Source organism: Hyperoodon ampullatus (assembly GCF_949752795.1).
Source record: "Hyperoodon ampullatus genome assembly, chromosome: 14".
Classification (NCBI taxonomy): domain Eukaryota; kingdom Metazoa; phylum Chordata; class Mammalia; order Artiodactyla; family Ziphiidae; genus Hyperoodon; species Hyperoodon ampullatus.
The window spans coordinates 53,840,002-53,912,090 of NC_136927.1; the positions used below are offsets into that span (position 1 = coordinate 53,840,002).

The 72,089-nt window shown below is 41.0% G+C and overlaps 1 protein-coding gene across 1 annotated transcript; it reads right to left on the bottom strand.

The window, feature by feature from the left end:
• Positions 1 to 1,364: 1,364 nt before the first annotated feature.
• Positions 1,365 to 43,429, bottom strand: LOC307062543 (cytochrome P450 3A29-like; the record flags this gene model as incomplete). Its single annotated transcript, XM_079718284.1, has 13 exons — positions 1,365 to 1,500; positions 4,600 to 4,762; positions 13,115 to 13,341; positions 16,008 to 16,168; positions 18,981 to 19,047; positions 22,939 to 23,066; positions 28,644 to 28,792; positions 30,120 to 30,208; positions 30,470 to 30,583; positions 36,441 to 36,540; positions 38,925 to 38,977; positions 40,837 to 40,930; positions 43,359 to 43,429. The coding sequence occupies 13 exons, from the start codon at positions 43,427 to 43,429 to the stop codon at positions 1,405 to 1,407; spliced, it is 1,512 nt and encodes a 503-aa protein (XP_079574410.1). The 3' UTR covers positions 1,365 to 1,404.
• Between the last annotated feature and the right edge of the window lie 28,660 nt (positions 43,430 to 72,089).

Here is a 72,089-nt window from a genome sequence, read left to right on the forward strand (position 1 = left end):
AAGGAAGAGCCCTGGGCAGCTTCTGATACCAAATGAAACTGACCAGTGCTTGTAGCCTTTCTGCCCAATCAACTGACCAATCAGCCACCTTTATTCCATGTTCATTGCATTAAGACAGTTGGGAGTCGAGGATGGAATTCAAAGAGGTATGAAAACATACATTCTCCGGGACTTCCCTGGTGGCGCAGTGGTTAAGAACCCGCCTGCCAATGCAGGGGACGTGGGTTCGAGCCCTGGGTCCGGGAAGATCCCACATGACACGGAGCAACTAAGCCCGTGTGCCACAACTACTGAGCCCGCATTCTGCAACTACTGAAGCCCGTGCACCTAGAGCCCATGCTCTGCAACAAGAGAAGCCAACGCAATGAGAAGCCTGTGCACTGCAGTGAAGAGTAGCCCCCGCTCGCCACTACTAGAGAAAGCCTGCACGCAGCAAAGATCGAACGCAACCAAAAATAAATAAATAAATAAATAAATAAATTTTTAAAAAGAAAGAAACAAAACATATGTGCTCCAAAAAAGGTAGATTTAAACTATAAAGGTAGATTTATTGTTTTTTTTTTTTTTTTTTTTTGGTGGTACGCGGGCCTCTCACTGTTGTGGCCACTCCCGTTACAGAGCACAGGCTCCGGACGCCCAGGCTCAGCAGCCATGGCTCACGGGCCCAGCCGCTCCGCGGCACGTGGGATCCTCCCAGACCGGGGCACGAACCCGCGTCCCCTGCATCGGCAGGCGGACTCTCAACCACTGCGCCACCAGGGAAGCCCCTAAAGGTAGATTTAAAAGGCAGATTTCTAAGCACTGGGCAAAGTCACAGTCAATGAACTCTTACCTATTTAATATGTCAACCTGTAGTTTTTAAAAGGCCCCACCCACCAGGGATTGTGATGGTCAAAAGCATTTAGTCCCTGAGTCTCTCTGATTCTGCTGTATACATTCCCCCTAATGTGCACAAAGGCATCAGATAATACTTTGTAAAGAGATATTTATTGACTTGCTCAATGTAATATTTAATTTAGAATATTCAAAATAAAATCTGTGACATAAATGTCACTACTTCAGTCACCACAATCATTCTTATTTTCATTAGAGTTTGTCGAGAAATTTTCATTCTGACCAGTGCTCAGGAGGAGTAGATGGTACTAACTGCAGGTGGATGGAGATGGTCCTAGGAGAACCCATGAAGTTGAGTATCCGGCACTTACTTGTCACCTCCTTTATATGACGCAATATATAACACTCCACATAGACAGTGAGAAAGCTAAATGATTGGGCAGAATACCTAGTCATCCATCAAGGGCAGTAGGTGAAGCCTATCTTCATTTAATGGTTTTATCACAAAGTAAATAAAGTCTCAGGTGATACAGCTTCCTTGAAGATCAAAGCCCATGTCCTTCAAGAAAGTCAGGCTCCACTTATGTTTGCATCTCTTGACACAACCTTTAGAACAACAGGTTTTTCCAATTGTGTAAGTCCTTGAGTGAGAAATTTCAGGGGGATCTGCAACATTTAAACAAACACATGAGAACCGATTAATGGAGCCCCATCAACAACAAAAAAAGCAAAGTAGACGAGATACATTATGGACAATAATGCTTTACAAACATGTAAAAGCTACTTTTAGCATCATGTATATTTGATTTTTTTAAACTACCGATTCAATATGTTTGATAGATAGAGGGACAGATATAGGGACAGCCAGGATGTCTATATTCTCTTGATTGAATGTTAATAGTTTGTGTCTTTCAGAGAATTGGTCTATTTAACGTATATTATAAAACATATGGGAAAACAGTTGTTCACGGTATTCCCTTTTCATGTCCTATCAGAATTTAACTTCCGTTTTTATTGCAATATAGTTGACTTACAGCAGTGCATAAATTTAAGGTGTACAGCATGATTTGACTTACATATATCATAAAATTATTACCACAGTTTTGTTAACATTCATCATCCCATATAGATAGGAAAAGAGAAAGAAATATTATTTTCCCTTTGTGAGAACTCTTAGGACCTACTTTCTTATACCATACAGAAATATTAACAATAGTCATCATGTTTTGCATTATAGCCCTAGTACTTATTTATAACTGGAAGTTTGTACCTTTTGCACGCCTCCATTCAATTTTCCCTACCTATCTTTGATTCTTTATATTTATTCTATAAGCTGTGTCAAGAGGGATAGTGAAAGAATTCATCCATCATTCATTCAGCAAAATATCTATTGAGCACCTATTCTGTACCAGGCTTGATACAAAATCAGGTTGGCCTGTGTTCTTTATTGATTTAAATTTTAAGCAAAAATACTGTTTTAAAAACATATCAGAGGGGCTCCCCGGTGGCGCAGTGGTTGAGAGTCCGCCTGCCGATGCAGGGGAAGCGGGTTTGTGCCCCGGTCCGGGAGGATCCCACGTGCCGCGGAGCAGCTGGGCCCGTGAGCCATGGCCGCTGGGCCTGCGCGTCCGGAGCCTGTGCTCCGCGGCGGGAGGGGCTGCGGCAGTGAGAGGCCCGCGTACCGCAAAACAAACAAACAAAAAACATATCAGATTCTTAGGCATTATGGCAAAATTTCTCGGAAAAGGATATAGAGGTAATTTTGTGTATGTTGGAACTTACAAGGTAATCCTGCATAGGTATTACAATTTTAATTGTAAGCACATTCCTCAACTTCTAAAGCGTCCAATCACCTCTCCCAGTAGAATCCACCCAGTTTCATGATGGGAAGAGGTCGTTGTGAAGCATTATGTCTGTTTCTTAACACCTCCTGGCTCCAAGTGTAGCGCAAATGGTGAACTTCTGATGGCCACAGTGTTTGGTCTGAGACTTTTAGCCCCTTTTCACCCAGTTGCTCCTTCAGAGTTGGGGGAACCAACAGTGACCTTCTAATCTCAGTTGACTGAAGGGCAAGCAAATTGTCATGGAGGAGAGAAGCCCCAGCCTGTGGATGCCTGGGTGGAGCTTCAGGGAGCATCTGCCCTTCCCAGGTGTGCCAGAGGCCCCCTTTCTCTCAGGGCTAAGTCCCCTGTCTGTACACACCTACACTATGGACACACAGACGCCCACAAGTAAAATGGAAACCGTCTCTATCCTCTTCTTCCCTGAGAAAGCCTACTCAAGTGGGGTAGCTGCTTACTAAATGTGTGACTCCTAGAAAAAAGCCTTATTACAGGGCCGTGCTTGATATGAACAATGGCAACTGTTCTTTGTGCTCCTCAGAGGAGAGATTCCAGATCTTTCTATATATGTAACACCTTGTATTTTAAAATTTCATATGACATACATATATTTCCCCTGTAGACAAATAGACACACACACACACTAAGCATGAACTTACATGTCATTTTTTTTTTTTTTTTTTTTTTGCGGTACATGGGCCTCTCACCGCTGTGGCCTCTCCCGTCGTGGAGCACAGGCTCCGGACACTCAGGCTCAGCGGCATGGCTCACGGACCCAGCCGCCCCGCGGCACGTGGGAGCCTCCCGGACCGGGGCACGAATTCGCGTCCCCTGCACTGGCAGGCGGACTCCCAACCACTGCGCCACCAGGGAAGCCCTACATGTCATTTTTTTTATATTTTAAAAGTTCAAACTGAACATAATTTGTGTCCCAGAACTCTAAATCAACTGAAAGTCACTCTTCAAGCATTTACCGGATGACTGCAAGGCAGCACTGGGAGTTTATTAAAGGAATAAAATGAGAAGCTAGAGTTAAGGGTATTCTTAGGGACAAAGAAAACGTAAGAACCAAACTGGATGGTTCCATGGCAAAGTGTTAAGTTAGGTGGTAGGATCCATGATGCCAGCCTGTGGTAACTGATAACAGAGCAGAGGGGAGAGTGGGCTGTGGACTGGGTGGGGAAGGCTCCATGGAGGGGCTTGGGGTTGAACTAGAACTTGAAGGGGGAAGAACAGAATGGGGGCGGGGAAGAGCACACATAGAGTTATTATTAGAAGGTAAAGGGAGCCCATCTTGATGGCAGCAGGACCCCTGGAAGGTGAGGGGGCTGTGGGAGTCCTTCACATCTGGCAGAAATGCTTTCCATCAGGGTTCTCACTGTGGCTACACAGGAGAATCAGTGGGGTCGCTTTGAATGCCACACTCCGGGTGAATTATTTTAGAAAGTCTGAGATGACTTAGGCATCAGGGCTTTTTTAAAGCTCCCCATCAAGTTCATTATACAAGCAGAGGCTGAGAACCAGGTCAGGAGGGCTTCTGTAAGTTCTGGTGGAGACGGGCATCACTGAAGAGCCATGACTTTTCAGCGTGTGCTCTCATGACTGTGCACACACTTCCCTTCATTCCAGTGGACTTGAAACCAAATTTAAGATGTTTCTGAAGTTCAACACACTGTGTATAATCATCTCATGCTAACTGCATTGACTCTAGATGATCTTTATAGTTGGGGCTTTATAAAGCCACAGACTTAGCCCTCCATGGATGATTGACAATGAAAGATTTCAGATGGCTCCAAACAGATTCTCTGGCTAATAGAATAAATTATTCTTTGAATTGATAACATGCTTAGATATATACAGACCCATCAGTTAAAAAAAAAAACTCCCAATAAAATGTTATTCATGCAGAAAATTAACTACTGACCTGTGTTTCTTTACAAGGTTTGAAGGAGAAGTTCTGCAGGATTCTGACGAGAGCAAGTTTCATGTTCATGATAACAAATCTCATGCCAATGCAGTTTCGGGGTCCAATTCCAAAAGGCAGGTATGTGTAAGGATTTATGCTGTCCTTGTTCTTCTTACTGAACCTGTAACCATAAAAGTAGATGAAACAAGTTAATGAAACAGAAAAACCACAAGAGCTCCAGATCTGAGGTTTTAACTTGACTCTTGGACCAGTAGCATAAGAGATACCTGTGTGGTCTAGTCATTGAATCCTGCTGTGGTTATTTTGTGTGAGAATGGATCCTTCCCATTCCCCTGACTCTACAGGGGTGAGATAAATGCTGTTTAAAGAAAATTTACCTTTAAACACTAAAATTACATTCAGGGTGGTGAGATGTTCACACTCTGAATGGCAGTTAGGAAATGAGACTGGCTGAAGGAAACATGGGTTCCCATCTCCACGCACACTTATGTAGGTCATGTGCTCATGGGGGAAGGAAGCTGGAGAAACGTCTCTGAGTATTTAAATTGTTATTTTTCAATTGTTTTCCTCTCCTATCCCTTCCAATTCCTTTGTGTCATTCTCTGTCTGTCTCTCTTTCTCTCCCCCACACAGGGGATGCTTAGGTCAGAATATGTACATGGGCATATGACTACTCCAGAATAATCACTGATTTCCTTGTCTATCTGTTCCACTAGCCTATAAATTCCTTGATGTTTAGACCTCTGTTCTATTCAAATTTGACTCCTCGATATTTGAATATGTCAAGGAAAAAATGTATATTTGGGGAAACTGATAATGGCATTGCAGTTGTGTATATTTTAAAGAGGCCCTATTTTTCAAAACATTTTGTAATATTTACAGACAATGTGACTTAAAATAACATGGAGAAGGGCAGCAGTGGCATGTGGATGGGACAGAGACGTGGGCTGATGGTTGTTAAGCAGGGAATGTGCACATACAGGTACACTGAAAGTATTTCAGGTGGCTCCACCCCTGTTTCTCGTGCTTCAGCTAGGCCTGTGCTTTTTGTGCATCACCTCAGGGAGCGCTCGCCTAGTGAAGAAGCTCAGGGTAAAGGCACAGCCGCCAAAGCAGGAGTGAGAGCGAGCTGACGCCGGGAAGGAGACCGCAAAGAGGCCCCAGCTACAGGAGGCCAGAGGCTGGGCCGATGTCGGCCTTCCCCGAGGGCTTCGACGGCGTACCAGCTGAGCGCCGCCCGCCTCACGGACCCCACCCTGCCTCACTGATCCAGTCGCCCTCTTGCCAGAATGAGCTGAAGTCTGAAAATTGCTCAGCAGGACCAGGCACAGCACGGGCCTCTTCTCTTGTGGTTTCACTTGCCAGTGACCACTATCTTGATAATTCCGTGTGGCTGACAGGGTCTTGGTGCTCTGGCCAGGTGTCAGGCCTGTGCCTCTGAGATGGATGGGCCAAGTTCAGGACACTGGTCCACCAGAGACCTCCCGGCTCCACGTAATATCAAACGCTGAAAGCTCTCCCAGAGATCTCCATCTCAACACTAAGACCAAGCTCCACTCAATGACCAGAAAGCTACAGTGCTGGACACCCTATGCCAAACAACTAGCAAAACAGGAACACAACCCCACCCATTAGCAGAGAGGCTGCCTAAAATCATACTAAGGTCACAGACACCCCAAAACACACCACCAGACGCAGTCCTGCTCACCAGAAAGACAAGATCCAGCCTCATCCACCAGAACATAGGCACTAGTCCCCTCCACGAGGAAGCCTACACAACCCACTGAACCAACCAGGTGGGGGCAGACACCAAAAACAATGGGAACTATGAACCTGCAGCCTACAAAAAGGAGACCCCAATTACAGTAAGTTAAGCAAAATGAGAAGACAGAGAAACACACAGCAGATGAAGGAGCAAGGTAAAAACCCACCAGACCAAACAAATGAAGAGGAAATAGGCAGTCTACCTGAAACATAATTCGAGTAATGACAGTAAAGATGATGCAAAATCTTGGAAATAGAATGGAGAAAATACAAGAAATGTTTAACAAGGACCTAGAAGACCTAAAGAGCAAAGAAACAATGATGAACAACACAATAAATGAAATTAAAAATTCTCTAGAAGGAATCAATAGCAGAATAACTGAGGCAGAAGAACAGATAAGTGACCTGGAAGATAAAATAGTGGAAATAACTAATGCAGAGCAGAATAAAGAAAAAAGAATGAAAAGAATTGAGGACAGTCTCAGAGACCTCTGGGACAACATTAAACACACCAACATTCGAATTATAGGGGTCCCAGAAGAAGAAGAGAAAAAGAAAGGGACTGAGAAAATATTTGAAGAGATTATAGTCGAAAACTTCCCTAATATGGGAAAGGAAATACTTAATCAAGTCCAGGAAGCACAGAGAGTCCCATATAGGATAAATCCAAGGAGAAACACGTCAAGACATATATTAATCAAACTATCAAATATTAAATACAAAGAAAAAATATTAAAAGCAGCAAGGGAAACACAACAAATAACATACAAGGGAATCCCCATAAGGTTAACAGTTGATCTTTCAGCAGAAACTCTACAAACCAGAAGGGAGTGGCAGGACATATTTAAAGTGATGAAAGGGAAAAACCTACAACCAAGATTACTCTACCCAGCAAGGATCTCATACAGATTCGATGGAGAAATTAAAACCTTTACAGACAAGCAAAAGCTAAGAGAATTCAGCACCACCAAACCAGCTTTACAACAAATGCTAAAGTAACTTCTCCAGGCAGGAAACACAAGAGAAGGAAAAGACCTACAATAACAAACCCAAAACAATTAAGAAAATGGTAATAGGAACATACATATTGATAATTACCTTAAATGTAAATGGATTAAATGCTCCAACCAAAAGACACAGACTGGTTGAATGGATACAAAAACAAGAACCATATATATGCTGTCTACAAGGGACCCATTTCAGACCTAGGGACACATACAGACTGAAAGTGAGTGAGGGGATGGAAAAAGATATTCCATGGAAATGGAAATCAAAAGAAAGCTGGAGTAGCAATTCTCATATTAGACAAAATAGACTTTAAAATAAAGACTATAATAAGAGACAAAGAAGGACACTACATAATGATCAAGGGATCAATCCAAGAGGAAGATATAACAAATGTAGATATTTATGCACCCAACATAGGAGCATCTCAACACATAAGGCAAATGCTAACAGCCATAAAAGGGGAAATCGACAGTAACACAATCAGAGTAGGGGACTTTAACACCCCACTTTCACCAATGGACAGATCATCCAAAATGAAAATAAATAAGGAAACACAAGCTTTAAATGATACATTAAACAAAATGGACTTAATTGATATTTATAGGACATTCCATCCAAAAACAACAGAATACACTTTCTCCTCAAGTGCTCATGGAACATTCTCCAGGATAGATCATATCTTGGGTCACAAATCAAGCCTTGGTAAATTTGAGAAAATTGAAATTGTATCAAGTATCTTTTCTGACCAAAACACTATGAGACTAGACATCAATTACAGGAAAAAATCTGTAAAAAATACAAACACATGGAGGATAAACAATACACTACTTAATAACCAAGAGATCACAGAACAAATCAAAGAGGAAATCAAAAAATACCTAGAAACAAATGAAAATGAAAACACGATGACCCAAAACCTATGGGATGCAGCAAAAGCAGTTCTAAGAGGGAAGTTTATAGCTATACAAGCCTACCTCAAGAAACAAGAAACATCTCAAATAAACAACCTAACCTTACACCTAAAGCAATTAGAGAAAGAAGAACAAAAAACCCCAAAGTTAGCAGAAGGAAAGAAATCATAAAGATCTGATCAGAAATAAATGAAAAAGAGCTGAAGGAAACAATAGCAAAGACCAATAAAACTAAAGGCTGGTTCTTTGAGAAGATAAACAAAATTGATAAACCATTAGCCAGATTCATCAAGAAAAAAAGGGAGAAGACTCAAATCAATAGAATTAGAAATGAAAAAGGAGAAGTAACAACTGACACTGCAGAAATACAAACGATCATGAGAGATTACTACAAGCAACTATATGCCAATAAAACGGACAACCTGGAATAAATGGACAAATTCTTAGAAAAGCACAACTTTCCGAGACTGAACCAGGAAGAAATAGAAAATATAAACATACCAATCACAAGCACTGAAATTGAGACTGTGATTAAAAATCTTCCAACAAACAAAAGCCCAGGACCAGATGGCTTCACAGGTGAATTCTATCAAACATTTAGAGAAGAGTTAATACCTATCCTTCTCAAACTCTTCCAAAATACAGCAGAGGGAGGTTGACTCCCAGACTCATTCTACAAGGCCACCATCACCCTGATACCGAAACCAGACAAAGATTTCACAAAGAAAGAAAACTATAGGCCAATATCACTGATGAACATAGATGCAAAAATGTTCAACAAAATACTAGCAAACAGAATCCAATAGCACATTAAAAGGATCATACACCGTGATCAAGTGGGGTTTATCTCAGGAATGCCAGGATTCTTCAATATATGCAAATCAATCAATGTGATACACCATATTAACAAATTGATGGATAAAAACCATATGATCATCTCAATAGATGCAGAAAAAGCTTTTGACAAAATTCAACACCCGTTTATGATAAAAACCCTCCAGAAGGTAGGCATAGAGAGAACTTACCTCAACATAATAAAGGCCATATATGACAAAGCCACAGCCAACATCGTTCTCAATGGTGAAAAACTGAAACCATTTCAACTAAGATCAGGAACAAGACAAGGTTGCCCACTCTCACCACTATTATTCAATGTAGTTTTGGAAGTTTTAGCCACAGCAATCAGAGAACAAAAAGAAATAAAAGGAGTCCAAATCGGAAAAGAAGAAGTAAAGCTGTCACTGTTTGCAGATGACATGATACTATACATAGAGAATCCTATAGATGCCACCAGAAAACTACTAGAGCCAATCAATGAATTTGGTAAAGTAGCAGGATACAAAATTAATGAACAGAAATCTCTTGCATTCCTATACACTAATGATGAAAAATCTGAAAGAGAAATTAAGGAAACACTCCCATTTACCATTGCAACAAAAAGAAGAAAATACCTAGGAATAAACCTACCTAAGGAGACAAAAGAAAACTATAAGACACTGATGAAAGAAATTAAAGATGGAGAGATATACCATGTTCTTGGATTGGTAGAATCAACATTGTGAAAATGACTCTACTACCCAAAACAATCTACCGATTCAATGCAATCCCTATCAAACTACCAATGGCATTGTTCACAGAACTAGAACAAAAATTTTCACAATTTGTATGGAAATACAAAAGACCCTAAATAGCCAAAGCAATCTTTTTTTTTTTTTTTTTTTTTTTTGGTGGTATGTGGGCCTCTCACTGTTGTGGCCTCTCCCGTTGCGGAGCACAGGCTCCGGACGCGCAGGCCCAACGGCCATGGCTCACGGGCCCAGCCGCTCCGCGGCACGTGGGATCCTCCCAGACCGGGGCACGAACCCATGTCCCCTGCACCGGCAGGCGGACTCCCAACCACTGCGCCACCAGGGAAGCCCGCCAAAGCAATCTTGAGAAAGAAAAACAGAGCTGGAGGAATCAGGCTCCCTGACTTCTATACTACAAAGCTACGGTAATCAAGGCGGTATGGTACTGGCACAAAAACAGAAATATAGATCAATGGAACAGGATAGAAAGCCCAGAGATAAACCTACGCACCTATGGTCAACTAATCTATGACAAAGGAGGCAAGGATATACAATGGAGAAAAGACAGCTTTTCCAATAAGTGGCGCTGGGAAAACTGGACAGCTACATGTAAAAGAATGAAATTAGAACACTCCCTAACACCATACACAAAAATAAACTCAAAATGGATTAAAGACCTAAATGTAAGGCCAGACACTATCAAACTCTTAGAGGAAAACATAGGCAGAACACTCTATGACATCAATCACAGCAAGACCCTTTTTGACCCACCTCCTAGAGAAATGGAAATAAAAACAAAAATCAAAAATGGGACCTAATGAAACTTCAAAGCTTTTGCACAACAAAGGAAACCATAAACAAGATGAAAAGACAACCCTCAGAAAAGGAGAAAATATTTGCAAATGAAGCAACTGACAAAGGATTAATCTCCAAAATTTACAAGCAGCACATGTAGCTCAATATCAAAAAAACAAACAACCCAATCCAAAAATGGGCAGAAGACCTAAATAGACATTTATCCAAAGAACATATACAGATTACCAACAAACACATGAAAGAATGCTCAACATCACTAATCATTAGAGAAATGCAAATCAAAACTACAATGAGGTGTCACCTCACACCAGTCAGAATGGCCATCATCAAAAAATCTACAGACAATAAATGCTGGAGAGGGTGTGGAGAAAAGGGAACACTCTTGTGCTACTGGTGGGAATGTAAATTGATACAGTCACTATGGAGAACAGTATGGACGTTCCTTAAAAAACTACAAATAGAACTCCCATACGACCCAGCAATCCCACTAATGGGCATATACCCTGAGAAAACCATAATTCAAAAAGAGTCATGTACCACAATGTTCATTGCATCTCTATTTACAATATCCAGGACATGGAAGCAACCTAAGCATGCATCAATAGATGAATGGATAAAAAAGATGTGGCACATATATACAATGGAATACTACTCAGCCATAAAAAGAAACGAAATTGAGTTATTTGTAGTGAGGTGGATGGACCTAGAGTCTGTCATACAGAGTGAAGTAAGACAGAAAGAGAAAAACAAATACCGTATGCTAACGCATATATATGGAATCTTACAAAAAATGGTTATGAAGAACCTAGGGGCAGGACAGGAATAAAGACGCAGATGTAGAGAATAGACCTGAGGACACGGGGAGGGGGAAGGGTAAGCTTGGACGAAGTAAGAGAGTGGCATGGACTTATACACACTACCAAATGTAAAATAGATAGCTAGTGGGAAGCAGCCGCATAGCACAGGGAGATCAGCTCGGTGCTTTGTGACCACCTAGAGGGGTGGGATAGGGAGGATGGGAGGGAGACGCAAGAGGGAGGAGATATGGGGATATGTGTATATGTAGAGCTGATTCACTTTGTTATAAAACAGAAACTAACATACCATTGTAAAGCAATTATACTCCAATAAAGATGTTGAAAATTTTTCTTAAATAAAGTATTTCATAGGCTTGTGCCTATAAAGTATTCCAGTGTATGTGTCAAATCACACATACTTGTGAATATTTTAAAAATTCTCCATAATGGGCTTTTTTCCTAACCTTTGGATTTCTCACTGCCTGGCCCAGTCCCTGACCCACAGGTGAGCATTTATTCTCTGCTTGACGACTGAATGAATCAAAGGGAAGTACAGTGAGTGGTCTCTGGTTCCAGGCTCGTGAAGCTGCAGGACAGGGAGCTACTGAGCTTGGAAGAACTGCAGAGGTTCTCTGGCCCAGAAAACAGAGAACTTGGTCCACTCTGACTCTTCTGTCAATAAGTGCTATGTGTCACCATTGTGCTAGCACTCGGGACACCATGGCAAACAAAACAACTCTTGGCCATCAGGGAGCTGATACATTGTAATAAATGTCTAGATCTCAGCTACTGGCCTAAAAAGTTCATTCCAAATTTTGCTTACCATACACTAAAAGGGAGAGCATTAACTCTTTCCAGGGTCCAGTCTGTGCCCAAACCAGATCTTGGCTCTGAATTCCCAGAAGAGGATGCTCAAGACCCGTCCAAGGAGGAAATCTCAGACATGTAGAGAACAGATGACTTCACTTTGGAAAGTCACCAAATACTGAGGTAGAAGGGACCTGACCCAGGTGTGCAGCCACAGACAGAACCAGGGCACCTGTGTGCACATCTGTCCTCAGTGAAGCTGCTTGAACCATCAGGGATGAGACCTCTAGGTCCCCAGCCTGCACTCTCACAATAATGCTAGAGGAAATGTAGCCAATGTTTAAAAATATGGAATGTGGGAACATGGGGTGAATTCAGAGAGCTAAGAGAGAGCAGAGAGAAAGGCTTAAAGGAAATAAAAAGACAGTGGTTAGGTAAATTATGGCATATGCATACAAACATATACACATAGAATGTTGTTTATACTTTACTGTTAAATAAAGTAAGAAGTTCAAAACCAAATAAAGTATAATACCATCCTGTTTTTAAAATCTATATATGCATAGAAAAATGTCCATAAGGATATATATGACATTATTAATGAGGCCTATCTTAAGGTATTAGGAAGGTAGACAGCTATCATTTTCTTTTTCTAGTCTATACTTTGTATAATTTTGACTCATATAATGAACACCCTTAAAGAGAAAAATCTTCCAACAATAAAAAGATATACAAATAAATTATTGCATGATCACCCACTTGTCAACTATAATAAGAGTTGTCAAAATATGCAAGCACCAAAAAGGATCAGGGTGGGTGTTCTTTCCTCAGGATCTTATACCTTTCAGGACGGAACTCCTCAGGCTCTGGCCAGAGCTCTGGGTCGTTGTGAAGAACGAAGAGTGGCACCACCACTGTTGTCCCTTTGGGAATGAACACCCCATTGACTTCCACATCCTTCTTACAGACCCTCTCAAGTCTACCAGCAATTGGGAATATTCTGAGAGTTTCATTCAACACCATGTCAAGATACTCCATCTGTACCAGAGCCTCGTAGGTGGGAGGCGCCTGGGAAGAGAAAAAGAGATTTTGATAAATTAAGATTTCGGATCAACCTTCAACTCCATCTGTGTAGTCCTATTGAAATGTTAGGAGCTCCAGGGAATAATTTAAATTGGTAGAGGACCTTAGCATTTATAGACATTTTAATATCTATCATGTGCTCTGACCTGCTCAATGGCCCACAGAGGTGTGTAGCGTAGTTATGACTATGGGAGATGTTAGGACAAGGCCCTAAACAGGGCCTGAAATCCTGCACGTTATCGTCTAGTGTATTTTCTTTCTCATGAGAACAAACGTGACCAATAGACTATGATCCTTAGTCTTAAGTGAAATAGGCCAAAGTCACTGTTTCCTTTTGAAAGTGAGGCCACTACATTTGTACCAAGGAAAGAAATGCATAAAAGAGCAAATCCCCTGCTCAACATAAAGGTTTTAAGTTGAAAACTCCTGACTGCTAATTCTTTTCATTATACATATAAAGTTTGGAAGCACTATATTATATGAAAACTCTATAAATAATTTGGGGAGAAACGAGTTCCTTTCTACACCAAATACAAAAACAAAGAGCAAGATTGGGTGCTACAAGGAACACAATTTCAGATCCAGGGAAAGTTACAAGAGGATGAGAACCCTACCCTCAGCCACAGCATCTGTTGCTGGAACAGTCTCCTGTTGTCCCTTCAGGGGTGACTGTAAGGTCTGAAGGTCTAAACAAGCCACTCCAGCCGCAGAGGCCAGCTCTCCTCACACCACAAAGAATTCCACTTTTGGCAGAGATCTGAGACCAGTGGGGGTGACATGTGGCTGTCACATGGGGTTATATTTAAGGGGTAACAGTGTAGAGGGTAAGAGTTGGCTCAGGATGGGCTTCCCTGGTGGCACAGTGGTTGAGAGTCCGCCTGCCGATGCAGGGGACACGGGTTCGTGCCCCAGTCTAGGAAGATCTCACATGCCGCGGAGCGGCTGGGCCCGTGAGCCATGGCCGCTGAGCCTGTGCGTCCGGAGCCTGTGCTCCGCAATAGGACAGGCCGCAACAGTGAGAGTCCCAGTACCGCAAAAAGAAAAAAAAAAAAAAAGAGTTGGCTCAGGAGACAGACACCCTGGCACATAGGTTGGCGTTTTCACCACTAGGTACACGACTAGTATGTGAAAGTATTTCATCTCTCTGTCGCTCAGGTTTCTGAAATGTTACATGGAGATAATCAGAGTTGACACTTCATAGGCTTGTGTGGCAGAGACACTCACTGCTCACCCAGTATCCATGTAGTCCCTGTATTTCCCAGCCCACTGGAAGTTACAGGAAACCAGCTTTGCCAATGGGCTGTGAACTGAGGCGATTATGTCAGTTTGGGGACAAATCATTTGAAAAGCCAGTGAGCAACGTTCGAGTCCCTTATTCCCCAGACAACAGGAAGTCCTCATGCTCCAGATAAGGCAGCTACAGGAAGGTGGAGCCTCTTAGCCTCTATCCCCGAGCTGTGGAGCCGAGCTGCCCGCTCCCATCCTCCACTAACAAGCCATGTTGTCATGTAGATGTGGGTTAGAAGTAAACCTCTGCTCTGTAAAGCCACTGAGATTTGAGGGCTAACCTGTTACTGAGGCATAACCTAGCTTCTCCTGACTTATACAGAATTTTATGAAGGTTAGATTCATTTATAACTAGAAAGTACTTAGATAGACATATATCATAAGAAGCAAATGTTAGCCAATAGTGTTGTTATTATAAGTATTATTATAAAAAGGGGAGAACACAATGCTTTAGCTAGCCTGTCTCTTAGTGACCTTTTCACCTTATTGCATCAAAAGAATCCCAATGTGAGATTTACCAGAGAAGACAGATCATCTCTAACTTAGGTAGGCACTACAATCTATCCTTATCTTGTATTTGAAGGACTCAGGATTCTGAAAGGTGATAAAACTTGTCTAAAACCACAGCCAGGACTCAAACTCACGTCCTCTGTTTCCTACTTTAAGCCCTTTGTTGTTACAAGGCTCCTCCTAGTCTGCAGTGTACCGAGGGCGGTAGACTGAATTAATGGTCCCAGTTCTCCAGTCCTTCCTGGGTCCATGCCCTTTGTCAATTAACCCAGTAGTGCCTCCCATTCTGACTCAGGTTGGCCAGGTGACTCACTTTGAACCAGTGGAAAGTTGGCTAAGTGTGGTGCTTGCAGAGATTTGAAAGTCACCCACATGATTGGGCTTCCTGCTCGTGCCATCTGCCATTGCCCTGAGAAGCAGACATGTGGAGTATGAGACACATGTGGAGCACGTGTGGAGCTGAGTCACCCCAACTGCATAGCCAAGGCCAGCCTACATCAGTCAACACCCAGAACCAAGGAAGTCCAGCCATATCAACAGATAACTAACTATGCAGACACTGGAGCAATAAATGCTTACTGTTAGATGCCACTGAGGTACTGTGATTTTTACATGGCATACTGTAATGTATGATATGCCAGTACCAGCATTTTTTCCACAGTACCTATATTCCTGTCTGTACCACACATAACCTATGTTTTTCCCTTTGTTTTGTATGCTTTAGATCCTTCCTAAATAGCACAGGTGAAAGATTTGAGGCTCATGCTTTTTGCAAATATATTCTAAGAAGTGATGAGGAGGCATTCTTGCTAAGGCTTCACCTTCCCCCTCTCTCTCCAGGTATCATCACTCACCTTATTGGGGAAAGTTGCATCAATCTCCTCCTGCAGCTTTTGCTGGACATCAGGGTGAGTGGCCAATTCATATATAATGAAGGAAAGAGAAGTGCTAGTGGTCTCGTAGCCAGCAAAAATAAAGATAATACTTTGGGCCGCGAGTTCTGTGTCAGACAGAACTAAAAGGAGAGGAGGGACATTTTAGATAAATCACATCAATATAAAACATCACAGTTTAGATGATGAGAAATCCAAATGAAACTGCCAAATCCCTAGTGGGAAAATGTAAAAGCAGTTGAAAATTAAACTGGTAGTGCTTTGTGTTCTCATGTCTTCCTTAAAGAGCCAGAAAAAAGCAAGAATTGTCTGAATCCAGTTTTCCCCAGTGTCTATACTCTCCTCGGCCCCTGCTGCTGACTACGCCACCTCCCCCACGGCGCAGCTGGGTAATTTCAAGAGACAGCAATTTTGTTTAACTTACACAGTACTATTAGTATGTCCCTTGGATAATCCTAAAAGTGCTTTAGCTGTAATTAATATGGGATAACATTCTCTTCCAGAATAACTTAAATTATTCTAGCTAAAGTAAAACTTGATTCTTTGGCAGATTTTACAAGACTGAGGCTATATTATAGGGAAAATGAAGTTACTTTTTATCTAAACATGTTTGTGGGAACTTAGAACAACATAAGGCTGTTTTTACTCAAAGTGTGTTGATGGACCATGAGCATCACCAACATCTGGGAACTTATGAGAAATTCAGAGTCTTCAATCCTAAACTAGAACTACAGAATCAGAACTTTCACGATATGTGATGATTTGCGAGCAAAACCTGGCCTGAGAAGCATGGATTATACATTTGACAGGCATCAGGCAATGGAAGACCTGGGGCATAAGTCTTCTCTGGGGGATCTCAGATATGTACAGAAACTACAGAGATTGACTAAAAGCTAAAAGAGTTGTGATTGACCCTAGTCTAATCAATGGCATTAAAGTAGCAGAAGGAAAAATGTCTCCCTAGAAGGGTATTAGTCAGCACGCAGTATAGAAAAATAGGGGCCAGGGAGTGGAAGTAGCAATGCTTATTCAATCATGGCCAGAATGTCATCTTCTCAGTACACACCCCCTCTCTTTGCTCTCCTTTAGCCTCACTAAACAGCCCATGTAATTATAAATAGGTCTCTCTTTTTATTTTCTCCCAAGAGACCAAGCGTGATCAGGCTCTTATCTATTTGATGGGACTGAAGTAGGACCTTTAGTTACTTAGAGCACTCAGATCAATGTGGTACCTGCCCCAACCAAGCAATTCACACACACACACACACACACACACACACACACAATACAAAATGAGTGTGAAAAAGATCTACACATAGTTTTAGATATATTTATAGTGGTGTGCTGGCATCAGCTCGTCCCTGCTCAGGAACAATTTTTTAAAATTCAAGAATCTTGTGAGACGGTTGTCAAACCATTCATAGCTTGAAATTAAACACATGGGAGTATTCATGTCATGGAATAAACTAAAGATCAGGGACTTCTTGTTTGAAAGAGCAAGGCTGTTTATATCACTGGTTATGGGTGATATAGAAATCCTTATGTTCATCAGTCTTGTATAAATATATCTGATGTTCTTAACTTTTTCCATTGAGAGGATAGAAGCAAAGAAACCCTAGTAGCAACGAGCCTTCCTAAGATCCCAGATTTTGATTTCTAAATACCATTTCTCACTAAAGGGAACCAGAGTTTCTTGGGAAAAAATGGCTGATTCCAGGGCTACTCAGGGGAAATAAAAGAGAAACCTGGACTGTCTTACATCAGAAAGTGAGGAAGTTCCCCAAAACTGATAGATTAAAGAATACTGGATACTCTGTGTGCTGTAATGGTGGATATAGCTCATTATACATTTGTCAAAAACCCATGGAATGTACAACACCAAGAATGAACCCTAAGGTCAACTATAGACATTGGGTGATAATAATGTATTAATGTACATTCATTGATTGTAACAAGGGCACAACTCTGGTATCATCTTTTGATAGTCGGGGAGCTGTGTGTAGTTGGGGTAGGATGTATACACTGGAAATCTCTGTACTTTCCACTCAACTTCGCTGTGAACCTAGCTGCTCTAAAAAATAGTCCATTAAAAAAAAAGATTTAAAAAGAAGAAAGAAGAAAAGAAAAGAGAATACAGGATCGCACTTGAGAAAGCTCCAGTGGACAAAACTGAAAGAACCTGAAAATCAAAATGAAGAATGATGTAAGAGAGTAACTTAGTTATACATGAGATCATGCTGATATAAATAAACAAATAAATGATTGGGGGAGAATGGAGAGCTCTCCCTACAAAAGAACATCAATTCATAAATACAGAAGAATGATGGAATTAGAAAGTCATCATATTGCAACCACCACAGTAACAATGGTTTCAGTCAAAAACCATCCATGGATGGTAAAACTAGTGGGTGACAATTTGAAGAGAAACAGTATATTTCCAGTCTCAAAGTCTTCTCCCATAAGGTACTTGTTAATGACAAAGGAAAAAATTGAACTTTACAGTATACTAAGCTAGTGAACACAACTTTAACCAAGTGTTCCAAGTTAAGGGGCAACCAACACTGGGGCAATGTGACTCTTGATGGGATGAAGTCTTGATGCAAATTTCCAGGCAGAGGTTCTGACTCACTGGGTCCAGAGGAGCCTGAGAATTGACATTGGAAACAAGCTCCCCAGAGGCTGTAGGTGATCCACAGACCATGACTGACTGATGGGCATGACATCCTTGTTATACTTGCCCTTCAAGCTCTGAACAAAGTTATGCCTGCATACACCTATGAAGTATCTCTGGCTACCATTTCTATCTGACCATGTGTCTTCCTTCAACTTGGCAGAAATCCCCAGCTGCCTGGAAAACTTCCTGCACATTTTCAAAACCACCCCCTAGCTCTGTGCCCCACTGATAGTGGCCCCTCTGAAGCTCTCCTTGGTTACCTTTATGGGTGTCAATTTCTTTGGAATTCTGGGAGTTAATCATCAGCTGAAGAAAATCCACTCGATGCTGGAAACAGAAAGAGAAATGTCAATGGCAGAAAGTTACTTGTGAAGACAGAAATAAATCAGGAGTGCATATTTCACACCTCTTTCCTGAGAATATGGCCCCTTAAAGAGCAGAAGGCTGACGAGTACTGACTAAGTCCTCAGTGACCAAAACATCCACCTACAAATCTTAGAGAGCATGATGTTTCCCTGAGAGAAACCCAGCCATCATGTCCAACTGCTTTTTGGTCCTCACTCTCTCTGATCTTTGGTTTCTCTGGCTTTTGAAACAGCTTCTTAACTAAAGAGTTATCTGCTCTCTCTCCTGTCATACCTGTTTGCTTAGGAAAAGATTCATGACATCAGTCCCTGTTTTCCCTCCAACTTTAATTCTTTTATTTATTTAGTTAGTTATACAGCAGGTTCATATTAGTTATCCATTTGATAGATATTAGTGTATATATGTCAATCCCAATCTCCCAATTCATCACACCACACCTGTGAAGCCATCTGGTCCTGGGCTTTTGTTTGTTGGAAGATTTTTAATCACAGTCTCAATTTCAGTGCTCATGATTGGTCTGTTTATATTTTCTATTTCTTCCTGGTTCAGTCTCAGAAAGTTGTGCATTTCTAAGAATTTGTTCATTTCTTCCAGGTTGTCAATTTTATTGGCATACAGTTGCTTTGTATTTCTGCCATGTCAGTTGTTACTTCTCCTTTTTCATTTCTAATTCTATTGATTTGAGTCTTTTTTTGCGGTACACGGGCCTCTCACTCTTGCAGCCTCTCCCGTTGCGGAGCACAGGCTGCGGACATGCAGGCTCAGCAGCCATGGCTCACGGGCCTAGCCGCTCCACAGCATGTGGGATCTTCCTGGACCGGGGCACGAACCTGTGTCCCCTGCATTGGCAGGCGGACTCTCAACCACTGTGCCACCAGGGAAGCCCGAGTCTTCTCCCTTTTTTTCTTGATGAGTCGGGCTAATCGTTTATCAATTTTGTTTATCTTCTCAAAGAACCAGCTTTTAGTTTTATTGGTCTTTGCTATTGTTTCCTTCATCTCTTTTTCATTTATTTCTGATCTGATCTTTATGATTTCTTTCCTTCTGCTAACTTTGGGGGTTTTTTGTTCTTCTTTCTCTAATTGCTTTAGGTGTAAGGTTAGGTTGTTTATTTGAGATGTTTCTTATTTCTCGAGGTAGGCTTGTATAGCTATAAACTTCCCTCTTAGAATTGCTTTTGCTGCATCCCATAGGTTTTGGATCGTCGTGTTTTCGTAGTCATTTGTCTCTAGGTATTTTTTTATTTCCTCTTTGATTTCTTCTGTGATCTCTTGGTTATTAAGTAGTGTATTGTTTAGCCTCCATGTGTTTATGTTTTTTTACATTATTTTCCCTATAATTGATTTCTAATCTCATATTATTGTGGTCAGAAAAGATGCTTGATGTGATTTCAATTTTCTTAAGTTTACTGAGGCTTGATTTCTGACCCAAGATGTAATCTATCCTGGAGAATGTTCCATGCACACTTGAGAAGAAAGTGTAATCTGCTATTTTTGGATGGAATGTCCTACAAATATCAATTAAATCTATCTGGTCTATTGTGTCATTTAAATCTCGTGTTTCCTTATTAATTTTCTGTTTGGATGATCTGTCCATTGGTGTAAGTGAGGTGTTAAAGCCCCCCACTATTATTGTGTTACTGTCAATTTCCTCTTTTATAACTCTTAGCAGTTGCCTTATGTATTGAGGTGTTCCTATGTTGGGTGCATATAAATTTATAATTGTTATATCTTCTTCTTGGATTGATCCCTTGATCATTAAGTAGTGTCCTTCCTTGTCTCTTGTAACATTCTTTATTTTAAACTCTATTTTATCTGATATGAGTATTGCTACTCCAGCTTTCTTTTGATTTCCATTTGCATGGAATATCTTTTTCCAACCCCTCACTTTCAGTCTGTATGTGTCCCTAGGTCTGAAGTGGGTCTCTTGCAGACAGCATGTATATGGGTCTTTTTGTATCCATTCACTGAGCCTGTGTCTTTTGGTTGGAGCATTTAACCCATTCATTTTTAAGGTAAATTATCTATATGTATGTTCCTATTACCATTTTCTTAATTGTTATGGGTTTGTTTTTGTAGGTCCTTTTCTTCTCTTGGGTTTCCCACTTAGAGAAGTTCCTTTAGCATTTGTTGTAGAGCTGGTTTGGTGGTGCTGAATTCTCTTAGCTTTTGCTTGTCTGTAAAGCTTTGGATTTCTCCATCGTATATGAATGAGATCCTTGCCGGGTAGAGTAATCTTGGTTGTAGGTTCTTCCCTTTCATCACTTTAAGTATATCATGCCACTCCCTTCTGGCTTATAGAGTTTTTGCTGAGAAATCAGCTCTTAACCTTATGGGAGTTCCCTTGTATGTTCTTTGTCGTTTTTCCCTTGCCACTTTCAATAATTTTTCTTTGTCTTTAATTTTTGCCTATTTGATTACTATGTGTCTCAGCATGTTTCTCCTTGGGTTTATCCTGTATGGGACTCCCTGCACTTCCTGGACTTGGGTGGCTGTTTCCTTTCCCATGTTAGGGAAGTTTTCAACTTATAATCTCTTCAAATATTTTCTCAGGTCATTTCGCTCTCTCTTCTCCTTCTGGGACCCCTATAATGAGAATGTTGTCCCAGAGTTGTCTTAGGCTGTCTTCATTTCTTTTCATTCTTTTTTCTTTATTGTGTTCTGCGGCAGTGAATTCCACCATTCTGTCTTCCAGACCACTTATCTGTTCTTCTGCCTCAGTTATTCTGTTATTGATTCTTTAGTGTAGTTTTCATTTCAGTTATTGTATTGTTCATCTCTGTTTGTTTGTTCTTTAATTCTTCTAGGTGTTTGTTCTTTAATTCTTCTAGGTTTTTGTTAAACATTTCTTGCATCTTCTTGATCTTTGCCTCCATTCTTTTTCCAAGGTCCTGGATCATCTTCACTATTATTTTTCTGAATTCTTTTTCTGGAAGGTCGCCTATCTCCACTTCATTTAGTTGTTTTTCTGGGGTTTTATCTTGTTCCTTCATCTGGTACACAGCGCTCTGCCTTTTCATCTTGTCTATCTTTTTGTGAATGTAGTTTTTGTTCCACAGGCTGCAGGATTGTAGTTCTTCTTGCTTCTGCTGTCTGCCCTCTGGTAGATGAGGCTGTCTAAGAGGCTTGTCTGCAACTTTAATTCTTAATGAATGACCACATAAATTAATCCCCTGATATTTGCAGAGTTCATTGGCAGCTTTTGTAGAAGCATCTTCAAGCCCTTCACCCTTCCAGAATGCTACACATTCTTCAGTGACATCCTGAGTACCCAGCCCTGTCCCCTGACCTGCAGACATACTTGTGCTGGCCTCTAGCCCTCATGAAGGCAAATCTGGGTTAACCCACTTGTGGCTTCAATGGCCAGAGAAGACTCCTGTCCACTCCAACTATGAGTGGACTCAACTTTTAAAATGTCTACACTGCATCAGGTGCCTGACAGGGCCTTCCATTGGACAACCTGTGAAATAGGAAGCTTGGAACTGAAGTGATTCTTTGCCAAGCTAATATTTGGTGAAATACCAGTGAAATCATTTTTAATCAGTAACTTTTATCCCTTAACCATTTATTGAAAAAAAGTGGTAAACTCCTTATCTCAATAATATTTATGCAGTGACATACTAATTGGCATGCCTATTATTATATTTAAATATTGCTCTCTGGCTCATACTCTTATTTCCTTCCCCAACTTCCTCCTTATTCATTCCCCCCAAATTTTAGAGCCCTCTGATTCTAAACTGTATAGTTTTCTACCTACCTTTAAAAAATGTAGAGATATGCATAAGAAATAGGTGTATAGCTCAATAAATTATCAAAAAGTGAACCCCCTCATGTAACCACCACCAGACTTTACCATTTGTTTATCTTTGAGGCGACTCTCTTTCATCCTTTTTACAGACTTCGTTAAAAAATTCACAGAACTTTTTGGAAACAGAGTAATATTTAATACTTCAAAGACTGGGATGAGGAATGGAAAGAATACTGTAGGGGAAAAGATAAAAGGAAGCACAGTGAAAATGCAAAGTTTACTTGGAGCAATCATAATTTGCTCTACCAATTAAAAAAGTAAAACCACCAGGATACTCGATCATGACCCATTGCCTCTATGACCTTTGCTCAGACTTCGAAGCCAATGACTGAGCAAGGCCAAGTCCACATATAGGGGCCATCACTACAACAGTGAGATCAGTGGCCCCTTCTGCATCTTTGGATTGACCAAAGGAACTGGATTACATTCTGGGACCTCATGGCCTTTAATTCTTGGACTAGCATCTCTTTGGATAAACCAGACTGTAATCTGTTACTTCAATTAATCGTGCAGTTTAAAAAATAATAGTCATGATAGAAATAATATGGTGTGTGTCTTTCCACCACAATGGAATGTAATTAGAAATCAATAACAGAAAGAAAATTGGGAAACACACAAATATGTAGAAATTAAATAACACACATTTAAATACCCAATAGGTTGTAGAAGATATCAAAAGGCAATCAGAAATTACTTTTAGATAAATAAAAATGAAGACACAATATACCAAAACTGATGGGATGGAGCAAAAGTGGTGTTCAGAGAGATATTTATGGCTATATGTTTAGATATTTAAAGAACAGAGATCTCAAATCAAGATGCTAAATTTCACCTTAATACACTGAAAAGAGAAGAGCAAACAAAACATAAAGTAAGCAGAAGGTAGAAAATAGTAAAGATAAGTGAAGAAACTATAATGAACAGGAGAATAAAAAACAATGGAGAAAATCAGTGAAAACAAAAGCTGATGTTTTGAAAAGGTTTTTTAGATAGATTGGCCAAGAAAATAAGAGAAAACACTCAAATTTTTAGCATCAGAAATTGCTACTGACATTTTAAAAATGAAAAGGACTATAAAGAAATCTACATATACTCAATAACTTGTAATAACCTATAGGAAAAGAATCTGAAAAAGAATACATATACAGGGACTTCCCTGGTGGTGCAGTGGTTAAGAATCTGCCTGCTAATGCAGGGGACATGGGTTTGATCCCTGGTCTGGGAAGATCCCACATGCCTCAGAGCAACTAAGCCCCTGCGCCACAACTACTGAGCCTGCGCTCTAGAGCCCACGAGCCACAACTACTGAAGCCCGTGCACCTAGAGCCCGTGCTCCGCAACAAAAGAAGCCACCACAGTGAGAAGCCCACACACCACAGTGAAGAGTAGACCCAACTCGCTGCAGCTAGAGAAAGCCCGCGCGTGGCAACGAAGACCCATCACAGCCAAAAATTAATTAATTAATTTAAAAAAAGAATACATATATGTGTGTGTGTCTGCATAGCTGAATCACTTTGCTGTACACTTGAAACTAACACAACATTATAAATTAACTTTATTTCAAGACAAAAAAGTAATCTATGAACAACAGTATGGAAATAAATTAGACAATTTAGATAAAATGGATGGATTCTTAGAAAGACACAAACTATAGAAACTGACTTAAAAAGAAATAGACAATCTGATATACCTATAAGAAGTACAAAGTTTTAGTTAGTAATCCAGAAACCACCCACAGTTTGGCAAAGAAAAGCTCATGTCTAGATGGTTTCAATGGTGAATACTACCAAATATTTAAAGAATTAACACCATTGTTTTAAACAAACCCTTCTAAAAAGTGGAAGATGTTGGAACACTTCCAAATTGTATGAATCTGTACTAAAACCAGGCAAATTGGATAAGATGGTTCTTTGGGACACAAGTCCACCATCTTCCTGGTCTACTGGTTTTCCTAATAAAATCACTATACTTTGCTTCAATCAGTCAATCAATCAATCAATTAATCAATCATTCAAACCAGCACAAGTAAAGAAAGCTACAGACCAACATATCTTATACCATGGGTGCACAAATCCTCAACAGAATACTAGCAAACTGAATCTAGCAACATATAAAAAGTGATACACACCATAGCCAAGTGGGCTTTGTCCCAAGAATACAAAGTGTTATAATAAACCATGTCAAAGGAATAAAAAACAATGACCACATGATCATCTAATAGATGCATAAAAAGCATGTAACAAAACCCAACACTCTCTTGTGATAAAAATACTCAACAAACAGGAACAGAAGGGAATTTCCTCAACTTGAGAAAAGGCATCTATGAAAAACTAAGCTAACACTATACTTAATAATTAAAGACTGCATGCTTCCCCTAAGCTTAAACTTTCCCTAAGTTTAAGAACAAGACTAGGAAAATCATAAAGACAGAAAGTAGACTGGTGGTTACCAGGGGCTGGGGGCAAGGAATAACAGGGAGTTATTGTTTAATGGGTATAGAGCTTCAGTTTCACAAGATGAAAACAGTTATGGGGATGGACAGAGGTGATTTTTACACAACGATGTGAACGTATTTGATACCGCCGAACTGCACACTTAAAAAATGGTTAAGATGGAAAAAAATTGTTTATCGTGAAATATATCAAATACAAAGTGTAAATAAAATACATATGTATAATTTGAAGAAGGAAAAAAAAGAACAAGACTAGGAAACCTCTCTCATCACTTCCACTCTAGAGGTTCTAGCCAGGGTAATTAGGCAACAAAAGGAAATAAAATGCTTCCGTATAGAAAATGAAGTAAAACTCCTCTACCATCAGATAACATGATCTTGTATATAAAAAATCCTAAATAATCCACTAACATCCTATTAGAACTAATACACAATTCCAACAGGGTTTCGGGAAACAAGGTCAATATACAAAATCAATTCGATTTCTATACACTGTAATAAATATCCCAAAAGTGAAATTAAGAAAATAACTCTATAATAACATAAAAAAAGAATATTTAGGAATAAATTAACAAAAGAAGTGCAAAACATCTACCCTGAAAACTGCAATATTGTTGAAATAAAGAAAATCTAAGTAAATGAAAAACATCCCATGTACATGTATAAGAATACTAAACATTGGCAAGACAGCAACTCTACAGATTTAACGCATTCCCTATCAGAATTCTGGCTGGCTTCTTTGTATAAATTGAAAAGCTGAATTTAAAATTCATATGCAATTGCCAGGGGCACAGAAGAGCCAAAACGATCTCGAAAAAAAAAAAGAATAAAGTTGTAGGACTCGTACTGCTGATTTCAAAATTTATCATAAATCTATAATAATCAAGGCAATGTCATACTGGCATAAGAATGGACATATAAATAAATAGAATAAAATTTAGACTCTGGAAATAAATCCACTAGTTTATGGTAAACTGCATGTTGAGAAGGGTTACAAGACCATTCAATGGAGACAAAATAGTCTTTAATAAAAGGTTCTGGGATAACTGGTTAGCTACATGCAAAAGAATGAAATAGACCCTTACCTTACACCATATACAAAAATAAACTCAAAATAAATCAAAGACCTAAACATATGAGCTAAAACTATACAACTCTTAGAAGAAAACCAATGGGTAGATCTTCATGACCTCAGATTTGGCAATGGATTCTTAGACATGACACCAAAAGCACAGAGAAAAAAAGGAAAATAAAGAATTTGTGCATGATGAAAATTAAAAATTTTGCACTTTAAAGCAAACTATCAAGAAAGTGAAGAGACACCTACAGAAAGGAAAAAAAAAACTTTCCAAATCATGTCTGATAAGGGACGCTTACCTAGAATATATAAAGAACACTTACAACTCAACAACAGAAGTATTCAATATAATCCAACTATAAATGGGCAAAATATTTGAATAGACATTTATCTAAAAAAGATTGTGGGGAAACAGTTTGGCAGTTACTTATAAGTTAAACAGAGTTACTATATAACTCAGCAATTTCACCTCTGACTACATACCCAAAGAATTGAAAACAGGTATTTAAACGAAAACTTGTACATGAATGGGCATAGCAGCACTGTTCATAATAGTCGAAAGCTGGAAATGACCCAAGTGTCTGTCAACTGATGAATGGATAAACAAAATGCAGAATGTCCATATAATGGGATATTATTTGGCCATACAAAGAAATGAAGTACTGATATATGCTACAATTTAGATTACACTTGAAAACATCATGATAAGTGAAAGAAGCCAGCCACAAAAGCCCACATATATGATTCCATCTATACGAAGTGTCCAGAATAAGCAAATCTATAGAGGTAGGAAGTAGATTAGTGGTTGCTTAGGGCTAAGAGGAGTGAGAGGTTATAGTTATCAGGTACAGGGCTTGTGAGCTGACAAAAATGTGCAACAATTGACTGTAGTGATGGTTGCACGTATCTTTGGATGTACTAAAACCCTTTTTTTTTTCAACTTTACTGAGTTATAGTTGAGATACAGTACTGTATTAGTTTGGGTACAGCATAATGACTTAACATACGTATATTGTGAAATTAACCCCGTAAGTTTAGTTAACATTCCTCACCTCATATAGTTACAAAAAAAATCTTCCCTTGTGATGAGAACTTTTATGATCGACTTTCTTAGTAATGTACAAATATATCACACAGCAGTGTTAACTATACTCACATTGTACATTACACTTTCAGTACTTTTTATGTTACAACTGAATATTTATACCTTTTGACCACTTTTATCCAATTCTCCCACCACTCAACCCACACCTCTGGTAACCAAAAATCTGATCTTGTTTTTCTATGAGTTTGGTTTTCTTCTTCTTCTTTTTTTTTTTAGTTTAGTTTTTTTTTTATTCTACATATAAGTATTTGCCTTTCTCTGTTTGACTTATTTCACTTAACGTAATACCCTCTAGGTCCTTCCACTTTGTTGCAAATGGCAGGATTTTCTTCCTCTTCTGGGTGAATAATATTCAATTGTGTGTGTGTGTGTGTATATATATATGTATATGTATATATATATATGGAGACTCAAGTCCTAGAAGAACCTGGCTTTCTCATATATATATATATGTATATATATACACACATATATATGTGTGTGTATATGTACACACATGCACATACAATATCCAGTTGTGTATATTGAATGTTGTATATATTTTGCCTGTCCATTTCCTCTGTTGATGGATAGGTAGGATGTAAAAACCAATGAATTATACATTTTACACTAGTGCATTATATGGCATGTGAATTGTATCTCAATAAAGCTATTATTTAAAAAAGAAAGATAGGGCTTCCCTGGTGGCACAGTGGTTAAGAATCCACCTGCCAATGCAGGGGACATGGGTTCGAGCCCTGGTCCAGGAAGATCCCACATGCTGCAGAGCAACTAAGCCCATGCACCACAACTACTGAGCCCACGAGCCACAACTACTGAGCCCATGTGCTACAACTACTGAAGCCCACACGCCTAGAGCCCATGCTCCACAACAAGGGAAGCCACCACAATGAGAAGCCAGCGCACCACAACAAAGAGTAGCCCCCGCTTGCCACAACTAGATAAAGCCTGCGTGCAGCAACGAAGACCCAATTCAGCCAAAAATAAATAAATAAAAACAAAAATAGTTTTAAAAAAAGAAAGATAAAGGAAGAAAGGTGGAGAGGGAGGAAAGGAGAGAGGGAAGGAGGGATGGAAGAAGGAATAAAGAAAAAGGAATAAAGTAGTCCACATACTTATTGAGAGAATTAATGGAGAGAGTAGATTAAATTTTAAAATCTTCTTGCTATATTTCACAAAGGGATCTTGTGGGTTGTTGAGGGAATCAATGCTCACTCCAAATGCTGTGCCAGTAATCACATCCATGCTGTAGGCCCCAAAGAAGCTGAGTAGAGAAAGATATGAACAACTAAAGTCAACACCTCTTTACTCTCCTTACTCAACACATATAACAAGAAGTGCATGTAAAATCAGATGCCCAGGCAAAGCAGGTAAAGAGCCACAGTCTTTCAGAACCACCTGTTGGACCATGGAAGAGTCTATGCTACTATCACTCACTCATGAGGTGTGTCTGAGGTGCCAGTGATGCAGCTGGCCCTGTGCCAGGAGGGCTGGGGACACTAAGGCAAGTTAGACATCCCCCCCACAAACTCAAGGAACTCACTCATAGAGGGATAGACACCCATAATCAGACAAAGTACAGTAGTGTTTTGACTACAGGCAATAATAAGTGTATAAGGACTGTGTCTGAGCAGAACCAAGGGTATAAATTTAACACATCCTGGGGGAGTCAAGAAAGGGGATATTGATCTGGGTCTTGCCTCACCATAGAACGTGCATTCAGAGCTGATTCCTCTTCAGTGAATTACAGAACAGCAGCACCCTGTTCTGAGTTGCCAGGAACATCATCCCTCACTCTCTTACACCCCTGCTAAGGATCCTGAAAGACCCACACTTCCTCAACTTCAGTGGTCTGTGGTTGACCTGAGGGCAGACTCATTTCTGTGAAATGTAAGAAACTAAAAATATTTCTAGTTAAAAAAATAATAAATTACTCCAAATTTGACTTAGGGAATCCTATAGCTAAGTGATCTTATGTCCTCAGTTTTCCCAGGACATTATCAGTTTATACCTGTTGTTACAGCAGAATTTTAAAAAAAATCTCAGTTTAGACAAGAAATGCTATGATCACTCTACCCATAGCCTGTACAGGGCCTTCTCTCTTTTGAGGCTGAAGGAAGAACAAATGGTGGTTAAGAATTAATATTTAGCCTTTTCCTCAGGAAAACTGTGAAGAGATTTAAGTTGTTTCAAGTTCCATACTGTAACATTCCTGCCCAGTGCACTGCCTGCCAATACGTATGAAGAGCCTTCCCCACCTCTGCTCCACACCCTCTACACTCAGTACTGTGCACAACAATGTTTCTCCTTTCTAAACTATGTGTTTTTGTCTTCCAGAATATCCAAAGTGACAGTTAAGCAGATAAGTTCATCCTGGCTCATGTACACAGGAGAAGACCCTTTCTCTCCTGGCTGCCCTGCTTTCTTTGGCGAACCACCACTCATTCTGGGGTGGCCCATTGGAGTGGTACCACCACACACTTACTTCTGTCTGGTCACTACAGTAACTCAGCAGTGTGAATCTGGCTCCATGGCAGGCAGCTGGAGGGTCTCAATGGAGCTCAGGTACCAGCAGCTTCACCCCTACTTACTCTTTCATGTTGATGGGCTTGCCTTTCTCTGCTTCCTTCTTCAGGTTCCTCACCAACATGTCTCCAATCTGGCTAATGATGGGGAACATCTAGATACAAAGTACAACATCACCTGAAGTTAAATGCAGACTCAAGTCCTAGAAGGACCTGGCTTTCCCAAGCATGGAGCAGTAAGTGGCATTTTATAAGGAATCTTAAAATGTCTCTTCTAGGATGTAAAGATAAAAGACCATCATTAGAAAACTCAAATTCAGCAGACTTCTCTTTGGAAAGGGACTATGATCTTATTTTCTACCTGTCCCTAGAGTCATTCCTTAAGTTTCTAGTTGAAAGTCCTCTTCTTTTCTTACCTCCTTGAGCTTTCCGCTGGTGAAGACTGGAGACAGCAATGTTCGTATCCTCTTCCATTGTTCATCCTCAGACAAAGAGATGGCATTTTTCATAATTCCCACTGGACCAAGAAACTAGAGTCAAAAGCAAAACACAGAGTCTTATTGGCACTGTCTCAAGGTGACTGACCAGATCTGGGGGCCTATTCTTGAAGCTCCAAAGAAATAGCTATCTGGAGAGGGCAGACAGCAGAAGCAAGAAGAACTACAATCCTGCAGCCTGTGGGGAAAAAACTACATTCAGAGAAAGATAGATAAGATGAAAAGGCAGAGGGCTGTGTACCAGATGAAGGAACAAGATAAAACCCCAAAAAACAACTAAATGAAGTGGAGATAGGCAACCTTCCAGAAAAAGAATTCAGAATAATGATAGTGAAGATGATCCAGGACCTTGGGGAAATAATGGAGGTAAAGATCGAGAAGATACAAGAAATGTTTAACAAAGGCCTAGAAGAATTAAAGAACAAACAAACAGAGATGAACAATAAAATAACTGAAATGAAAACTACACTAGAAGGAATCAATAGCAGAATAAATGAGGCAGAAGAACAGATAAGTGGTCTGGAAGACAGAATGGTGGAATTCACTGCCGCAGAACACAATAAAGAAAAAAGAATGAAAAGAAATGAAGACAGCCTAAGACAACTCTGGGACAACATTAAATGCAACAACCTTCGCCTTATAGGGGTCCCAGAAGGAGAAGAGAGAGAGAAAGGACCCAAGAAAGTATTTGAAGAGATTAAAAGTAGAAAACTTCCCTAATATGGGAAAGGAAACAGCCACCCAAGTCCAGGAAGTGCAGAGAGTCCCATACAGGATAAACCCAAGGAGAAACATGCTGAGACACATAGTAATCAAATAGGCAAAAATTAAAGACAAAGAAAAATTATTGAAAGTGGCAAGGGAAAAACGACAAAGAACATACAAGGGAACTCCCATAAGGTTAAGAGCTGATTTCTCAGCAAAAACTCTATAAGCCAGAAGGGAGTGGCATGATATACTTAAAGTGATGAAAGGGAAGAACCTACAACCAAGATTACTCTACCTGGCAAGGATCTCATTCATATACGATGGAGAAATCCAAAGCTTTACAGACAAGCAAAAGCTAAGAGAATTCAGCACCACCAAACCAGCTCTACAACAAATGCTAAAGGAACTTCTCTAAGTGGGAAACCCAAGAGAAGAAAAGGACCTACAAAAACAAACCCATAACAATTAATAAAATGGTCATAGGAACATACATGTCAATAATTACCTTAAAAATGAATGGATTAAATGCTCCAACCAAAAGACACAGACTTGCTGAATGGATACAAAAACAAGAACCCCCCCCCCCAAAAAAAAACAAGACCCATATATATGCCATCTACAAGAGACCCACTTCAGACCTAGGGACACATACAGACTGAAAGTGAGGGGTTGGAAAAAGATATTCCATGCAAATGGAAATCAAAAGAAAGCTGGAGTAGCAATACTCATATCAGATTAAATAGAGTTTAAAATAAAGAATGTTACAAGAGACAAGGAAAGACACTACATAATGATCAAGGGATCAATCCAAGAAGAAGATATAACAATTATAAATATATATGCACCCAACACAGGAGCATCTCAATACACAAGGCAACTGCTAAGAGTTATAAAAGAGGAAATCGACAGTAACACAATAATAGTGGGGGGCTTTAACACCTCACTTACACCAATGGACAGATCATCCAAACAGTAAATTAATAAGGAAACACAAGCTTTAAATGACACAATAGACCAGATAGATTTAATTGATATTTGTAGGACATTCCATCCAAAAACAGCAGATTACACTTTCTTCTCAAGTGCACATGGAACATTCTCTAGGATAGATCACAACTTGGGTCACAAATCAAGCCTCAGTAAACTTAAGAAAATTGAAGTCATATCAAGTACCTTTTCTGACCACAACGCTATGAGATTAGAAATCAATCACAGGGGAAAAAAACGTAAAAAACACAGACACATGGAGGCTAAACAATACATTACTAAATAACCAAGAGATCACTGAAGAAATCAAAGAGGAAATCAAAAAATACCTAGAGACAAATGACAACAAAAATACAATGATCCAAAACCTATGGGATGCAGCAAAAGCAGCTCTAAGGGGGAAGTTTATAGCTATACAAGCCTACCTCAAGAAAGAAGAAAAATCTCAAATAAACAATCTAACCTTACACCTAAAGGAACTAGAGAAAGAAGAACAAATAAAACCCAAAGTTGGCAGAAGGAAAGAAATCATAAAGATCAGAGCAGAAATAAATGAAATAGAAACAAAGAAAACAATAGCAAAGATCAATAAAACTAAAAGCTGGTTCTTTGAGAAGATAAACAAAATTGATAAAGCATTAGCCAGACTCATCAAGAAAAAGAGGGAGAGGACTCAAATCAATAAAATTAGAAATGAAAAAGGAGAAGTTACAACAGACACAACAGAAATACAAAGCATCCTAAGAGACTACTACAAGCAACTCTATGCCAATAAAATGGACAACCTGGAAGAAATGGACAAATTCTTAGAAAGGTATAACCTTCCAAGACTGAACCAGGAAGAAATAGAAAATATGAACAGACCAATCACAAGTAATGAAATTGAAACTGTGATTAGAAATCTTCCAACAAACAAAAGTCCAGGACCAGATGGCTTCTTAGGTGAGTTCTATCAAACATTTAGAGAAGAGCTAACACCCATCCTTCTCAAACTCTTCCAAAAAATTGCAGAGGAAGGAATGCTCCCAAACTCATTCTATGAGGCCACCATCACCCTCATACCAAAACCAGACAAAGATACTACAAAAAAGCAAAATTACAGACCAATATCACTGATGAATATAGATGCAAAAATCCTCCACAAAATACTAGAAAACAGAATCCAACAACGTATTGAAAGGATCATACACCATGATCAAGTGGGGTTTATCCCAGGGATGCAAGGATTCTTCAATATAAGCAAATCAATCAATGTGATACACCATATTAACAAATTGAAGGATAAAAACCATATGATCATCTCAATAGATGCAGAAAAAGCTTTTGACAAAATTCAACACCCATTTATGATAAAAACTCTCCAGAAAGTGGACATAGAGGGAAACTACCTCAACATAACAAAGGCCGTATACGACAAACCCACAGCAAACATCATTCTCAATGGTGAAAAACTGAAAGCATTTCCTCTAAGATCAGGAATAAGACAAGGATGTCCACTCTCACCACTATTATTCAACATAGTTTTGGAAGTCCTAGCCACGGCAATCAGAGAAGAAAAAGATATAAAAGGAATACAAATTGGAAAAGAAGTAAAACTGTCACTGTTTGCAGGTGACATGATACTATACATAGAGAATCCTAAAGACTTTACCAGAAAACTACTAGAGCTAATCAATGAATTTGGTAAAGTTGCAAGATACAAAATTAATGCACAAATCTCTTGCATTCCTATACACTAGTGATGAAAAATCTGAAAGAGAAATTAAGGAAACACTCCCATTTACCATTGTTACAAAAAGAATAAAATACCTAGGAATAAACCTACCTAAGGAGACAAAAGACCTGTATGCAGAAAACTGTAAGACACTGATGAAAGAAATTAAAGATGATACCAACAGATGGAGAGATGTACCATGTTCTTGGATTGGAAGAATCAGCGTTGTGAAAATGACTATACTACCCAAAGCAATCTACAGATTCAATGCAATCCCTATCAAATTATCAATGGCATTTTTTACAGAACTAGAACAAAATAATCTTAAATTTGTATGGAGACACAAAAGACCCCGAATAGAAAAAACAGTCTTGAGGGGAAAAAAACGGAGCTGAAGGAATCAGACTCCCTGACTTCAGACTATACTACAAAGCTACAGTAATCAAGACAATATGGTACTGGCACCAAAACAGAAACATAGATCAATGGAACAAGATAGAAACCCCAGAGATAAGCCCACGCACCTATGGTCAACTAATCTATGACAAAGGAGGCAAGGATATACAAAGGAGAAAAGACAGTCTCTTCAATAAGTGGTGCTGGGAAAACTGGACAGCTACATGTAAAACAATGAAATTAGAACACTCCCTAACATCATACACAAAAATAAACTCAAAATGGATTAAAGACCTAAATGTAAGGCCAGACACCATCAAACTCTTAGAGGAAAACATGGGCAGAACACTCTATGACATCAATCACAGCAAGACCCTTTTTGACCCACCTCCTAGAGGAATGGAAATAAAAACAAAAATAAACAAATGGGACCTAATGAAACTTCAAAGCTTTTGCACAGCAAAGGAAACCATAAACAAGACCAAAAGACAACCCTCAGAATGGGAGAAAATATTTGCAAATGAAGCAACTGACAAAGGATTAATCTCCAAAATTTACAAGCAGCTCATGCAGCACAACATTAAAAAAACAAACAACCCAATCCAAAAATGGGCAGAAGACCTAAATAGACATTTCTCCAAAGAAGATATACAGATTGTCAACAGACACAATGAAAGAATGCTCAACATCATTAATCATTAGAGAAATGCAAATCAAAACTACAATGAGATATCATCTCACACCGGTCAGAATGGCCATCATCAAAAAATCTAGAAACAATAAATACTGGAGAGGGTGTGGAGAAAAGGGAACCCTCTTGCACTGTTGGTGGCAATGTAAATTGATACAACCACTATGGAGAACAGTATGGACGTTCCTTAAAAAACTACAAATAGAACTCCCATACGACCCAGCAATCCCACTAATGGGCATATACCCTGAGAAAACCATAATTCAAAAAGAGTCATGTACCAAAATGTTCATTGCAGCTCTTTTTACAATAGCCAGGACATGGAAGCAACTGAACTGTCCATCAACAGATGAATGGATAAAGAAGATGTGGCACATATATACAATGGAATATTACTCAGCCATAAAAAGGAATGAAACTGAGTTATTTGTAGTGAGGTGGATGGACCCAGAGACTGTCATACAGAGTGAAGTAAGTCAGAAAGAGAAAAACAAATACTGTATGCTAACACATATATATGGAATCTAAAAAAAAATGGTCATGAAGAACCTAGGGGCAAGATGGGAATAAAGATGCAGAGTTACTACAGAATGGACTTGAGGATACGGGGAGGGGGAAGGGTAAGCTGGGACAAAGTGAGAGAGTGGCATGGACATATATACACTACCAAACGTAAAATAGATAGCTAGTGGGAAGCAGCCGCATAGCACAGGGAGATCAGCTCGGTGCTTTGTGAGCACCTAGAAGGGTGGGATAGGGAGGGTGGGAGGGAGGGAGATGCAAGAGGGAAGAGATATGGGGACATATGTGTATGTATAACTGATTCACTTTGTTATAAAGCAGAAACTAACACACCATTGTAAAGCAATTATACTCCAATAAAGATGTAAAAACAAAACAAAAAAACAGTAAGGGATTTCATGAAGTGTTTTAGTATGGGTAAAATAATAAACTATAAAAATACAAAAAAAATTGCTCTACTAAGACCCTGATAAGAGGAAAAGACAAGCTACTCACTGTGACTAAAAAAGAATGGCTAGAGAGAGATTGATGGGGAAGTAACATTTCTATACATTGATTGTGGTGGTAGTTACACAAATCTACATCTATGATAAATTTTCATAGAGTAACACACACACTCACACCAAATGAATGCACATAAAACTGACAAAATCTGAATAAGCTATGTGGATAGTATCAATGTCAATTTCCTACCTTGATACTGTACTATAATTATGCAAGATATTAACCTTTGGGGGAAACAGGATGAAGGGTTTCCTTCACAGCACCTTTCTGTATTTTTCTCTTTTGACAATATCCTGTGAATTTATAATTATTACAGAATAAATATTTAATAAATAAATAATATTTAAACTTAAAAAATGGATGCTTACCCTCCGGTTTGTGAAGACAGAATAACATTCTTTCACTAGCACTGTTTTGATCATGTCTGGATCTGTGATAACCAACAGAGGCTGTTGACCTTCATAACACCTGTGTAGGGAAAAGAGATGTGATTAAATTTAATGATCCGGTTTCTGCAGCTGGAGTCACAGCTTAAGTCCAGACTCTCATCCTGACATTACATAATCCTTACTCCTAGAGATCATGGTTAGAAATGACATTAGAACATTTGTTAAGTCTAGGTGTTGTTTACATGGGTATTTCCTATGCCATTCTCCATAACTTTTATAGGTTTAAAATATTTCATTATCAAAAAGGAAGTTAGCTTAGTAAATAACTGAAGGCAAGTAAATTGTCTAAGAATGAAAAAATAATTAATTAAGGAGCATCTACCCACTCATTTTTGAAGATATATCAAAAGCATGAAAAAGGCCTATGAAACTTATAGACACACTGATCATAAATACATAAAATGTGTCTGCAAATGGAAGAAGATTTGGAATACTCCACAAGTGAGAGTGGGATTATGAAAGATTTTCTCTGCTCTATTTTCTAAAATTTGCTTTCTAGTTCATAATTTTTAAAAGGAAATATTATATTAACTAATAAGGAGATATCCTTGGTAGCATCAAGTTTAGAAAAATTTGAAACAAAAGGACAAAGAGAATAAAGAAATTCAGAAGAGCATGTATAATTCATTTTTAAAATATTTTCTTTTCATTACTTATATTTATTCTTTGACATGGGTCCCAAGTGGGCCTCAGGCTCCGTGTAGGTGACAGCCATTAGCAGCAGGGCAGGCCTACGTTTGACCCACCTAACCACATAAAGCCAACTCCTCAGATGTGATACATCCCAATTTGGCCTGACCTCCTGACTGTCAGGATGCCCGTTCATGGGAATGGGCCACTGGCATGAGGTTGACTCTAAGTTAATCACACTGTCTTCCAGCATTTTGTTTCCTCTATCAATCGTTTGCAATGGCTAGAACACAATGGAAGGTTTTCTACATGTTACCTATTATTCCTCTGACTTCACACAGGAATTTCAAATGGTTTTGTGATCCCATATAAAAATGGATGAGAACCAGTGCATTATTTCCCCCCTCCCCCAAAATTCTAAAACTCAGAGGGTTTAAGTGGGTGTCATGTGCATTTAGTGTTGAAGCAGTGACGGAAGGGATTGAAGACGCACTTAATCTGCTCTTCCATCTGACTGACCATATTACTTGGATGATTCCCTTTTTCCCATCATGTTTTTTCAAAAACACCTGGGTGGAGAAGGGATAGTGGTTTGGGGTGACGCTTTATATTCAGATGTCACTCCAGCCTTAGTATTTCTTATACTACCAGTTAAAATTCAGATTTTTGGCCCCATCCCAGATCATATTGATTTGGTATGCTGATGGATGGGGTCAAAGTTCTGTATTTATAACAAGTTCTCCCAGGTGGTTCTCATTTACACCCAGGCATGAGAACCATTTTCTAATGAGAGAACTGGGATCCACCAGTGGATCCAGAAAAAGTGACTCTATCCAGAGCTCACAAGTATTAAATGTTGGAGGGGCAGTTGGAGCTGGTCCAGTGGTAATGCAAGGGCTATGTGTTCTGTCCACTCAATCACATTGACTTTTGGGGCCATGGCAACTCAGCAGGGCCCTATGGTTTCTGAGGACTTGATCAGAGAAGATGAAGAGTTTCAGAGAGGCAGAGCCTTCTCCCACTTCCTTTTGGCAAATAATCACTACGTTACACCTCTCCTGCTGCTCTCATCAAACCTACAAAACTCCTAAAATCTGTGAGCCCACATGACACACTCTGGGTTAGATATATCCCACATCTCTTCAAAGTCAGAGAAAAGTAGTAGATAAAACAATAATTGAATACAATTACATTGGAAAGTCTTGGATGAAAATTAAAAAAAAAAAAAAAAACAATAACAAAAAAACCTCCGTACTTGTAGAGAATGTAAAAAGCTGAGCAGAAATTGTTTCCTATTTTCTTTACCTGTAACCCCCAGCTCTTTTTCCAAAAGGACATATTAAATGCAAAACTTAAATAAAGGATTCTTGGCTTTTAATTAAAAGTGAATCATGTGGGAAAGGGTAAAAAAATGCATTTATGGGCACATGTTAGAATGTTCTGGAATAATGCATTTTATGCAATTAAATGAAACCTAAGGAAAGAAAAATGGAGAAGGGGGGAAGAGTGACACTGGACAGAAAGAGATGCTAGGAGTCCCTGGGCCTCAAAGTCTGGAGAAAAGTGATGACCTGCAAATCTCCAGGCCTAATTCAGACTGTAGACCTGGACACCTGGCTGACACCAGGGATCCCTGGTAGAAAGAACAAGACTCCAAAGCTTTACAATAGATGACTTCATCCCAAGAAGCTCCGGACTGCGATTGTCTTCCATGCCACAGGGGGGCGCCACATCATAACAAGTCTATCCAATGGAACTTTCCAGAATACTCACCCCCACATTTTCCCATACTTTTTAAAACATCCATTGTCAAACTCCCAAATACCCTGCAAGGAGAAACAAAATTAGATTATTAAACTAAATGTATTGAACCCTACCTCTTTTGGGGACAAAAATACCTTGAAACCCATGAAATCAGGCTTACTATTTTCCACTGGCAGTTGGAAGGAAGTTCTTATTCAGAGACTTCTTAGGGGAAATGAAGGAAAAAAAAGGAGATATTGGAACAGAGAATTTTAAATCACTCTTGCATTTTCTCTAACTATTACAGATACTAAATGCTTACCTTTGCCTGTGAATAATACTAAGTACCTCCTTGTTTTTCGTGAGAAAACTAAAGTGAAGGGTAAGTTAAATCGGCCTGTACACACTTTCATCTCCTTGTTAAGCAGCCTTTTCATTTATCTCACGAGCCCTCTCTAGATTTCTAGAAGAATTAGGAAGTTAAAGACACCAGTGACCTTTTTAGTCCAGCAGATTTAAATGTCTAAGGGGTGTGTGTTGAGTGAGAAAATAAATGAGTGAATGAATGAATGACAAAGTAGATCACCTTCTAGTTTTCCAGCTCAACACAGAAAAGATGGAGAGTTACCACAACTACAAACAACAACACCAATTTAAACACTTGCCCTGAATTTTCCCTCTGTTGCTTAAAGGAAAAAAATCTTCCTGTTACTAAGTTTCTGCTGTGATATTTGATGGTTTACCTATGAAAATGAAGGTCTCAGAAACATGGGTCTTGGAGTGCATCTACTAAGGAGTTCATCCGGGAAAGGTGGAAAATAAATTATTGCTTTTTCAGAGAGAAAAAAGTTCATGAAATTCATAGGCAGTAATGAGACAATGAAGACCTCAGTTGGGAGAATCAGGATCTGAGAAACAAGCCTCATGTCTGCAGGAAAGGAAGTCTGAGCCAGAGAGCAGCCTGCACACAAGGCTCTGCCCCCTGGACACATGGACGTAGCTCATGACCTTCATTTCAGGGGCCAGGCCCTGGGCAAGGCATCAGAGCTGGATTAATATCAAGGCTTGGCCAGAATTCATAGTCCATATGCCACCTAGTACATTCTATTGAGTTCAGTTCAATTTTTAATAATTTTGTCAAATCATATCCTTTCTAGTGATTTTGTATATGTGATTCTGCCTTACTTTTTTTTTTTTTTTTAAAAACCCCACAACTTATTTAGTGGTTAAATACCTGAAGTAACTAGACAACCACCATCTTGTCTCCGTTACACCTACTCACTGCTCAGGTGCATCCATAAGGTGCTTTCTTTGGAGGCACAGAAGTAAAGCAAAAAAGCTCTTCTTCCACCCCTCGAAACACAAAAGATGTCAGGGTTAGCAAAGATGGAGTAGAACCACAGAAATAACTGCAGGCGTTAGCAGTTCTTGAGATAATTCAAGTACGTGCAAATTACCCGACACTGAATACTCCGGCTGCATTAGAAACGGAAGTTACCAAGCAATCCAGGAGGAAGAAAAAGATGCTACCCAGAGCTTACGCTACCAACAGGAAAGCCTGACTGTAGTGTACGCAGCTTAATAAGCCACGACCAGGCATCCCCTTCATGCTTTTCTCCTAATACTAAGGGGATGGTGCCTTCCTGGGAATCTGCACCTGGCAGAAAGAAAATCCTCTTCACAATACCCACCAGATGGAACATCAAGTCCTGTGCTGAATCAGCTAGAGAGCTGGGCTGTCTGAGGCGGCAAAACCTGAGGCTCCTAAACAGCGAAAAATAGAGGCGTGTTGTAAAATTGGCCACGTGCTGAGTGGGGCCCATGATATTTCTGGAAAGTGTGAAACCTCAGAACTTCCTCCTGAGGAGGGACAGTTTTACTATATTATTCAGCTGAGATTTGCCACCATAAGAAACAAAGCTGGAGCTCAAACAACACACACCTTTCGGTAGGACAGAACATTTCCAAAATAAGGCAGAGGTCTCGGCCCAGGAATCCCCAGCTTCTTAAAAAGTCCATGTGAATAAGTCCCATATCTATAAAATGAAAGAGGAAACCAGGTCACAGGAATTGTGGAATATTGGTGCTGAAGCTGGCCAGTCACTGACTCAGAACTGGAACAGTCAACCTAAGGAGATAACATGTAGGCAATAAATAATACCAGCAGCTCCAAAAGCAATCATTACATTCACTCATCATCTCCTTGCCCACCACCAATATGAGACCCATAAAAGGTAATGATGATTAGCTAAAGGCAGCTGAAATCTTCATGGTTCCAATCTTAGAGTGAATACTTTATAAATGTTTCTAATTTGAGCGGTCCTGAGAGGTTCAGGCTGGAATTCTTCCAGGGAATTCATTCATATTTATTTAGTAACTTGACTCTTAGATGATTTGGAGATTCTCATTCTAGGTAGAAAGGGAAAATTTCTTTTTCTGTTCCAATAATGAGGTTTTGCTTAACTTTGTCTGCAAAATAACAGTTATTGAGAGCCTACTGTGACATTGTTCTTACAATTTGCATGGAGATTTTTATGCTTTTCTTTCCCTCTATGTCCTGACCCCATTTTAGGATTTAATTCTTCTTAAGTCCAACTTCATAATCAAGACTTAGAGAATAACAGTGTCCTTATTTCTATAAAATACAAACTGTGTTCAAGGCTTCCTTTGGCATCATAGAAATGTGAGCACCTTTCAGCTACACTCAAGTCTCTGTTGTCAGGCAATTTGCTTGACTTGCCCTACAGAGAAGGGTGACTGACCATATGTTCCCTGACTATAACTGTATAAGTGAACCAATGACTAAAGGATCCATTTCCAGACCATTCTTTCTCAAATGGTATCTGGTCCTCCAACCTGTGATACTCACCTGCTAAACACAATACCAGGCACACTCATGTTTTTCAAGATCCTCAATCACAGATTAGTTTGTTTACTGCCTCTGTGCACCAACTACCTCAAAAAGCCATTAAGGCTGGTGCTTCCTACAGCTGGTGTACATGAAACATCTTCATGTGTTCTCTGTGGAATCCCACAACTGGGGGGTTTGAAATCTTGCAGGTCTTCTCAGTCTGGTGTTTCTGAGAATTGACAGAATGGAGGAAAAGAGAGGTGGAGGGGAAGAGGTTGCTGGTAATGGTTTTAGTGACGAAGCTGCGAGGCCACCAAAACTAACTCTGTAGGGGCAAATTAGAAAGGTATGGCTGAAAAGTGTGCTATGTATAAATGCTTCAACATGCTCTGTAAGCACTTTTAGCTAAAAGTGGGCCTTGCAAACTTCAGGTGCCTCCCTGAAGATAGCAAAAGAGGCATTGTGCAACACAGAATGAATAACCATAAAGTGTTCCAGAATGTTTGATTAAGACTTTTTTCTTCTTTGAAGCTTAGTTTTTAAGGTCTTACAGGTTCCAAATATTCTGTACAAATCCATCAAATCTTATGTGATAAAATAAACCCCAAAATTGCCTGAAAGAAACTGTGCTTGAAGAGGCAGCAGAGGCACTTTGGCCAAGCCCAGCTGGGTGTTTAGATCCTTCCTCCAGAAAAGCTGGTGGAGGTGTGAGCACCAACTTCCAAAATGGGAGTGACTTGGGCTATTCCAACCCCAGTTCCTTCCATCACCTTCACAACCAAGGCAAATCAATTTCCCTTTCTGAACTTTCAATGTGTTACATGAACTCTCACATTTCTATGCTGATGCTAAAGCTCTCAGAGACGAGAGGAAAAGCTGAAAGAAATGAATATAATTTCAAGATTTCTGCCAAGTGTCCTCTCCTCTAAAGATTTCTCATTTGGGGGTAGATAGTTCTGCATAGTACAGGGTGGGGGAATTGAGCCTTGGAAGAGGGTGCCATAGGAGGGACACAGGAAAGGGGGAAGAGCTGATCTGAAGTGAAGGGCGATCAATTTCCAGCCCCTGGGTGACAAGGTGCCCTGTGTAAATGACATCTGGGGAGGGAGGGAAGGAAGCAGGAACCCCTGAGTGACACAGGGGGCAATCCTTCTACACAACTCTTGCAGCAGATACTGAACCCAGAAGGTGAAGGTCATGAGACAAATCCCAAGTTACTTCATGTCTCCAGGATCCCCAGAGCTTGGAAAGGGGACAGCACCCCACTGCACAGGGACCAGTTGTTTTAAATCTTCCCCTGGTGGATTCTGGTTGATTAGTCTGGGTCCATGGAAACTGGTAGTCAATCATCCCCAGGAGCAAATAATGTCACTAAACCCTCCTAGCTACAGAAGATAAAAACTTGAGGGGTGGTGGTAGGGGGGGTGTTGGTTGGTTACTCGTTCAACAGAACTGGGTTAAGATCGATAATAACCCCTTTGGTGTTTGTAGCACCCACAGCTTAAGCAACTTTCCCTCCATTAACTGATCCTCAAAACAGTAAAGGGAAAGTGGGACCTGATGAGCACCCCAAGTCCAAGGTTACAGAGGCGATCAGGATCACAGATACTCACAGATAGAGGAGTACCAGGCTGGTAACCAGAAGAACCCAGGTTTCCACGGAAAAGCTTGGGATCAGGTCCATGGCCACTTTCCTCAGTGATTCTCTCCTCTGAGTTTCTTTCCAGCTGCGTGTGTTACTCTTTGCCTGCCTGCTTCCTTTCACACCCGGTGATGGTTCATTGAGGCTGAAATGTTTATGTCCTGGGAAGGGGGTGGAGCTGGAGCTGCAGCCAATAGAAGGGCTACCTGTGCTCCACCTGCATGAGCCCTCCCTGCCTTGATGGTTGGCAAAGCATCACAGACAGTCCAGTTTAACCTCCCTTGACTTCATATTCGGTGGCCATTCAATAACAACTCAATCAGTGTTATCAGTAATTTCAAAGGTTACAGAAACTCAAATAAAACCACTAGCCACAAATATCCTCTAAACTGCACTTTTCTCTGTAACTGCCTGAACTCCAAAACTTGAAATCCTTCAGACATGCTAGGTCTACTCATCTTTACCATGCAGTTTCCTCTGCCTAGATATCCTTGTTTTCCCATAAGGCACCTACTCATCCTTCAAATCCCAGCTCAGAAAGAACATTGTTTTAGAGACTTCTCTAACCAATAGGAATAACCACTTCCTCTTCTGGATGACTTCTATCGTGCCCCATCCCCCTGTCCCAACACACACACACACACACACACACACACACACACACAAAATTCTATTATTGTCCTTCTATCCTCCAGAACCATTGTTGGTTTCCACACCTATTTCCTTTAACAGATTGAGAGTTTGGGCTACAGTCTGAGTATTAGTCACCATTATGCCCCTGGTACCTTACAGAATGCCTTCTGCAGTATGGAAATCAGAAAGGTTGGTGGACTTGAGTTGGTAGTATGAGAACTCTGGGCCCCTGTGTGTCTGTTTCCTGTGGCTATTTGGTGACCGCATCATCTTCCTGTATTGTTAATACAACAAGAGGGCCTGGCTGTGCCTTGGCCACCATCACTGCACGTTCAGGATGATCCATCAGGGTTCTGTTGATAAGAGGGCCCCCGAAGGAGAGACAGGACATGGACCATGTGGTGATGGCTGCACCAAGGGGTATCCATTCAGTCTTCCTGTCCTGCCCCTCAGAGGGTCCTTCAGTGGACAGCAGTTACACAGATTCTTAACCAAAGAATGACCCCCTCTCTCTGGAAAGGCCACAAGTCCAAAATCAATGAGAGTGAAGGGAGTGAAGTGGAGAAAGCAGCCCAGTGACCGAGTGGACCTCCAACCTCCTTATCCACCAGTGATGTGGCACATACAGCAAACAAGACTCCATAAAGATGACATGAGGTTTTTCTATGGGGAAAAGGGGGGGCAGATCAGAGCAGATGCTTCCTTATCATTGACTAGATGGAAAATATTTAAGGGGTAGCAAGGTGTTACTAAGCAGAAGGTCTGTAGTAGAAGTCAGTGGCATCTGTGAGCCCCCACCCCATTCCTCATGGGAGAAATTAGAGGACTGAGGGTCTGAAATTTACACTGGTTCATTGTCTTCCCTCTGACCAAAATGCTGTATCTCCTTGGCCTGAGCAACTGTGAATTATATGAAAAACAAAACCTCAAAGGTTCTTAAAACTCAATAGAAACACAGGACATTTAAGCTGTGTTTGTGCACTTCCTTCTCCCTTTATCCTTCTCATTTTCAGTCCTTCTGGAGCAAGCGATACTCACCTCTTGCCAATACATTCCATCCCTCTGGCCTGAAAGTCCTCAGGGTTGCCCAACACTGGCCCGAGTGGGTGGAGGTCTCATTGGTAAATTATAGTAAGTCCCAACTATGTCACCTGCCATTTTTATTTCCTTGGGACCTTGTCATGCAACATGAAATTTCCACCATCATAGCTTGTCAACTTTGGGTTCAGACTTTCTCCAGGAGGCACCTGTTAAAATCCATAGCTGCCACTGGAAATACAATGCCTGAATATATCTGTTCATCCACTCATTGATTCAAGGCCAAGTGGGTGAATGTCAGGTGCAGGTATTGTGCTGGGCTGGGGGCTAGAAGCTCATACACTCCCCTACCTTGAGAGCAGCTTCCCAGAGGAGGGAGTGAGACACACAACCAAGATTAGTATGTAGCATACCTCTGGAACCTCTAGGATAATGGAGCCCTACAGAGAGGTGATGAAGGAGAGAAGTGGATACAAGCTTGAGTACCAACAAAGGACAGGCCTGGGAAGCTGGAAGATGATCCTGAGGAAAAGTAGCATAGAAAGTCCCACGAATTCTGACACATTTCTGCCCTCTTTCAGTACCTTCTCTGGGCGCTGTTAAGTAGGGTCATGATACAATCCCCAGTTTATAGATACAGAAACTGAGGCTCAGGGACTGAAGGTGGCTTCTCAACAGCTATTGATCACAACATGTCATATGTAAGCTAACATGAAGATAGATTGGCAAGTCTTCTGCACTGAAATGCCAGTATTCAACGTTTGCTGTTTCACGATGAGGGTCACTATGTGAAATAGTGAGACCCAAGACTACAACAGCAAATTGGTTAAAATTCTGGCTCCTACCTCCATAGATACCCCTGCCCAGGAGCTCCCCCAAGGGTCTCCAGAACCAAGGACTCTATCTCACCTCACCAGGAATAAAGACAGGTGCAGGTCATGAGGACACTAGGGTCTTGTGTGTAGGATCCACCTCTCTATGTTCCCAACTGAGAGGAACACAAAATACATCCCACACGGGATGACTGGGGTGTCATCTGATAACTTCTGACAACTTAGATCACTCAACTAAACCCACAGCCTTTCTTATTCTTCTTGGAAACAAAACGAAGTGGAAACTGTATGCCTTCATCTTCCTCCAAAACACATACTGGGCTACAATGATTTTTCTCACTAAATCCACAGGACCACCTGCTGCCCTTTTCACCTCAGGGCCTGGTCCAGCTGGTTGGAATCTATCCCAGAGGCGATAGGCTAGTCATTGTTTAGGACTGAAATTTTGCAAGTACCCTGTTCTAATCAATGCAAATGGCCTTGCTGTGCAAGGGGAAATAATAGAAGGCATGATCTTTGTGCCCCTTCATTCCACAGCAGGGCATACCTAACTTAAAAGTCTGACAGACGAAGATTGTGAAGGAAGACGTGTGCCTGAAGATCACCCCACACCCCACATCTCTCATCTACTCATTTGTGCACTAATGGGCTCGGCATGTACTTTCAAAGCTCTGTTCTCAGCGCTTAGGGTACAGATACGACTAAGACCCAGACAATAATCAGGTTGAAGATAGAGACAAATAAACAGGTAATTATAGTACAATACAACCAAGTTAAAGTAATTATATAGATATAAGAAACACAGTATATCCTCATCAACTGTAAATGGCTTATCTGCTTTTTCAGTCCTGAGTAATCAAAGTTGAGTTAACAATTTTGTATTATAGTCTTGAAGGTTACTAAGAGAGTAGATCTTAAATGTCCTCACCACACACACGAAAACTGTAATTATGTGAGGTGATGAATATTTTAACTAACCTTATTTTGGTAATCATTTTGCAATATATACATGTATCAAATCAGCATGTTGTGCACCTTAAACTTACAAAATATGTGTCCCTTTTTTACAAATAAGCAAACTGGGGCACAGAAAGGTTAAGTGACCAGCCAAGGATGCATAACTAACTACTAGCAGAGCTGGGATTCAAACCTAGATCTTCTAGTTTTATAACCCAGAGTCTTAACTTTACCAGGCCCATCCTTGCCCAAGAATTAGTGGAACGACTGGGTCTAGAGCCCAGGTTCTCTGAGAGGGTAGTGACCCAGTGCTCTGCCCCAACATAGAGATGAGGCAAGGCCCCCTAGCAAGCCTGGCAGTGGGGACTGGGGTAAGGTAGGGCTATGCTTTTTCTGACCCACACATACCTCACCATGCAGAAAGCCCCGCTACACACCTCCTCCCCTATGCCCAGAAGCAGAAGCACTTTCATAGACTTTACAGCAAAGGGAAGAAGAGGAGGAGGAGAACTTCCTCTGGCTGCTCACTTTCTCCACAATCCCAGAATTTTTATCATTATAAACTAACCACTAACATCTCTACTGCAAAGTACAGTTTATAAAGTTCTTTCATGTCTCTCTTAGTTGATTCTCATGAAATCTCTGTGAGATAAGCAGTGCTGGGATTATTTAATTCCCACTTTACAGATGTGGAAACAGAAGCTCAGGGTGGGGAAGGCATTCTTGCCTAAGCAATTAAATCATGAATCCAGGAAATAGAGCCACACTTTGTGATTCAAAATTGTGCCAGTGGCATATATGGTTGGGCTCCAAAGGGTCTCCTGAAATAACTTGGCAGGTTATAACTTATCACATGGGATAAATATTTCCTTCCACTCCTCCCACCATGCTTCCACTGTTGTGCAAATGCTACAGAGGTGATTTTGGCCACAAAAATGACAGCACACCCTTCTGCCTACTAAATTTTATGTATTCACTGAACTCATGGTGTCAGCAGATAGGGGATGCTGCAAACAGTTCTGACATGTAGCAATCAGAATCATTTGGGTTTCCAAGAAGCAGGAAGTAAAAAATGATGAAATGAATGAGTGGAGCTTCCCTGGTGGCGCAGTGGTTAAGAATCCGCCTGCCAGTGCAGGGGATATGGGTTCAAGCCCTGATCTGGGAAGATCCCACATGCCACGGAGCAACTAAGCCCGTGTGCCACAACTAGTGAGCCTGCCCTCTAGAGCCTGCGAGCCACAACTACTGAGCCTGTGTGCCACAACTACTGAAGCCCACACGCCTAGAACCCCTGCTCCACAACAAGGGAGGCCACCGCAATGAGAAGCCCGCACACCACAGTGAACAGGAGCCCCTGCTGGACGCAACTAGAGAAAGCCCGTGCACAGCAATGAAGACCCAACGCAGCCAAAAATAAAATAAATAAATTTATAAAGGAAAAAAAAAAGAAATCAATGAGTGAAAGGGGAATCACAGGCCAGGAGGCAAATTTCAGAAGACCACGAGGAAGGTAATTAATGAAACAGCAAGTGTCAGATGAAGGGAAAGATGAACATCGCAGGTTATTTTGCAAAAGAGGGGGTGAAGGGCTGGCAGTCTCTCCTAATTTTTGCAGTAACCACCTAATGAGTTTTGCTTGACCCTACGCTGGCCTCGTCCTGAGAACCCCCTACTCTGCCACCAGACAGAACCTGTTAAAACCCATTAAAACGTTACACTTATAACATTCTTCTGTTGTTCAAATCTCTCCAACCACTCCCATCATCCACAGGATAAAATCCAAATGCCTTGTGGTGGCAACTCAAGAACCTTGTTGGACACTTAGGTTGCTTCCATAGCTTGGCTACTGTAAATATTGCTGCAGTGTGCAAATTTATGTTTTCATATTCTTGGGATAAATGTCCAGAAGTGGAATTACTGGGTCATATGGTAGTGCTACTCTTAGTTTTTTGAGGAACCTCCATCCTAGTTTGCATAGTGGCTGGGCCAACTTATATTCCCACCAACTGTGCAGGAAAGTCCCCTTTCTCCATTTCACTGCCAACACTTGTTGTTTCTTGTCTTTTTTTTTTTTTTTTTTTTTTTTTTTTTGCGGTACGCGGGCCTCTCACTGTTGTGGCCTGTCCCGTTGCAGAGCACAGGCTTCAGACGCACAGGCTCAGCGGCCATGGCTCACGGGCCCAGCCGCTCTGCAGCATGTGGGATCTTCCCGGACCGGGGCACAAACCCGTGTCCCCTGCATCGGCAGGCGGACTCTCAACCACTGCGCCACCAGGGAAGCCCTTTCCTTCTTATTGATCGTGTTTAAGTGGCTCCTCTTACCACCTGCTGTGTGTGGAGACACTGACTCATAAATGTTGAGGACATCATTTCCTGGATTCTAATTGGGGCTGGGGGTGTCTGTCCAGCTGTGTGAGCTCAGGGCCCTGAGCAGGCCCTCCAGCCCCAGGTCTCCCCAGCCCTGTAGGATGTCAAAGACCCTGGGTTGAAATCCTTCCCACTCTCCTCCTCCTACCCTGGGGCAGAAATTATTTCTAAAAATTCCCAAAGTGAGTGCATTGTTGACAAAGAAAAAACAAATCCCAAAGGAACCAAAAACAGGAGTAAGGAGAGCTCATTCCTTCCTTACAGACACAGTGTTATTTATAAAATTTAGTCAGGACTTCCAGGCAGGGCAGGGAATAGGGCGAGGAAAGTAAGGCATTCCACTTGAGCAGAAAATTGCCAAAAATCTGTGATCAAGACAAATTATATTCTAACCTACTATTTTAAAAAATCAATATTAATGCAAAAAAACCTAGGAAGAACAAAATATCAAAATTTTAAAGAAAGATAGTATCAGTAGATCAGTTTTATTTAGTCATCATGGCTCATCTAGTTAATGACACTCATGCTGCAGTGTTCAGGGGTAAAGTATTCTCATTCTGCATGCACATTGAATTGAGTCAAAAAGTGAAATGGACTGATGGATGGATAGAGGGATGGGAAGATGGGTGATGAAACAGAGAAAGCAAAATGCTAATTATTCAGTCCAGAAGGTGGTAGATAGGTGTTTACTATAAGATTTTTTCCATCTTTCTGTTCAAATTTTCTGTATTTGAATTTTTTAAATAAAATTTTAGGAAGGAATAACTAACAATATTTTTAAGAGTTTCAATCTCTTTCCAAAATTTCCTCTCTTCTCACTCCCCTCCCCCATGCAGACCCTCACCATTTCTGACCTAGACAATGACCACAGCCTCCTGTCTGATCACCTATCACAGGGCAGCCTTTGCACATCTAATCAGGGCATCTCCGATTGACCCCTTCCCACAGTCCCGCACGGCCTGTGCCTCATCCAGGTGACAGGTGACACCCCAGCTGTGTCCCAGACCCCCCTCCTCAGACCTTATGCTGCATTAGACTGGAGTCTTTGCAGGTCCCTGCACAGCCCATGCTACCTCACACCTCTCCACCTTTGCTCAGGCTGCTCCACCTGCTTATTCCCTCCTGAATGCCTCTTCATCTTTAAGATTCCTCTCAGAAGCTTAAACATGGTGGATTTAACACAAGCATTTACTTCTGATGCTACCTGAAGCCCCCATAAAATGTATTAAAGAGCTTTCATTTTTTAATAATTTTTAAAATATTTATTTATATTTATTGGGTTGCACCAGGTCTTAGTTGCAGCTCGCAGGCTCCTTAGTTGTGGTTTGCTGGCTCCTTAGTTGTGGCATGCAAACTCTTAGTCGCAGCATGCATGTGGGATCTAGTTCCCTGACCAGTGATCAAACCCAGGCCCCCTCCATCTGGAGCATGGAGTCTTAACCACTGGGCCACCAGGGAAGTCCCTAAAGAGCTTTCTTAAAAGGCATAAATCCATAGGGACAAAGACAACCAGATAGGAGACCACAGCCACCAACTGTTTGAACCTACAAGTAGATGTAGCCAAGAGTCATCAAGAGCTCTTCGTGCAAGACACCTTCCTAAGTTTTCTCCTTAGTCCTCAGAATAACAGTACGTAGAAGGTTCTCTCATTATCACCCCCTTTTTACAGGCACAGGGGAGTTAGGTCACTTGGACAAGGTCACACAGCCACAGACCCAAGCTTTAAACCCAGGTGGTCTGGCCCCAGAGTCTATGCCCATGACCACTGTGTATCTGCCATGAAAGCACTCACTTGGCAGAGCAGAGAAAAGTGAAGCTGAGCCCACAGCACTCGGGAGACCAGAAGTAAACAGAACCACGCCACTGGAGGCCAGAAAGACTCAGGAACTACATGCACCAGGCACCTCTGTAACTGGAAGTGTTAAGTGAGGGTGAAAACAGGACTGTTTAAAGTTTATGTAATAAAGTATTAGACTTCCCTCTTGTACTTGGTTGAATAATGTTCCCCCAAAATTCATGTCCACCAGCAATTTCAGAATATGACCTTATCTGGAAATAGGACTTTCAGATGTAATTAGGTAATTAAGATGAGGTTATACTGGAGTAGAGTGGGCCCTAATTCAATGATTGAAGAGACAGACACACACAGAGAGAAGGAAGCAATATGAAGATGGAGGCAGAGACTGAAGTGGTGCTGCCACAAGCCAGGGACACCAAGGATTTCCAGCAATCACCAGAAGCTAGGAAGAGGCATGGAGCAGATTCTCCCTCAGAGCCTCCAGGAAGACCCAACCCTGCTGACACCCTGACCCCGAGCTTCTGGCCTCCAGAACTGTGAGACAATAAATTTATATTGTTTTAAGCCACCCAGGTTGTGTTACTTTATTATGGCCACCTTCCCTAGCCTGTAGAAGACTGGGGGATATTCTCTGCACATGTTGAACTGGACTGGACGTACTCTGGACTTGGAGACGCCTGGCAGAGAGGATGTCAGGATGCATTACTGAAGGCAGAAGGAGTCATGAGATTTCCACCACCCTCCGTCTCCTGGGCAGAAGACTAGGGAATTCCTTCTTGGGAAGCTGAACAGCCCAAAGGCTCTACAGATCCTGATATTCAGGGATCCTCCAGCCAGATAGCTCTACACCGAAGCCCACCATTGACAACTCCCACACGTCCTCAAATACAAGCAGACAGGCAAGGACCAGCCAGCATTCAAGGGAAAGATCCAAATAAACAGAAAAAGGAGCTCAAAGGAACAGAAACAACGTGGGAGGAGGAAGGGAGCTCTGGAAAACAGTCACAGTGGCCTGAGTCCTGTGCTGATGTGAAATCAGAACGGAGAGCAAAAAGGCACTCACAGAAATAAAAATAACACAAGATGTAGCATCCCATTGAAAGGTATGAAAGTGAAGTTAAATGATTCACTCCAAAAGAAAAATAGAGACAAAGACGGAAAGTGGGAGAGAAAAAATAAGAAAGAATCGTTTCAGGAGTTTCATCATCTGACCAATAGGGGTTTGAGAACAGATAATTTTTAAAACTTAAAGAAATAATTCAAGAAAACTTCCCAGAACCAAAGGGCAAGAGTCTCCATACTGAATGTCACTGAAGTGCACTATCCAACATGGTAGCCCCTAGTCACATATGGCTAATTAAATTAAAATATAAATTACTTAAAATTAGATAAAACCAGACAAGCAGTTCCTTGGTCACATCAGCCAGATTTCAAGTGCTCAGCAGCCTCAAGCAGCTGGAGGCCACAGTATTGAACAGCACAGGTAGAGAGCATTTTTATCAGCACAGAAAGGTGGATTGGACAGCTCTGGCCTAGAACAATGGATGAAAGCAGATCCAGCAGGACACAGAGTCATGACATTTCAGAAGACCAGGGACAAAAAGAAAATCCCAAAAGCTTCCAAAAGGGAGTGGGGACATGAAACAGGTCACACACAAAGGAACAGAAATCAGAAGGGCATTAAACTTCTCAACAGCAATACCAGAAGCAAGACTCTGTGTCTTCAAATTCAGACAGAAAATTCTGCCCCACCTAGAATTCTACACCCAAACAAGCATGAATGCAAAACAGAACATTATTCAGACATGCAAGTTCTTTAAAAAAAAATTTACTCCTATGCATCATTCCTCAGAAAGTGACAAGATGATGCCCTCTACCAAAACAAGGGACAAAACCAAGAAAGAGACAGATCCAGGCAATTCAGTGCAGCAGAGAGGCAAGGGGAATGCCCAGGATGACGGCCATGTGGAAGCAGGAGCAAGCAGCCTAGGCCTAAGCAAGGAGAGAGCCTGGGGAGGGCTTGAATGTCCTGAGAGGGGAGTTAGTTACACTTCTGGTGGAGAACAGGTGATAGATTGGGACACAGAAAACTCATCATTACTAGAGTAATTATTGGTTCCAAGGAAAATGAAAAGATGTCAAGAACAGAAACAGAAGCATAGACGTGTGCATGGCTTCAGTGTGAGTAATGAGAATTTAGGTCATAATGAGGCAACTTGTTTTGGGAAGGCGGGAAGTGGTTGTGAGGCAAGAAGGATACCAGAAACCTGACCTCTCATCGCCCAGAGTAAGCAAGAAACAGTAGGATAAGCATGTCATTTAATGACATGGCAACAAACACCAGAAGAAACTTCTAAGTGGGGTGAAAATGGACACTGGAGGGAAAAACCAGAGTGGGGATCAGGTAGAGCAAGGCAGTTCTAATTTTGTTGTAAACTGGGTAGGACTGTTCCACTTTTTAAAGCATGTGTGTCTATGAATTTGGTTTTTAGCAATAAATTTTAAAAGCGCCAGCTCAGTGGTCACTTCCTCCCAAACCCCTTTAGGACAAAGTGCTCCGGTTCTTGCTCCCAAAGCCCCAGTACCAACCTCTCACCATATTGAATCGGTCTGTTCCTGGGTCTGACATTTCCCCACCAAACTGGAAGCATTTCATGCCTGACCCAGAGAGGTGCCCAGGAAATCTCTGTAAATCCAAACAGAAGCCCGGACAAGACCCCCTGCTGACCTCCCAGGCATGTTTGAGGTTCAGATGAAACTCCTGAGAGCGGGTGCTGGGAAATCCCCACATGGCATACGGATGAGCGGCGCCCCTGGGCGTCCACAGGGTGCTTCACAAACAACCAGGAGATGTGTTTGCAGAGGGCCTGCAATGTGCTTAGCAGTGGGCTGGGCCCTAAAAGGACACCCATGGGGCCAACATTAGCCTCAAAGCCCCCCCTGCCCTTTGGGTGGTTCATCCCAGCAGGGGGACTAATGAGGTTGTTTGGAACAAGCACAGCTTAATGATTAAGGTCACAGGTCTGGTTCTATCTGGTCTGAGAGTTACCCCTGCTGACCTGGGCCCTTCTCACTGGCCCAGGTCCCAACCCCCCACTCCACCCGGCCTTGATGACAGTGCACATGCACTGCTGCAGGGCCCCTTCGCCTTCGTGTGACAGCTATGTGCAGGCCCAAGGGCTCTCTCCTGAGATCCTGTTATGGGCTGAATTGTGTCCCCTCCAAATTCAAAGGTTGAGGTCCTAACCCCCAGAACCTCAGAATGTGACCGTGGTTGGAGATGGGGCCTTTAAAAAGGCAATTAAGGCTTAAACAGGTCATATGGGTGAGTACTACCCAATACGACTAGCGTCTCTTTTTTTAAAATTAATTTTTATTGGAGTATAGTTGCTTTTACACTGTTGTGTTAGTTTCCACTGTAAAGTGAATCAGCTATACGTACAGATATATCCCCTCTTTTTTTGACTTCCTTTCCATTTAGGTCACCGCAGAGCACTTACCAGAGTTCACAGTAGGCTCTCATCAGTTATCTATTTTATACATAGTTTCAAGAGTGTATGTATGTCAGTTCCCATCTCACAACTGACTGGTATCTTTATGAGGAAATTAGGACAGACAAGCACAAAGGGGAGACCATGTGAAGACATGGGGAGAAGACTGAAGGAACCAACCCTACTGACACCTTGATCTTGGACTTCCAGCCTCCAGAACTATGAAAGAATACATTTCAGTTGTTTAAGCTGCCCAGTCTGTCATACATTGTTCTTTTTGTGTGTGTGTGGTACGTGGGCCTCTCACTGCTCTGGCCTCTCCCGTTGCGGAGCACAGGCTCCGGATGCGCAGGCTCAGCGGCCATGGCTTACGGGCCCAGCCGCTCCGCAGCATGTGGGATCCTCCCGGACCGGGGCACGAACCCGTGTCCCCTGCATCGGCAGGCGGACTCTCAACCACTGCTCCACCAGGGAAGCCCTGTCGTACATTGTTATGGCAGCCCTGGGAAACTAATACAATCCCTTCTCCTTCCCTCATGGAGGACTTCTGGGCCCCTGTCACCACCCTTGGAGCAGAAGGTTCCTGGGGGCCAGCAGGGGAGGGAGACCCATGGGCTTTCTGCAGACTACGCTCTGCGTGCAGGGCCACGCTCCAGACGTCTTGGGGCAGCCGGGCTCACCCTGCCCAGCAGCCTCCTCCCCCACCAAGACATCTAAGTGTGGAACCTCAGTGTCCCACCTCCCCTTCAGCCTGGACGACCCTCCCTCCAGGCTGGAAGCCGCAGGGCAGAGCTCAAGTGAACGTCACCCCTTACCATGGAGGCCTGCGAGGTCCACTTTCTTATTCTCAAAAGTCCTAACCCCTCCCTACACACCAGGCATCATCTTGGAGGATTTGGAAAACGATGAGTCAATTGCCAAGACTGAACTCAAGGAGCTCAGGTCACCCAACTGAGACTGAGAAGCAACTGATTAAGCACTTTAAGGCATGAAGTGGGCAATCCAGTCTCCCTGTCTGGCCTCTTGTTTCGCTTTTCTGGGCTTTAACCTCTCATAATGGAGCCCCAAAGAGTCAGACCTGAGTCCTCAAAGCACAGCAGGTATGTATGGCACAGGCCAGAAGGGGAGCCACTGGGAGTGACGACAGGCTGCTCAGGCCAGGACCCTGGGTTCCTCTCTCACTCACCCCTACCTCCAGTCCATCCTCAAGGCCTGTCTGTTCCTCCCACAATATGCATTTCTGCTGCGTCTGCTCTGAACCACCTCCACTTCCTGAATCTTTCACCTGAATACCTGGGCAACTCCCAGCCAGCCCCCTACTTCCACTCTGCCCCCTCCTGGACAGTCTCCCCACTGACCCTGCAGGGGAAGCACACTGTGTTGCTCTCCTGCTAAAGACTCACCGGTGGGTTCCAGATGCACTTATTAAAAGTCAGCCTCCTGCCACTGGCCCCTGAGGTCCCTGCCCACCCCTCCAGCCTCATCTCCTTTTACTACCTGCCTCACACGTGGCCCTCCAGACACATGGTCTTCTGTTATTGTCAGACAAAGCCAAGACTTTTCCTGCCTCAGGGCCTTTGCACTTGCTGTTTCCACCACCTGGAATGCTCCTCCCCTAATTCTTCATGTCTCAGCTTAAAATACTGCCTCCTCAGAGAGGCCTCCCCTGACCCTCTGGACTAATTGGATCCCCCGTTACTTGCCACCTCAGCACCATGTTCAGTTCTGTCTTGGCGCTTAGGTGATATGTAATTGCTGTATTTGTCTCCTCGTTGTCTCTCTCCCCACTGGGATGTGAGTCCCTCGAGGGCAGGGACCCCGTCTGTCTAGTTTTCCCTCATATCTTCAACACTGAAAAAGTACCTGGCACACAATAAGAGTTCAACAAAGATTGATTGAAGAAACTAAAACTCTGGAATGCTATGGAACATATGCAAGATATGTCCACATGGCTCCAGTCTCTTTTGACAGAACTGATTGCTTCTGACAGTGACTGATGCCTGGCATGACCAGTGCCCCTGCGAGGGCGTTTCCTCTCTTTACTCTGAATGAGTGAGCTGTCCAGCTGTCCTCAAGGTCTCATGCCTCTGCAGGAAATGGAACTAGTTTTCTGCTGATTCAGCACCCATCATTCCCTTAGGAGGGAAACTTAACAGACTAGTCACTGGCAAAGGGGATGATGGCAACATGTGGCTTTAACCAGTGATGATCCATCCCCTATTGACCTTGCCACTCAAATGAAATTTCTGTTCTTTTAAGCCACCCAGCTTATGGTATTTTGCTAGGGCAGCCCTAAGGCATTAATACAAGCATCATTCAAACCTGCCTCTAATAAGATTGGCTTCCACTGGGCATCTTATGAACTTCCTCCTGGAGTGAAGTCATCAAGAGTCACAGTTCTGAAGGGAGAGACATGCTTGTCATCACAGGAAGTGCCAAATCATTACCAAAGAGCCGCGAATAACGGGAGAAACCACAGGTGAGGTCAGCATTCTGATTAACAAGTCATATTAGCAAAACGGGGGAAGAGGAAGGAAGGCAGGGGAAGAGGAAACCCTGGGAGAGCCTGAGGGTGTGGGACTTTCGGGGAAAGAAGAGTCATTCATTCAACAAGCATTTCTCAGCACATGCTTTGCCTAATAGCCTTCAGAACTTTCAGGTAGAAAAATCATGGGAAAAAGTCTTTCTTTACAAGAACTCAAAATCTAGTTTAAAAAATATGAATACTTTAACTTGATTAATGGTCGTTTAAAGATAGAAGAGATTAGAAATCAGCCTATGGTGGTCCAGATTCCTTCATTCAGCAAAAAGTGTTTATTATTCATGACTATTCTTTGCCATTCTCTGTTCTTGGCATTTGAGATACAACATGATCAAAAAAATCTCCACCCTCAAAGAATTTATATTCTAGAGGAGAAGGTAGATGATACACAAACAAGAAAACAGATGGCAAAGAGCAATGATGACACAAACCAAGGCAAAATGGTAACAAGTGATGAGGGTTTTTCAGGATGGTCAGATGGCAAAAGCCTCTAAGGAAGTCGTGTTTGTGCTGGGTCTTGAATGACAAGAAAGAGCTATGAAAGTGTGCAGTAAAGGATTAACTCAGCAGACCTGAGTTGTCCAAACCCTGCACATTCCAAAGAAAGGCCTGATCCTGTCCAGCTCCAGGGAGATAACCTTTAAATATGTAAATGAGATTTAGGCCAAGAACACCCAAGGGGTCTGCCCAAGGTCACACATTGATGTGGAGGAAGAACTGGTCTGCTGACCCTGATGCAGGGGGTTTTCCCTGAAACAGTAGAAATAGTAGAAATGGGACAGGCTTAGGAGTCACACAGACATAGTTTCAAACACTGGTTCTATCCTCATTAGCTATGTGACCCTGGGGAATCTTTTAACCTCTCTGAACCTCAGCATCCTCATCTCTAAAAAGGATTCGACGCATATTCCATGGCTTGTGTGAAAAGTATATAAGAAAATGGATGTAAAACCCCAGGTACGGGCTTCCCTGGTGGCGCAGTGATTGAGAGCCCGCCTGCCAATGCAGGGGACACGGGTTCGTGCCCTGGTCCGGGAAGATCCCACATGCCCGTGGAGCGGCTAGGCCCGTGAGCCATGGCCGCTGAAGCTGCGTGTCCGGAGCCTGTGCTCCGCAATGGGAGAGGCCACAGCAGTGAGAGGCCCGGGTACCGCAAAAAAACCCCAAAAAAACAAAAACCCAGGTACATAATAGGGCTCTTAGTTTTAATTTCCCCCAAACAGACCCTGAGATAAATACTTGGATATAAATAGTTAATTTAGAGGGTGATCCCAAGAAGTATTTTGAGAGGATAAAGAAGTGACTCAAGGAAGGTAGGAATGCAAATACAGTGTAGTCATACCTTGGAGACATTGCAGGTTCGGTGCCTGACCACTGCCGTAAAGTGAATATCGCAGTAAAGCAAGTCACACAAATTTTTTATTTTCCCAGTGCCTATAAGTTATGTTTACAATCTGTTGTAGTCTACTAAGTGTGCAATAGCATTATGTCTTAAAAAAAAAACAACAATGTACATACCTTACTTTCAAAATACTTTACTGATGAAAATTGCTAAACACCATCTGAGCCTTCTGCGGGTCATAATCTTTTGCTGGTGGAAGGTTTGAAATATTGTGAGAATTACCAGAACATGACAGAGACACGAAGTTGAGCACATGCTGTAGGAAAACAATGGTGCTCATAGACTTGCTCCACGCAGGGAAGTAAGTTTGCTTTTATTTCTCCGCCATCAAGCACCATGCCTGGCAAGAGAGCTTAGGAAGACGTGCTTATTCAACTGAGTGACAGTGAGGGCCTTTTGAGGCCCAGCCTTTCCCTCCTGCCCTGCCAACTGCTGACGCTGGCCTTACCTCCTGTTCCAGAGCCTTCTACAAGCCACTTTCAAGTGCCTACAGCTCTCCCCATGGAGCCCGGCACAGCCCTGGAAGGCAAAGTCTCTGCAGGGAGACAACACACAGAATTGCTGGGTTGGAACAAAGGACATGTCTAAGAGATGAAAGATGGAGAAGAAAGGAACAGGGCAGCAGCTTGAGTGAGCACTGCAAGATCAGCCAAAGGGTCAAGTCTGACCCTCTGGATCAGCTCTTTTCAAGCGAGGACCACCCCTAAAGGTGGGAAACAGATGTCAGAAGATGATGATGCCAAGGGGACAAGGCCCAGGCCTCCCATCAGCTTCACCCAGAACAGCTTTGTAAACTGAGGCTAAGCATTCCTTCTAAGAATGTAGTCAAGGGCCACAGAGAGTCTCTGAGGCACAGAGTGACCTATGGAAGGGAGCACTGGAGAAGGCGGAGAGTGGAAAGCAGGAATCAGCTGGATCTAACCAGACACGAGATTACAGAAGAAATGAAGGCATAACCAGAACAGTGTTGTTGGAAGGAAGTCATCGTGAGAGTCCAGACCCCAAGGTCCCACTCCAATCTGTCATTCACTCACTTGATGGACAAGACACTTGCACTCTCAGCTCCCTATCTGTCACATATGGAGGTTGTACAACATGTTCTCAGTGCCAGGTACTAGGATTCCATGAGCTAAGTTCAAAACTTCCAAGGTTACAGACCTAGAAGACAGAGATACAAGGCAAGGGTGGTGACTGAGATCATTAACCAGGTGGAATATGTTGCAACACAAATCAAGTCACAGCAGTGACAACAGTTAACTGATGTTTTCCTGCAGCACTACTTTGCTGGCATAATCCTTGTTGAATATTAAACAACGACCTCAGTGCGGCACATGAACTTTATGAAGTTCAGATTATAATCAGACTAGTTCAGGAAAGTTGAGAATACGCATTCAGCTCACCCCAGGAACACACTATTATGGGACAACTCTGGTGCCAGCCACTAAAAGTCAAGATTTCTTTGACAGTTTCAATTCTCTAAGAATATGTACATTGAAAGACAACCTAAAAGTTTGTTACCTGCATGCCCAGAAATTATATTCACCCAAAAAAAGGTCTTATGTATATTGCCTGAAATATTATAGGCTCATACGCATTAAATTATTAATTAAATTATTAACTTATTTAATTAATAAGTCAACGCTTATGAAGTTACTTTAGCAGTAACAGAGGCCAGAAATTTTCAAATACCTCTCAAGAAGGAGTCCCTTAGTCTCTGATAGGCTGGTAGAAATGGAGTCACCTTTTTTTTTTTCTACACAGTAACTCAAAACCATACAAAAATATATAGATCTACAGTAAAGGTAAATATATGGACAAATATAAATACCTGTGTTATTGTAACTTTGATTTCTAACTCCACTTTGTATTTTCTTATAGAATTTAAAAGACAAATGCATAAAAAATAACTATACCTCTATATTAATGGGTACATAACATATAAACATATAATTTATGACATCAATAACATAAAGTGGGAAGGTGCAGAGCTGTAAAGAGGTAGAGTTTTATGTAAGTGAATTTGAAAATAGGTTGTTATGGGACTTCCCTGGTGGCACAGTGGTTAAGAATCCACCTGCCATCAATATCAAAAAAACAAACAACCCAATCCAAAAATGGGCAGAAGACCTAAATAGACATTTCTCCAAAGAAGATATACAGATTGCCAACAAACACCTGAAAGGATGTTCAACATCACTAATAATTAGAGAAATGCAAATCAAAACTACAATGAGGTATCACCTCACACCAGTCAGAATGGCCATCATCAAAAAATCTACAGACAATAAATGCTGGAGAGGGTGTGGAGAAAAGGGAACCCTCTTGCACTGTTGGTGTGAATGTAAATTGATACAACCACTATGGAGAACAGTATGGAGTTTCCTTAAAAAACTATAGAACTACCATATGACCCAGTAATCCCACTACTGGGCATATACACTGAGAAAACCATAATTCAAAAAGAGTCATGTACCATAATGTTCATTGCAGCACTATTTACAATAACCAGGACATGGAATAAACCTAAGTGTCCATCAACAGATGAATGGATAAAAAAGATGTGGCACATATATACAGTGGAATATTACTCAGCCATAAAAGGAAATAAAATTGAGTTATTTGTAGTAAGGCGGATAGACCTAGAGTCTGTCATACAGAGTGAAGTAAATCAGAAAGAGAAAAACAAATACCATATGCTAACACATATATATGGAATCTTAAAAAAAAAAGGTTCTGAAGAACCTAGGGGCAGGACAGGAATAAAGACGCATATGTAGAGAATGGACTTGAGGACATGGGGAGGGGGAAGGGTAAGCTGGGATGAAGTGAGAGAGTGGCATTGACATATATACACTACCAAATGTAAAATAGATAGCTAGGGGGAAGCAGCCACATAGCACAGGGAGATCAGCTCCATGCTTTGTGACCACCTAGAGGGTTGGGATAGGGAGGGTGGGAGAGAGACACAAGAGGGAGGGGATATGTATACCTATAGCTGATTTATTTTGTTATACAGCAGAAACTAACACAACATTGTAGAGCAATTATACTCCAATAAAGATGTTAAAAAAAAAAAAAGAATCCACCTGCAAATGCAGGGGACATGGGTTCAAGCCTTGGTCCAGGAAGATCCCACATGCCATGGAGCAACTAAGCCCATGTGCCACAACTACTGAGCCTGCACTCTACAGTCCATGAGCCACACCACTGAGCCCACATACCGCAACTACGGAAGCCCACGTGCCTAGGGCCTGTGCTCTGCAACAAGAGAAGCCACCACAATGAGAAGCCCACGCACTGTAACAAAGAGTAGCCGCTGCTCGCCACAACTAGAGAAAGCACACGCACAGCAACGAAGACCCAACAAAGCCAAAACTAAAATAAACAAATAAACTTTTTAAAATAGGTTGTTATAATTTTAGGATGTTTTATGTAACCCCATGGTAACCACAAAGAAAATATATATAGAATACACACAATAGGAATAAGAAGGCAATCAAAACATGTCAAAAAAAATCAACCAGACGCAAAGGAAGGCAGTAAGGGAGGAAATGAGGGTCCAAAAAAGCTATAAGACATACAGAAGACAAATATCAGAATGGTAATAGCAAGTCCTTCCCTATTAGTAATTACTTTAAATATAAATATAAATGGATTAAACTACCCAATCAAAAGACAGAGATTGGGCTTCCCTGGTGGCGCAGTGGTTGAGAGTCCGCCTGCCGATGCAGGGGACACGGGTTCATGCCCCAGTCCGGGAAGATCCCACATGCCGTGGAGCAGCTGGGCCCGTGAGCCATGGCCACTGAGCCTGCACGTCTGGAGCCTGTGCTCCGCAATGGGAGAGGCCACAACAGTGAGAGGCCCACGTACCACAGAAAAAATATAAAAAAAGACAGAGATTGTCAGAATGGGTAAAACAAATAGAATCCAATGATACTGTGTCTATAAGAGATTTGTTTTAGATCTAATGACATACATGGGTTGAAAGTGAAAGGTTAGAAAAAGATATTCAGTGTAAATTATAACCAAAAGAGAGTAGGGACGGCTATTCTAATATCAGACAAAGTAGACTCTAATTCAAAAACTGCAGGCTCCCACAGATATCTCAGTGGAGGGTCACATAGTGTTCATCAGCATGGATCCCAATGACCTGCTTTGCAGAGGACACAGGTAGCCTTTGTGACTACAGACTGCTTGAAGAGGGAGACACCACTCCACACCCCTCCCAAGAAGGAGTTGCTGTTGCACCACTTCAGGATGAGGGCTGTCAGCCCTCCTTAACCTTGTGAATGTCCCAGGCCCCAGAGCCATGGCTGCTCTGCCTGCACCCACACTTCAGACCCTGACTCCATGACCAGTCTGCATGCACAGAGTAGCTGAATAGATTAAAAAATAAGACCCAATTCTATGCTGCTGATATGAGACTCACTTTAGCTTTAATGACACCCATAGGCTGAAAGTAAAGGAATAGAAAAAATATATTTCATGCAAATGGAAACCAAAAAAGAGCAAAGGAGTTATACTTGCATCAGACAAAATAGACTTTAAGTCAAAAACTGTAATAAGAGACAAAAAAGGTCATTATATAATGATAAAGGGGTCATTTAATCAAGAAGATCTAACAAGTGTAAATATACATGCACCCAACCTTGGATTACCTATATATATTAAACAAATATTAACATCTGAAAGCATATATTGATGTACCCCACTTTCAACAATGGGTAGGTCATCCAAACAGAAAATCAATATGGAAGTATTGGACTTGAATTACATTTTAGACCAAATAGACCTAGCAGACATATACAGAACATTCTGTCCAACAGCAGTAGAATAGACATTCTTCTCAAGTGCACACAAAACATTCTCCAGAATAGATCACATGTTAGGCCACAAAAAAAGTATTAACCAACATAAGAAGACTGAAGTTATATCAAGCATCTTTTGTGACCACAATGGCACGTAACTAGAAATCAATAACAGGAGGAAACCTGGAAAATTCACTAATATGTGGAAATTAAATGACACATTCCTGAGAGTAGCACTGACATATATATACCACCGAATGTAAAATAGTTGGCTGGTGGGAATCAGCAGCATAGTACAGGGAGATCAGCTTGGTGCTTTGTAATGACCTAGAGGGGTGGGATAGGGAGGATGGGAGGGAGGCTCCAGAGAGAGGGGATATGGGGACGTGTATGCATATGGTTGATTTGCTTTGTTGTGCAACAGAAACTAACACAGTATTGTGAAGTAATTATACTCCAATAAAGATCTATTTTAAAAAATTGGAAGAAGTCAATGACACATTCCTGAACAATCAATGGGTCAAACAAGAAATCATAGGGAAATCAAAAAATATCTTGAGACCAACGTAAATGGAAACACAACATACCAAAACTTAGGGGATGCAGCAAAAGCAATTCTAAGAGAGAAGTTTATAGCAGTAAATGCCTACATTAAAAAGAAAAAAGAACGATCTCAAATAAACAACCTAAATTTACACCTCAAGGAACTAGAAAAATAACAAGCTAAGCCCAAAGTTAGGAGAAGGAAGTAAAGAACAAAGACCGTAGCAGAAATAAATTAAATAGGGACTAAGAGGACAATAGAGAAAAATCAATAAAACTGATTTTTTGAAAAAATAAAATTGACAAATCTTTAGCAAGACTAAGAAAATGAAAGAAAAGAAATAACTTAAATAAAATCAGAAATGAAAGAGGAGACATCACAACTGACACTGCAGAAATGCACAGGTTCATAAGAGACTACTAAGAACAGCTGTACATCAAAAACTGGGCTAACCTAGAAGAAATGGATAAACTCCTGGAAACATACAACCTACCAAGACTGAATCATGAAGAAACTGAAAGTCTGAACAGACCTATTACCAGTAAAGAGATTGAATCAGTAATCAAAAATATCTCAAAAAAGAAAACTCCAGGACCAGATGGCTTCACGGTGAACTCCACCAAACATTTTTAAAAATTAATGCCAATCTTTCTCAAACCCTTCCAAAAAATCAAAGAGGAAGGAAAACTTCCAAACTCACTTTTATGATACCAGCATTACCCTTATACCAAAGCCATGCAAAGACACCACAAGAAAGAAAACTATAGACCAATACACCTAATGACTATTGATGCAAAAATTCTCAACAAAATACTAGCAAACAGAATTCAAAAGAACATTATAAGGCTCATACACCATGACCAAGTAGGATTTATTCCTGGAATGTAAGGATGGTTCAACACACAAAAGTCAATCAGTGTAATAGAACATATTAACAGAACGAAGGGGGAAAAATCACTTAATCATCTCAATTGATACAGAAGAATTATTTTACAAAATTCAACATCCTTTCATGATAAAAACACTTAACAAATTAGAAATAGAAGGAAACTACCTCAACGTAATAAAGGCCATATATGAAAAGTCCACAGCTAACATCATACTTAATGGTCAAGAGTTAAATGCTTTACCTCTAATATCAGAAACAAGACAAGGGCCTTCACCACTTCTGTTCAACATAATACTAGAAATCCAAGCCAGAAAAATTAGTCAAGAAAAAGAAATAAAAGGCATCCAAATTGGAAAGAAAGAAGTAAAATTATCTCTGTTCACAGATGAAAGGATCTTATATGTTGTAAACACTAAAGATTCCACACACACAAAATGTTAAAACTAATAAACAAATTTGGCAAAGTTGCAGGATATAAAATCAACATACAGGGACTCCCCTGGTGGCACAGTGGTTAAGAATCCTCCTGCCAATGCAGGGGACAAAGGTCCGAGCCCTGGTCTGGGAAGATCCCACGTGCCGCAGAGCAACTAAGCCCATGTGCCACAACTACTGAGCCTGTGCTCTAGAGCCTGTGAGCCACGACTACTGAGCCCGCATGCCACAACTACTGAAGACCTCACACCTAGAGCCCATGCTCCGCAACAAGAGAAGCCACTGCAATAAGAAGCCCTCACACCACAACAAAGAGTAGCCCCCACTCGCTGCAACTAGAAAAAGCCCACGCACAGCAACAAAGACCCAACACGGCCAAAAACAAACAAACAAACAAACAAACAAACAAACAAATAAATAAATTTTTTAAATTACAAAATACAAAAATCAGTTGTGTTTCTATACGTTAACAATGAAGAGTATGAAAAGGAAATCTTAAAAACAATTCCATTTACAATAGCAGCCAAAAGAACAAAATACTTAGAATTAAATTTAACCAAGGAGGCAAAAGACGTGTACCCTGAAAGCTATAAAAATTTGCTGAAAGAAATTAAAGACACCAATAAATGGAAAGACACCCCATGGTCATGACTGGAAGAATTAATGTTGTTAAGATGTCAATACTACCCAAAGCAATCTACAGGTTTAATTCAATTTCTGTCAAATTCCAAACGGCAGGGTTTTTTTCCCTAGAAATAGAAAAACCCATCCTTAAATTCATATGGAATCTCAAGGGACCCTGAGTAGACAAAACAATCTTGAAGAACAAAGTTGGAGGTCTCACACTTCCAGATTTTGAAACTTACTACAAAGCTACAGTAATCAAAACAGTGTGGTACTGGTATAAAGACAGACATATAGACTAATGGAACAGAACAGAGAGCCCAGAGGTAAACCCTCATAAAAATGGCTAGGTGATTTTTGACAAGAGTGCTAAGACCATTCAGTGGGGAAATAACAGTCTTTTCAACAAATGGTGCTGGGAAATGTGAATATCCACATGCAAAAGAATGAAGTGGGACCCTTACCTTATACCACATACAAAAATGAACTAAAAATGGATAAAAGCCCTAAATGTAATATCTAAAACTATAAAACACTTAGAAGAAAACATAGGGGTAAAACTTCATAACATTGGATTTGGGAATAATTTCTTGGATATGGCACCAAAAGCACAGAAAACAAAAGAAAAAATAGATAATCTTGATCATCAAAATTAAAAATGCCTGTGCATCAAAGGACACAATTAACAGAGTGAAAAAGCAACCTATGAAATGGGAGAAAATATTACATATCATATATCTCATAAGGGGTTAATATCCAGAATACATAAAGAACTCCTACTTCTTAACAATAAAAAAAATTGATTTAAAAATTGGAGAAGGATTTGAATAGACATTTCTCCAAATATATACAAACGGCTAAGCCATTTGTTTATTCAAACATGAAAAAAATGTTCAACAGCAGTAATCATTAAGGAAGTACAAATCAAAACCACAATAAGATACCACCTCACACTCATTAGGATGGCTACTATTATATATATATCTATTTTATATATATATATATGTATACACACACACACAAGCATACCTCAGCGATATTACACTGCATGTTTGGTATCAGAGCACCAAAATAAAGCAAGTCACACAAATTTTTTGGTTTCCCAGTGTACATAAGAGTTATTTTACACTATACTATATTCTATTAAGTATGCAATAGCATTGTTTATTCATATATATATATATATATCACTTTGCTGTACACCTGAAACTAACACAACATTGTAAATCAACTATACTTCAATTTTAAAAATCACAATTTTTAAAAAATGACCATCAGGGCTTCCCTGGTGGCGCAGTGGTTGAGAGTCCACCTGCTGATGCAGGGGACACAGGTTCGTGCCCCGGTCTGGGAAGATCCCACATGCCGTGGAGCGGCTGGGTCTGTGAGCCATGGCCGTTGAGCCTGCGCGTCTGGAGCCTGTGCTCCGCAACGGGAGAGGCCACAACAGTGAGAAGCCCGCATACCACAAAAAAATAAATAAATAAATAAATGACCATCAACATGAACATTGGAGTTCTGATCTGACTGAATAAACAAGATGAGTTCCCTGGACTGAAGATTAAAAGAAACTATTAAGATATCCCCTGTAGACAAAAGTTACAAATTAAACCATTAAAGCAATAACTTTCCAGTAGAAAAACCCTAAGGAGATGATGTGGAGCCCAGGAGAATGGGGCCCAGCAAGACCCAAGGTAATCACTGCACATTAATTTTTAACACTGCCCGTTGGGTAATGCTCCCTAGAGGCCACGAGTAGCTCTGCAAATAATCCAAGTGTGAGGCCCACACACCTCTCTGAGGCCCAAGAATCAGGGACTGGAGCCTCCTTGCTCACCCTGTATCCCAGGCACAGATGCACTCTTTGCCCTGCTTTCCATGGGGCCAGAGGTTGTGTCTCTGGCTGTAGGCTGCTTCTGAGCTGTCTGCCCCTCCTTAGGAAGAGCCCTGTAATTGAGAAGGAGGCCGATTCCTTGGGTGGGGTTGGCAGAAATCAGACAACTGGACAGGACAGTGCTAGTGTAGGGACGAGAGGAGACACTCCTCTCCCAATGCCCCAAAACATATAAGCCCAAAGGCATCTCCTCCACTTCTCAAAGATAGGCAGGACCAGAGACCAGCCCGGGACCTTGAAAACCAGCTAGGACTCCAACCCTATCACTTTATAGAGAAGAAATCAGAGAACAAACTTCCTAAAATCACACAGGATTCAATTCCTGGACAACCTCACTCAGCCCCTGCCCTCATTCCCGACTAAGGAGGCCTATCCAATAATTCCACCCACTTCTAATGCTTACCCCTGGTAGATACAATTGATAATGTTTGCTGACATTAAGACGGGCTCAGAAGCAGAGCAAGTGACTGCCCACCATGGCCTATTTCACATCACGCTGAATGTAAGCAACTTAGCAAGGAAAGAACTAGTGGAAATTAAACCTCAAACTGTTCCCATTACTCTCCGAATTAACACCTTATTTTTGTTGGCAGATGTACATTCTGAAATAGATGTTATCTGTATGTACATGCTATCTTATGTTCTGCTTTCAAAGTCTGTATCATAGACAAATAGCCACATATTGACACATTCTTTTGTTTTGCTTTGTTTTGTTTTGTTGCGGTATGCGGGCCTCTCACTGCTGCGGCCTCTCCTGTTGCGGAGCACAGGCTCCAGACGCGCAGGCTCAGCGGCCATGGCTCACGGGTCCAGCCGCTCCACGGCACGCGGGATCCTCCCGGACTGGGGCACGAACCCATGTGCCCTGCATCGGCAGGCGGACTCTCAACCACTGCGCCACCAGGGAAGCCCAACATTCTTTTGTTTTTAATATCTGTATAGTATTCCACTGCATTGATACATCATAGCTGCAAAGCTATTCTCTTACTATTTTGAGCATTTGGTTGTTCCAATTTTTTTTTAATTTAGGAAGGAATAATGTTTCAACAAATATCTGAACAAATTACCTTATTTTTCCATAGGATTTGTTTCCTGCTGTACAGTCCCTAATGTAAAATTCCTACATTTATTACATTTACTTAACTTGTAAACCTCTGTAAGTTAGATAATAGTACCTATCTGTTGAGTCTGGGGTAGAATTTAAAAGCTAATATTTAAGTACTTAGTACAGTGCCTCCTGTAGAGTATATATTTATTATTAATTTATTACTACTAATAAAATATCTATATACTTACTTGGAAAGCATGATCACCTAAATATACCTAAACCTTTCAATTAAAATCTATTTAGGGCTTCCCTGGTGGCGCAGTGGATGAGAGTCCGCCTGCCGATGCAGGGGACACGGGTTCGTGCCCTGGTCCGGGAAGATCTCACATGCCGCAGAGCGGCTGGGCCCGTGAGCCATGGCCGCTGAGCCTGTGCGTCCGGAGTCTGTGCTCCGCAACGGGAGAGGCCACAGCAGTGAGAGGCCCGCGTACCGCAAAAAAAAAAAAAAAAAAAAAAAATCTATTTATATCATATATATACCTTTATCCATTACAACTTTCTTTGAACAAATATTTCATTTTTAAGTTGAATTAAAATCCAAATAATCTATTTTATCATTAGTGGGAATGAAATCATCTTTTTCAGTGCTTTTTTGTGGTTTTATTATTGATATATCAGTAACCAATTTACTGATTTTTGTGTGATATTATAGCCTACAACTTTACTCAACTAACTTTATTTTTAGCAATGACTTCATTTCTATTAAGACTTTAGTTATAAGAGCTATTGTGTAAAAAAGTTATGTTTTTATCTCTTTCTTTTAAGATAACCATCACCAGCATTTCTAGTGAAATATTATATAAGGAATAATCACAGAGAACATCCATTTCTTGTTCTTTTGAGGGAAAAGGTTTAAGTCTTCAGTAAACAATATGTTGAATCTTGTTTTTAAATACACAGCTTATTAAGAAAAAACTCTCCTAATGTTTTCAGAGTTTTAATCTATAAGGCAATGATACATTTATCTGGATGCTTTATCCAGGTCTAATTACATTATTTTTATATTTTGTTCGTGGTTAACTAGGTTATTGGATTTCCTTGAGTTTAACAGTTAATTCTTTTAATGTGTTATTTTCTTTGCAGATATTTTACTTGGGGCATTTATATCTATATCTATGAACAAAATTGGTCTAAAATATTTCTTTCATTGTCTTTGTTTAGCTTGAGTTTAAAATATTTGCCTCTAGGGCTTCCCTGGTGGTGCAGTGGTTGAGAGTCCGCCTGCCGATGCGGGGGACACGGGTTCGTGCCCCGGTCCGGGAGGATCCCACATGCCGCAGAGCGGCTGGGCCCGTGAGCCATGGCCGCTGGGCCTGCGCGTCTGGAGCCTGTGCTCCGCAACGGGAGAGGCCACAACGGTGAGAGGCCCGCGTACCGCAAAAAAAAAAAAAAAAAAAAAAAAAAAAAAATTTGCCTCTAAAAGTGAATTGAATAATAATAGCAATAGTAATAGCCTGGTTAACTGCTTACTATGTGCAATGCACTGTCCTATACAAGTTATGGGAATTTTCTCATTTAATCCTCACAACAGCCCCTTTAAGCAAATATTATTACTCTATCCATTTTACAGATTATTAATATGCTATAATTTTCTATATTTAAAAAATTTTTATTACTGAATGAATTATTGGTTCTTAGAAGATTTTGAAGACATTGGAATCAGATGCCCCTTTAGAAACTATTTAATAACTTTATGTTTCTTTCTCTATTATCATTATATTCATGTTCTCTAATTCATTTTTGCATCTTTGGGGATATTTCATACATTTGTAAGTAGCCATCTATTTTTCATTTGGTAAGATGTAATAGCCCACAATTGAAAAGAATATTCAACTTAAATATAAATCTTTTGTATTAAGTATGTTTTCCAAATCCTGACTTCATTTTAATTTTCATTCTCATTATCAAAATTGATATTGTTTATCAATTGTTTTTCAAATAATCGATTATCAGATTTCTGCTTTAATTATTTTTCTTCTTCTATGTGGTTTGTTTCCATTTTTAGTTTTATTATCTATATTTTGCTAGCACCTTTAATTTGTTGTTTCCCCCTCTGAATTATTTAAATAGAGTTAATTATGGCTCAATGATTGGAGAAAATTAAACATGAGAACCTCGAAGTCAAAGACAAGCATTTTTCTCCACCCCTTGGGCTTTCATAAAATAGGTCCAGTGTTCAGGCTGACACAAACCCCAGAGCTGCAGTGGTCACCAGAGAGAGATGCAGAACTGCCGATGACGCAAGGAAACAAAGTCAACCCATGTGCTGGCTGCCCAAGGATCAGGAACAGAAATGAGACCTGAACAAACAGGTGTCCAAGTCCAGGCATGTATGGCTTAGTGCAGTGCTGCCCACAGTGTGGAGCCCGTACCTACAGGGGTCTGAAAGTTGGCATTAGGTGGTTTACAGAGATGGAGACAAATAGCACCAAATAGCCTGGTGTGAAAGTGATTCCCTTTTGAGTTCGTTCTACTTCTCCTCCAACCCTTCTGACTACCTCTCAGAAAAACACTCAGGTTGGTGCTATTTCCCTAACTCCTCTCTACAACTTTACATTCTCCTTTTTTAACCAAGAAAACGTGGGTTTCAGACTCAGAACTCTCTGCAGGTAATGGTACTGGCTAAAATTCAATAAGCAATACTGCTTTCTTATGTTATAATGGTGTACAAACTTTCTTTTCTAATAAATGAATTTCAATTAACAAAATTAGTGAATTAAATAACTATTAAGGAAACAAAAATACAGGTGATAAGTAAATATGATTGACATTTGGAAGACACTAGGTTGATATCAGGTGAAGGAGGACTATCTTTAAGGTCTCACCCAATCTCAAAGGCATGAGGTCACAAAGGGGGACGTTAAGAACAGCTACCCATTCATTCAACAACATTGATGTCTCCTATAGTCCAGACACGGTTCTAGAAACTGGGAATATGGTAATACATAAAAATAAAGTTCCTGCTCTCATTCTCATGAGCTTATATTCTAGAGAAACACAGTGATGATAGCTAGCTAGAGAGATAGATAGCTAGATAGCCAGATAATAGATGATTAGATAGATAAAACAGATGATAAGAGAGAGAGATGGTGCTGAGAATAAAAACAAAGCAAAAATAAGAAAGAAGACAGATTCAGGGGTACTACTTTAGATAGGTGGTGGGGGAACCCTGAACAGAGGTGACATTTAAGCAGAAATCACACTGAAGTAAATCATAATGGAACAGAATTCTCGGCAGTGGGATAACAAGTACAAAGACCCTAATGTAGGAACGTGCTTGATGTGTCCAGGTACAGTGAGGAGGCCATCGTGGCTGGCCTGCCAAAAGTGAGG